Source organism: Bos indicus, chromosome 7 (assembly GCF_029378745.1).
Source record: "Bos indicus isolate NIAB-ARS_2022 breed Sahiwal x Tharparkar chromosome 7, NIAB-ARS_B.indTharparkar_mat_pri_1.0, whole genome shotgun sequence".
Taxonomy (NCBI): Eukaryota; Metazoa; Chordata; class Mammalia; order Artiodactyla; family Bovidae; genus Bos; species Bos indicus.
The window spans coordinates 41,777,536-41,849,624 of NC_091766.1; the positions used below are offsets into that span (position 1 = coordinate 41,777,536).

The 72,089-nt window shown below is 38.0% G+C and overlaps 2 protein-coding genes across 2 annotated transcripts; both read left to right on the forward strand.

Annotated features, from left to right (window-relative positions):
- The first annotated feature begins 29,251 nt into the window (after window positions 1–29,251).
- On the forward strand, window positions 29,252–30,211 carry OR2T6 (olfactory receptor family 2 subfamily T member 6). Its single transcript, XM_019963471.2, has one exon. It carries the CDS (start codon window positions 29,252–29,254, stop codon window positions 30,209–30,211), a length of 960 nt encoding a protein of 319 aa, XP_019819030.2.
- A 23,316-nt stretch (window positions 30,212–53,527) lies between these two features.
- LOC109561041 (olfactory receptor 2T1) lies at window positions 53,528–54,484 on the forward strand. Its single transcript, XM_019963472.2, has one exon. The coding sequence runs from the start codon at window positions 53,528–53,530 to the stop codon at window positions 54,482–54,484; it is 957 nt and encodes a 318-aa protein (XP_019819031.2).
- The last annotated feature ends 17,605 nt before the right edge of the window (window positions 54,485–72,089 follow it).

A 72,089-nucleotide genomic window follows, 5' to 3' on the forward strand; every position in this document is an offset into this window, starting at 1 on the left:
CACTTGTCTAGGCAGAACACAAAAGAGAAGAAAAAAACCTAACAAAAACAAACAAAAAACAATTGAAAGTGAAAGTGAAAATGTCAGTTGCTCAGCTATGTCTGACTCTTTGCAACCCCATGGACTGTAGCCCACCAGACTCCTCTGCCCATGGGATTTTCCAGGCAAGAATAGTGGAATGTGTTGCCACTCCCTTCTCCAGGCCATCTTCTCAAGTCAGGGACTGAACTTAGATTCCTGCATTGCAAGCAGATTCTTTACCATCTGAGCTAAGAAAATGGAACTAGAAACGTGCATATCAATAATTACCTTAAATATAAATAGATTAAATGCCCCAACCAAAGCCACAAACTGTTTCAATGGACACAAAAACAAGACCTGTATATATGCTGCTTACAAGAGACCCACTTCAGACCTAGGTAAAAATACAGATTGAGAATGAGGGGATGGAAAATGATGTTCGATGCAAATGGAAATATTAAAAAAGCCAGAATAGTAATACTCATATAGACAAAATAGAATTTAAAATAAAAAATGTTAGAAGAGATAAGGAACGGCATTACATAATGATCAATGGATCAATTGAAGAAGAAAATATAGTAACTATAAATATCAGTTCAGTTCAGTTCAGTCGCTCAGTCGTGTCCGACTCTTTGGAACCCCATGAATCGCAGCACGCCAGGCCTCCCTGTCCATCACCAACTCCCGGAGTCCACTCAGACTCACGTCCATCAAGTCAGTGATGCCATCCAGCCATCTCATCCTCTGTCGTCCTCTTCTCCTCCTGCCCCCAATCCCTCCCAGCATCAGAGTCTTTCCCAATGAGTCAACTCTTCACATGAGGTGGCCAAAGTATTGGAGTTTCAGCCTCAGCATCATTCCTTCCAAAGAAATCCCAGGACTGATCTCCTTCAGAATGGACTGGTTGGATCTCCTTGCAGTCCAAGGGACTCTCAAGAGTCTTCTCCAACACCACAGTTCAAAAGCATCAATTCTTCAGTGCTCAGCCTTCTTCACAGTCCAACTCTCACATCCATACATGACCACAGGAAAAACCATAGCCTTGACTAGATGGACCTTTGTTGGCAAAGTAATGTCTCTGCTTTTGAATATGCTATCTAGGTTGGTCATAACTTTCCTTCCAAGGAGTAAGCGTCTTTTAATTTCATGGCTGCAATCACCATCTGCAGTGATTTTGGAACCCCCAAAAATAAAGCCTGACACTGTTTCCACTGTTTCCCCATCTATGAAGTGATGGGACCCGATGCCATGATCTTCGTTTTCTGAATGTTGAGCTTTAAGCCAACTTTTTCACTCTCCACTTTCACTTTAATCAAGAGGCTTTTTAGTTCCCCTTCACTTTCTGCCATAGGGTGGTGTCATCTGCATATCTGAGGTTATTGATATTTCTCCCGGCAATCTTGATTTCAGCTTGTGCTTCTTCCAGTCCAGCGTTTCTCATGATGTACTCTGGGTGGAAGTTAAATAAGCAGGGTGACAATATACAGCCTTGACGTACTCCTATTCTTATTTGGAACCAGTCTGTTGTTCCATGTCCAGTTCTAACTGTTCCTTCCTGACCTGCATACAGATTTCTCAAGAGGCAGGTCTGGTATTCCCATTTCTTTCAGAATTTTCCACAGTTTATTGTGATCCACACGGTCAAAGGCTTTGGCATAGTCATTAAAGCAGAAATAGATGTTTTTCTGGAACTCTTTTGCTTTTGTCATGATCCAGCAGATGTTGGCAATTTGATCTCTGGTTCCTCTGCCTTTTCTAAAACCAGCTTTAACATCAGGAAATTCACGGTTCACATACTGCTGAAGCCTGGCTTGGAGAATTTTGAGCATTACTTTACTAGCGTGTGAAATGAGTGTAATTGTGTGATAGTTTGAGCATTCTTTGGCATGGCCTTTCTTTGGGATTGGAATGAAACTGACCTTTTCCAGTCCTGTAGCCACTGCTGAGTTTTCCAAATTTGCTGGAATATTGAGTGAAGCACTTTCACAGAATCATCTTTCAGGATTTGAAAGAGCTCAACTGGAATTCCATCACCTCCACTAGCTTTGTTCATAGTGATGCTTTCTGAGGCCCACTTGACTTCACATTCTAGGATGTCTGGCTCTAGGTGAGTGATCACACCATCATGATTATCTGGGTCATGAAGATCTTTTTTGTACAGTTCTTCTGTGTATTCTTGCCACCTCTTAATATCTTCTGCTTTTTAGGTCCATACCATTTCTGTCCTTTATCGAGCCCATCTTTGCATGAAATGTTCCCTTGGTATCTCTAATTTTCTTGAAGAGATCTCTAGTATTCCCCATTTTGTTGTTTTCCTCTATTTCTTATCTCTTCTTGCTATTCTTTGGAACTCTGCATCAGATACTTATATCTTTCCTTTTCTCCTTTGCTTTTTGCTTCTTTTCTTTTCACAGCTATTTGTAAGGCCTCCCCAGACAGCCATTTTGCTTTTTTGCATTTCTTTTCCATGGGGATGGTCTTGATCCCTATCTCCTGTACAGTGTCACGAACCTCTTTCCATAGTTCATCAGGCACTCTATCTATCAGATCTAGGCCCTTAAATCTATTTCTCACTTCCATTTTATAATCATAAGGGATTTGATTTAAGTATACCTGAATGGTCTAGTGGTTTCCCCTACTTTCTTCAGTTTAAGTCTGAATTTGGTAATAAGGAGTTCATGATCTGAGCCACAGTCAGCTCCTGGTCTTGTTTTTGCTGACTGTAGAGAGCTTCTCCATCTTTGGCTGCAAAGAATATAATCAATCTGATTTCAGTGTTGACCATCTGGTTATGTCCATGTGTAGAGTCTTCTCTTGTGTTGTTGGAAGAGGGTGTGTTCTACGACCAGTGCATTTTCTTGGCAAAACTATATTAGTCTCTGCCCTGCTTCTTTCTGTATTCCAAGGCCAAATTTGCCTGTTACTCCAGGTGTTTCTTGACTTCCTACTTTTGCATTCCAGTCCCCTATAATGAAAAGGACATCTTTTTGGGGTGTTAGTTCTAAAAGGTCTTGTAGGTCTTCATATAACCATTCAACTTCAGCTTCTTCAGTGTTACTGGTTGGGGTATAGACTTGGATTACTATGATATTGAATGGTTTGCCTTAGAAATGAACAGAGATCATTCTGTCATTTTTGAGATTGCATCCAAGTACTGCATTTCGGACTCTTTTGTTGACCATGATGGCCACTCCATTTCTTCTGAGGGATTCCTGCCCACAGTAGTAGATATAATGGTCATCTGAGTTAAATTCATCCATTCCAGTCCATTTGAGTTCGCTGATTTCTAGAATGTCGACATTCACTCTTGCCATCTCTTGTTTGACTATTTCCAATTTGTCTTGATTCATGGACTTGACATTCCAGGTTCCTATGCAATATTGCTCTTTACAGCATCGGACCTTGCTTATATCACCAGTCACATCCACGGCTGGGTATTGTTTTTGCTTTGGCTCCATCCCTTCTTTCTTTCTGGAGTTATTTCTCCACTGATCTCCAGTAGCATATTGGGCACCTACTGACCTGGGGAGTTCCTCTTTCAGTATCCTATCATTTTGCCTTTTCATACTGTTTATGGGGTCAAGGCACAAACACTGAAGTGGTTTACCATTCCCTTCTCCAGTGGACCACATTCTGTCAGATCTATCCACCATGACCTGCCCGTCTTTGGTGGCCCCCAGGGGCATGGCTTAGTTTCACTGAATTAGACAAGGCTGTGGTCCTAGTGTAATTAGATTAACTAGTTTTCTGTGAGTATGGTTTCAGTGTGTCTGCCCTCTGATGCCCTCTTGCAACACCTATCGTCTTACTTGGGTTTCTCTTACCTTAAGCGTGGAGCATCTCTTCATGGCTGCTCCAGCAAAGCACAGCCACTGCTCCTTTCCTTGGGCGAGGGGTATCTCTTCACTGCTGCCCTTCCTGACCTTCACGACTGGAGAGAATGGGCCCGGCCCGGCTGGCAGATGGGGCACTCACTGCCCTCAGCACAGAGCTCACACAGCATGGCCTGTTGGCACGGAAGCACTGCTCGGTTCTGCTCCTGACACTTAAGGCATTTCAACGACTGCATGTGGAATACGGCCTGTGGAGGAAGGGATACTACAGTCAGTGGCCTGGGCCCCTGTGGGACAAGGAGCTCCCTCAACTCTCACTTCAGCCCCTTTGGGTGTGGAAACTGGGCACAGAGCTCTACAGCCTGCTCACAGCCCACAAGAGGGCAGGGTCGGAGGCCAGGCTCATTGCCTTGAGGCACCTGATCTCTGCCTTCAGCTGCCAGTGGGCCAGTGGGGCCCGGTGGGGTGTGGGAAGGCCAGGGCTGCTCTGCAGCTCCCACTGGGTCAGGCCTTTCCTCGCACCAAGGCTTCCTGCCTCTTGTCTTGTTAGATCTTGTAGTGACCGTAGGTCCCCCGTGAGAACTCTGGGGTCTGGAGGGGGTACCACTGGGCCTGAGGTGACAGGGCCACATGTGGTGCCTGGCTGCCGGAAGTCTAGTGAAGGAAAGAAAGCTCTTCCCTGCTAGGTCGTGCTCCCAGGACCCAGCAGGGGACTGAGGAATGCAGACAAGAGCCCCAGGGGCCTAACATTCTGGAAAGTCTGCTGGCCTCCACAGAGCTTACAGAAAGGGAAGTGGTCGGGATGAAGCCTAGGGCACAGGCGCACTAACGCAGCTCAGCTCAGGCCCGCACTCCAAAGAGCCGGGGTGGGCCCTGGCGCTGCCTACCTCCACTCTCCCCTCCCCAGTGCGGGCGTCCTGGGTCAGCTCAGCTGCAGCAGAGGCTCTCAGAAGGAGGGTAGCCAGCCCCGAGAGGCAGGGACCCATCTGAGTCCCAGCACTGGCCAAGGCCACTGTGCAGCCTCACCCGTGCTCCCTGGGGTGCTGACCTTGTCCACTTGCTCCAGGAGAGCCCACAGCTGCTTCTGGAGAGAGTGGAGGGTGGAGAGTGAGAGGGCCTCCAGGCCGGGGAAGGTGGGCAGGGCCTGTGGGTCAGGGCCCGAGTGCAGCCACTCCAGCTTCTCTTGCAGCTTCTTCACCTGCACCTCCAGGGCATCCCGCTGCTCCCGGGCCAGCTCACACTCCGCGCCTGCCGGAGGCACCTAAACACATAAGACTAACAATGGTAACCATCATAAAAGGAGAAATCGACAGTAAGACAGTAATAGTGTGGGACGTTAACACCCCACCTGCACCAACAGACAGATTATTCAGACAAAAAAATAAGTAAGGAAACAGAACTTTAAATGACCCAACAGATCAGATAGATTTAATTGATAATTACAGAATGTTCCATCTGAGAGCAGCAGAATGCACTTTCTTCTCAAGTGCATGGCACATACTCCAGGATAGATTACATCTTGGGTCACAAATCAAGCATTAGATAACTTAAGAAAATTGAAATTGTACCAAATTTGTTTTCCAACCACAAGACTATGATGTTAGAAATTAATTATAGGGGGGGAAAAGAACTGTAAAAAGCACAAACACATGGAGGCTAAACAGTGAGCTGCTAAATAACTGAGTGATCATTGCAGAAATTAAAGAGGAAATAAAAAATAAATAGAAACAAATGACAACAAAAACACTATGGCCCAAATCCTATGGGGCATGACAAAAATGTTCTAAGACAGAAGTTTATAGCAATTCAATCTCACCTCAAGAAATGAGAAAAATCTCAAATGAAAACCTAATCTTACATCTAAGGCAACTAGAGAAAAAAGAACATAGAAAATTCAAAGTCAGTAGAATGAAAGAAATCATAAATATCAGAGCAGAAATAATTTAAATAGAAATGAAGAAAACCATAGCAAAGATCAATAAAAGTAAAAGTTGGTTCTATGAGAACATAAATTGATAGACCTTTAGTCAGACTCCTCAAGAAAAAAAAAGGGGGGGGGGGGAGAACTCATATTAATAAAACCAGAAATGAAAAAGAAGAAATCACAACTGACACCATAGAGACTACTACAAGCAAGTATAATTCACTCAGTCATGTCTGACTCTTTGCAACCGCATGGACTTAGTTCATGGAATTCTCCAGGCCAGAATACTGAAGTGGGTAGCCTTTCCCTTCTCCAGGGGATATTCCCAACCAGGGATCAAACCCAGGTCTCCCACATTGCAGGTGGATTCTTTACCAGCTGAGCCACAAGGGAAGCCCAAGAATATTGGAATGAGTAGCCTATCCCTTCTCCAGCGGATCTTTCCTACCCAGGAATCGAACCGGTGTCTCCTGCATCACAGGCAGATTCTTTACCAACTGAGCTATGAGGGAAGCCCAAGTATAAGCCAATAAAATAGAAAACCTATAAGAAATGTACAAACTATTGAGAAGGTAAAATCTTCCAAAACCAAATCAAGAAAAATTAGAAAATATAGACAGACCAATCACAAGCATTGAAATTGAAACTGTAATTAAATATCTTCCAGCAAACAAAAGTCCAGGACCAGGTGGCTTCACAGGTGAGTTCTACCAAACATGAAGAGAACAACAAAAATCTATCCTTCTAAAACGCTTCCAAAAGATTACAGTGGGAAGAACACTCCCAAATTTGTTCTACAGGTTCACCCTCACCCTGATACCAAAATCAGATACAGATATCACATAAAAAGAAAATTATAGACCAGGATAACTGATGAACATAGACACAAAAATCAACAACACAATACTAGCTGACAGAATCCAACAACGTATCAATAAGATCATACACCATGATCAAGTGGGATTTATCCCAGGAAATGAAAGGGTACTTCCATATACACAAATTCAATTAATGTGATGTATGCAGAATACATCATGGGAAATGCCGGGCTGGATGAAGCACAAGCTAGAATTAAGATTGCTGAGAGAAATATCAATAACCTCAGATACACAGATGACACCACCTTTATGGCAGAAAGTGAAGAGGAACTAAACAGCCTTTTGTTGAAGGTGAAAAAGGAGAGTGAAAAAACTGGCTTAAAACTCAGCATTCAAAAAAGGAAGAGAATGGAATCTGGCCCCATCCCTTCATGGCAAATAGATGGGGAAACAATAGAAACAGTGACACATTTTATTTTTTTAGGCTCCAAAATCACTGCAGATGGTGACTGCAGCCATGACTGAGCGACTGAATTGACCGACTGACCATTTTAACAAAGTAAAGAACAAAAACCATATGGTCATTTCAATAGACACAGAAAAAGCCTTTGAGAAAATTCAACACCATTTTATAATAAAAACTCTCCATAAAAATTGGCATAGAAGAAACCTCCCTAAATATGGTAAACCCAGGGAAGGGGTTTCCCTGGTAGCTCAGCTGGTATAGAACTGTCTGCAATGCAGAAGACACCAGTTCAGTTCTTGGGTTGGGAAGTTCCGCTAGAGAAGGGATAGGCTATCCGCTCCAGTATTGTGGCCTGATGATTTCTATGGACTATATGGGGTCACAAAGAGTTGGACATGACTGAACGACTTTCACTTTCATGGTAAACCCACAGAAAACATCATTTTCAGTGGTAAGAAACTGAAAACATTTCCCCTAAGATTAGAAAAAAGAAAAGGATGCCCACACTTGCCATGCTTTTTCAATAGAGTATTTGAGGTCCTAGACAGCAAATACAGAAGGAAAAGAAATAAAAGGAATACAAATTGGAAAAAGAGAAGTAAAACTCACGGTTTGTATATGACATGTTACTATACATCAGTTCATTTCAATTCAGTCGCTCAGTCATGTCTGACTCTTTGCAAACCCATGGACTGCAGCACACCAGGTTTCCCTGTCCATCACCAGCTCATCAGTTCAGGTCAGTCACTCAGTCGTGTCTGACTCTTTGCAACCTCATGAATCGCGGCACGCCAGGCCTCCCTGTCCATTACCAACTCCCAGAGTCCACTCAGACTCACGACCATCGAGTCAATGATGCCATCCAACCATCTCATCCTCTGTCGTCCCCTTCTCCCCCTGTCCCCAATCCCTTGCAGCATCAGAGTCTTTTCCAGTGAGTCAACTCTTCACATGAGGTGGCCAAAGTACTGGAGTTTCAGCTTTAGCATCATTCCTTCCAAAGAAATCCCAGGGATGATCTCCTTCAGAATGGACTTGTTGGATCTCCTTGCAGTCCAAGGGACTCTCAAGAGTCTTCTCCAACACCACAGTTCAAAAGCATCAATTCTTCGGCACTCAGCCTTCTTCACAGTCCAACTCTCACATCCATACATGACCACTGGAAAAACCATAGCCTTGACTAGATGGACCTTTGTTGGCAAAGTAATGTCTCTGCTTTTGAATATGCTATCTAGGTTTGTCATAACTTTCCTTCCAAGGAGTAAGCGTCTTTTAATTTCATGGCTGCAATCACCATCTGCAGTGATTTTGGAACCCCCAAAAATAAAGCCTGACACTGTTTCCACTGTTTCCCCATCTATTTCCCATGAAGTGATGAGACCAGATGCCATGATCTTCGTTTTCTGAATGTTGAGCTTTAAGCCAACTATTTCACTCTCCTCTTTCAGCTTCATCAAGAGGCTTTTGAGTTCCTCTTCACTTTCTGCCATAAGGGTGGTGTCATCTGCATATCTGAGGTTATTGATATTTCTCCCAGCAATCTTGATCCCAGCTTGTGCTTCTTCCAGCTCAGCGTTTCTCATGATGTACTCTGCATAGAAGTTAAATAAGCAGGGTGACAATATACAGCATTGATGAACTCCTTTTCCTATGTGGAACCAGTCTGTTGTTCCATGTCCTGTTCTAACTGTTGCTCCTGACCTGCATACAAATTTCTCAAGAGGCAGGTCAGGTGGTCTGGTATTCCCATCTCTTTCAGAATTTTCCACAGTTTATTGTGATCTACACAGCCAAAGGCCCTGGCATAGTCAATAAAGCAGAAATAGATGTTTTTTCTGGAACTCTTTTGCTTTTTCAATGATCCAGCTGATGTTGGAAACCAACTCATGGGGCCTACTCAAATTCAAGTCCATTGTGTTGGTGATGCCATCCACCCATCTCATCCTCTGTCATCCCCTTCTCCTCCTGCCTTCAATCTTTCCCAGCATCAGGGTCTTTTCCAAAGAGTCAGATCTTCACATCAGGTGCCCAGAGTACTGGAGTTTCAGCTTCAGCATCAGTCCTTCCAATGAATATTCAGGACTGATATCCTTTAGGATGGACTGGTTGGATCTCCTTTCAGTCCAAGGGACTCTCAAGAGTCTTCTCCAACACCACGGTTCAAATGCATCGATTCTTTGCTGCTCAGCATTCTTTATACTCCAACTCTCACATCGATACATGACTACTGGAAAAACCATAGCTTTGACTAGACGGACCTTTATTGGCAAAGTAATGTCTCTGCTTTTTAATATTCTGTCTAGGTTGGTCATAACTTTTCTTCCAAGGAGCAAGCGTCTTTTAATTTCACAGAGGCAGTCACCATCTGCAGTAATTTGGAGCCTAAGAAAATAAAGTCAGCCACTGTTTCCACTGTTTCCCGGTCTATTTGCCATGAAGTGATGGGACCAGATGCCATGATCTTAGTTTTCTGAATATTGAGTTTTAAGCCAGCTTTTTCACTCTCCTCTTTCATTTTCATCAAGAGGCTCTTTAGTTCTTCTTTGCTTTCTACCATAAGAGTGGCGTCATCTGCATATCTGAGGTTATTGATATTTCTCCCAGCAATTTTGATTCCAGCTTGTGTTTCATCCAGCCCAGCATTTCTCATGATGTACTCTGCATAAAAGTTAAACAAGCAGGGTGACAATATACAGCCTTGACATACTCCTTTCCCAATTTGCAACCAGTCTGTTGTTCCATGACCGGTTCTAACTGTTGCTTCCTGATCTGCATACATGTTTCTCAAGAGGCAGGTCAGGTGGTCTGATATTCCCATCTCTTTAAGAATTTTCCACAATTTTTTGTAATACACACAGTCAAAGGCTTTGGCATAGTAAACAAATCAAAATAGAAGTTTTTCTGGACGTCTCTTGCTTTTTTGATGATCCAGAGGATGTTAGCAATTTGGTCTCTGGTTACCATGTGCAGAAAACCCTAAAGATTCTACCAGAAAATGACTGGACCTAATCAATGCAATTGGTAAAGTTGCAGGATACAAAATTAGTGCAGAGCAATCTCTTGCATTCCTATATACTAATAATGAAAGAATAGAAAGAGAAATTAAGAAAACAATCCCATTTACCATCACAACAAAAAGAAAATACATAAGAATAAGCCTACCTATAAAGGAAAATAACTGTACTCAGAAAACTGTAAAACACTGATGAAAGCAATCAAAGAGGATATAAATTGATGGAGAAATATGCCATGTTCTTGTATCAGAAGAAAAAAAATATTGAAAATGACTATATTACCCAAAGCAATCTATAGATTCAATGCAATTCCTATCAAATTACCTATGTCATTATTCATAGAATTAGAGCAAATCATTTTACAATTTTTTTTTTAAGCACGAAAGGCTCAAAATTGCTAAAGTAAGGTTGAGGAAGAAAAATGGAACTGGAGGAATCAGGCTTTCTAACTTCAGACTATATTGCAAAGCTACAGTAATCAAACAAATGGTACTGGCAATATATATATATATATAATGTATGTATGTGTATATATATATATATATATAATGTATGTATATATATATAGTACAGGTTAGAAAGCCTAGAGCATAGAGATAAAGCCACACATCTATGGTCATCTAATCAATGATAAAGGAGGCAAGAATACACAATAAAGTAAACAACAGCCTCTTCAATAAGTGGTGACAGGAAATCCGGACAGCTACATTTAAAAGAATGTAATTAGAACACTGCCTAACACCATACACAAAAATAAGCTCAAAATGAATTAAAGACATGATGTAAGACAGGACACTATAAAACCCTTAGAGGAAAACATAGGAAAAAAACTCTTTGATATAAGCCACAACAAAACCATTTTGGACCCACTTCCTAGAATAATGAAAATAATATAAAAAATTGAGATCTAATTAAACTTAAAAGTTTTTGCACAACAAAGAAAATGATAAATAAGACAAAAAAGACAACCTTAAGAAGGGGAGGAAATATTTGCAAATGAAGCAACAGACAAATGATTAATCTGCAAAATATACAAACAGCTCATTGAGCTCAATATAAAAAAAAAAAAATTCCAATAGAAAATGGGTGGGAAGCCTAAATAGACATCACTCCAGAAAAGATATATAGAAACTAAGGGCACAGGAAATGATGCTCAACATCATAAATTATTAGACAAATGCAAATCAAAACTTCAATGAGATATTACCTCACATCAGCCGGAATGGCCTTCATCTATGCTTGGGGCTGGTACACTGGGATGACCCAGAGGGATGGTATGAGGAGAGAGGAGGGAGGAGGGTTCAGGATGGAGAACATGTGTATACCTGTGGCGGATTCATGTTGATATATGGCAAAACGAATACAATATTGTAAAGTTAAAAAATAAAATTAAATTAAAAAAAAAACTCTATGAACAATAAATACTGGAGAAGATGTGGAGTAAAGGGAACTCTCTTACACTGTTGGTGAGAATGTAAATTGATACATCCAATATGGAGAAAAGTACAGTGTTTCCTTAAAAATCTAAACATAGAACTACTATATGACCCAGCAAACTCACTAGTGGATATATACCCTGAGAAAACCATAACTCAGTAAGGCACATGTACCTCAATGTTCATTGCAGCACTTTTTACAATAGCCAGGACATGGAAGCAACCTAGATGTCCTATGTCCATTGATGGATTAATGGATAAAGATGATGTAGTATATGCAATGCAATGTTACTCAAATTCAAATTCAAAAAAAAAAAAAAGATGTGGTAAATATATACAAAATAATACTATATATCCTAATTGGAAAAGACTCTGATGCTGGGAGGGATTGGGGGCAGGAGAAGGGGACAACAGAGGATGAGATGGCTGGATGGCATCACTGACTCGATGGATGTGAGTCTGAGTGAACTCCGGGAGTTGGTGATGGACAGGGAGGCCTGGTGTGCTGTGATTCATGGGGTCACAAAGAGTCGGACATGACTGAGCAACTGATGTGATCTGATCTGATCTGATCCTAAAAGGAATGAAATGTTGCAATTTGAAGCAACATGGATGGACCTGGAAATATGCTTTGTGATATAATTCAGACAGAGAAAGAAAAATAGTTTATGACATCATTCATACATGAAATAAAAAGTAATACAAAGGAATATATTATTGCAAAACAGAAACAGACTCAAAGATATAGAAAACTAATATGTTATTAGAGGGGAGAGGGGAGGGAGAAGGTACAAGGTAGGCATATTGAGAGATGCAAGCTACTATATATAAAATAAGTAAACAATAATATATCTTATATCATAGGGAATTACAGCCATATCTCATAATAATCTTAATGGAGTATAATCTTAAAAAATATTGAATCACTATGCTATACATGAAAGTCATTCAGTCGTGTTTGCCTGGAATTCTCCAGGCCAGAATACTGGAAGCCTTTCCCTTCTCCAGGGGATTTCCCCAACCTGGAAATCGAACCAGGTCTCCTGCATAGCAGGGCAATTCTTTACCAGCTGAGGCACAAGGGAAGCCAAAGAGTAGTTGAGCGGGTAGCCTATGTCTTCTCCAGTGGATCTTCCTGACCTAGGAATCAAACTGGGGTCTCCTGCATTGTAGATGAATTCTTTACCAACTGAGCTATCAGGGAAGTCCTATGCTATATATCTGAGACTAATATCGTATCAGTCATATTTCAATAAATATGACTGAATTTAAATCAGTCAATAAATTTGACTGAAATCAGTCATATTTCAATAAATTAAAAAAAAACATTATGCTGTATCACCCATTAAAATAGTATTTCTTAAATATTAAAATAATGAAACTATTTTTTGCCTAAAAAATAATTAGTGTATATGTTATCATCTGTCCTAATATTAACCTCCAATTAAAATAAATAAATTTATATTTAAAAAAAAAACATAAGAAACCAAATTATAGAGTCAAGGGAAACAGAATGTTGGGAGGCAGCATTTGTTAATTTTCTCATCATTCTTAAGCAGCATCAGTGTATCATTTGAAATTGATAAGTCAGTTAATATAGCATAATTTTCAAACATACATAGTAATATAACATGAGAAAAAAATTATAAATGATTGATAGCAATATATTTAGAGAATGTGGTTGGGGTTAAAAGACTGTTGATGAATTGAACTCAGTTGATAGAGTAAGATGGGGAAAAAATGGTTCAATTTAGGGTATTTTAAATGAAGAGTCAACAAACCAGGCTCATAAATTAGTAGTAGTGTATTAGACAAAGAAAAATGTATAGAAACAGAGTATATAACATTTTTCTCTGGCTTCCACACAGAAACAGGTTATTGACAGTCACAGAGTAGAAATCCTCTGAATTTATACCACGGACAACACTGAGTGGTGTGTAGGAAACTGAGCTCGTGTCAAATTTAATAGAGAAAAGTGCACCACTCACTCTAAGCTTGCTCTTCCTTGACAAACTTGGATTGATAAGAGTGGTCTGGGGTTACAAGATTCAATTCTGGGAAGTAGAAACTGATAGAAACAAATTTTAGGAAAAAGATCGTTTATCTGGTAATAATATAAACTAATGATAGTCATAACTTTTTAATTTGAATGCATTTACTAATCTCATCATCACAAACCTATTAGCTCTAATTTGCCATGGAGAATTTATACCTTGATCACTAGTAGGTCAATGGTTCTTAATATAATGCCTAGCACATTGTACACACTTAAATTTGTTTGTTGGGTGTTTTGTCAGTTGATATCAGTAATCTCAGATTTTCATATAAAATAACGATGCTTCATCATACAATACACTATTGACATATTCTTACTTTCTCTCATTGTCATAGGAAGAATTCATCCCATAACTTATAGTTTGATATCCCCAGAGAGAAAAGGCATATCAGGAGATGATAGCTGATAGATTTTACATATGGAGAATAGTATCTTCAAGAACCTGGAGCCTATTATATAGAGTGAAGTAAGTCAGAAAGAGAAAGACCAATACTGTATATTAATGCATATATATGGAATTTAGAAAGATGGTACTGATAATCCTACATGCAGGGCGGCAAAGGAGACACAGACATAAAGGACAGGCTTTTGGACTCAGTGGGAGAAGACGAGGGTGGGATGATTTGAGAGACGAGCATTGAAACATGTATATTACCATATGTAAAATAGATGACCCATGCAAGTTTGATGCTTGAAGCACCCCACTCCAGTACTCTTGCCTGGAAAATCCCATGGATGGAGGAGCCAGGTAGGCTGCAGACCATGGGGTCGTGAAGAGTCGGACACAACTGAGCGACTTCACTTTCACTTTTCACTTTCATGCATTGGAGAAGGAAATGGCAACCCACTCCAGTGTTCTTGCCTGGAGAATCCCAGGGACGGGGGAGCCTGGTGGGCTGCCGTCTATGGGGTCGCACAGAGTCGGACACGACTGAAGCGACTTAGCAGCATATATATATATATATGTGTGTGTGTGTGTGTGTGTGTGTGTGCGTGTGTGTGTGTGTGTGTGTATCAGAATTAAAAGAGAAGCTCTAAGGCTGGTGAAATAGACATTGTCTTACCAATATATATTGCTATTAAGTGCTATAAAATCATTTGGTGGTTTATTTGGCAATATGGATTTCTCTCCTTTCCCTTAGCAACTCCACTTCTTGAAAACTCTTCCAAAGAAAAAGATTTGAACACAAATATTTCTGTAGAGCAGTCCATTGCACTGCCATATTCAATGCCACAAATGTGGAATCAACATAGTAAACTCATTACTATTCTTTCTCTTTATAATAATTTATCATGAGATCATTAAAATCAGATTACAGGTTGCAACATTATATGATATATAATAAAGTGAAAGAATGAAGCAAATATTGTTTTTGTTCACTCATGCAACTGAATATAAATTATTATAAAGAGAAACAATTGCAACTAGTTCCCTAGGCTGATTCCACATTTGGGGTATTAAGTATGGCAGTGCAATGGACCACTCTTCAGAAATATTATGCTTAACAATATACCCTATCTAAATTCCATACATATTCCTAAACATATAGATCAAAATATAACACTAGTTCTTCGGTTGTTGGAATGATATATGATGTTATTTTTTTTTTAACTTTCCACACTTATTACTTTTCCCATTTCAGGAAGACATAGGTAGTATTCATCCCAGACCTCAAGAGTCTGATGTTCCCAGAAAAAAAAAGCATATCTAAACTATCTAACTGACTGACACACATTGCTTATATACTTAAGTGATGAAGTAGTGCATATGTTTTTCAAATTTTTACATGAATTTTGCTATGGTAGAAACCAACTCAACATTGTAAAGCAAAAGTTTAATTCTTAAGTCCTAATTTAAGATGAAGCCCTTTTCATTAACTTTATGTCTGATCAGATACTCAAGAGGATTTGACAACAATCATTTTCATCCTTGGATTTTTACTTTACAGGAGGTTGCTTCATGGAAAAAAACCAGTAAAAGAATTAGAGTTCATGATTGTTAGTAGAGTGATTTAAAAAATGATCACATAAAAAAACTTCTCTTTCCTTTGGCACTATTCCCACTATTGCTAATTTGCTCTCTAGGGAAGTGAAATACATAAGGAAGCTTGTGATGAAACATTCAGAAAACAGTTGTTCTCAAGTTGATAATTGAAAAAAAAAAAAAACAGAATTCAGCATAATCACTTCAGTCTTAGAGCACATAATTTGCTTGCCATTTAGACATTTTGAGTAAACTTTTCAGTTTTAACCAGAACCAGTTTAATTGATATCCCCTCTGGATTCTTAGAAGGAGATCTCTCCATGAGAAATCTCAGGGTGGTTATGGTGTTATTCTTTAAGTTACATAAAGTCTCCCCTCTGAGTCCCTTCTGCTGTGTGCCCCAACATGTTGGAGGCACTGAAATGAAATCCATGGCTTCAGCTATACCGTCATCTTTACATAGTTCTAACTAACAATCTCCTTTTTGATGCTTTGAGCTTTTCAGCCTGGATTTCCTGTCATCTTATCAAAGAAGAAAAGAAGCCAATATGGAGACAGAAAAGAAAACCAAGGAGGTTTCGTTTTATCTTTTAGTTGCTAAGGTCTTATCTTTTGTGATATTGTCCATAACCAACCTTGCCTATAACTAATATTCCTCTCTCTAAATATATTATACCTGTAAGCGATATACTGACATCACCTCCATGCTCAGGGTAAGAAAGCCGCTTGGCTCTCTTGCACAATATGTATGGGGGACAGGAAGAATCGCTAAGAAAGGTTACTGATTTGTGACAGTTTAGATGTTTCATGCAAGTTCATTTTCCACAGACTTGCTGTCTTATAAGTTTCAAGCATAGAGACTTAGGTGGTGAAAAATAATTAAACTGAATAATATTGGAAAGTAGAAATTTTGGTGAAAGTGTGAGGAAATAAGATGTTTTACCTTAAGAAGACTGAATTGGAAGTGGAGGAAAGGAATACAGAGGCAAACAACTTTGACCGAATCACATAAACCCAAAATTGTGGACAAAAATCTAGTAGTTAAACCTAAAAAAAAAAAAAAATAGGCTACTAGTTAAACTGTTTCACAACACTGTCATTACTGAGTATTTACTCAGTAAGCACAAAGACTTTTTTTTTTTTTTTTTGAGGTAAAAATGAAATATATACAGTTAAATGTTGTAGAGTCAGCATTTGGGCATAAATAATCAGAGACACATCTGGGAAAGACCTCAGATTTTCTGTTGCTTCAGCTACAAATTATCCACATACTTGTTTAGAATAAACATAACTTTTTCAAAAAAAAAAAAAAAAAGGTGATCAAATGGTAAATCATCCTGCTAGCACTGTGACTGAGTGAGTCACTATTTCTTAGACTGATTTTATTGATTGCATTTTATGAACCAGTTTGGACATATCAAGCAACAGTATCTAGAAGATGGGAGCACTCTTCACTAATGGCTGTGGATATTGATTGGTTACATGTTGTTAGGCTGTGTTTAAAGTGAATGTATATAATGCACTCTTTGATGTTAGACGGGAACAAATGGTTGACAGCATCACCTGTCTGATTGGTGTCTTGATCTTTCATTCTTTTCCAGAGACTTGTTTTATTCTTATTTAAGAGTCTTTCAAAGTAAGACTATTTGATGCAGTGTGAGATCATAGAGGATATAAAAGTGAATATTCATACCTTTTGTGCCCTTGTGTATAACCTGTAATTGGGAAAATATTAAGCATGCTTGCATACATGCTCAGTCACGTCTGACTCTTCTCAACCCCATGGACTGTAGCTTGCCAGTCTCCACTGGCTGTGCAATTTTCCAGGCAAGAATACTGGAGTGGATTGCTATTACCTACTCCAGGGGAATCTTCCCAATCCAGGGATCCAATCTGTGTCTCTTGTGCCTTCTGCATTGACAGGTGGATTCTTTACCACTGTGCCACCTGGGAAGCCCCCAATATTAAGCATAGGAGTCATTAAATTTTAGGAGTAATCTATTGACATATAGACCACTTAACATATGAAACTTCCCAGGTGGCTCAGTGGTAAAGAATCTGCCTACCAATGAAGGAGCTGCACGAGAAGCAGGTTTGATCCCTAGACCAAGGAGATCTTCTGGAGGAGGAAAAGGCAAAGCACTCCAGTATTCCTGCTGGGATAATCCCATGAACAGAGGAGCCTGGTGGGCTACAGTCCATGGGGTTGCAAAGAGTCAGAAACAACTGAAGCCACTGAAGCCACATGCATGCACTCATAATATATGAAAGACTGTGCTATTGCCCATGAATATAAAAACTATTTAGACAATGACTCTACCTTCAAATAGTTCATATTGTAGTTGGGAAGACAGAAATACATAACAAATGCAAGCATTAGGCAGGCTGCCAGAAGTTCTGAAAGCTAGTTGAAGATATGTCATAGAGGCAAGTAGGGAGCAGTGTTCTCCATTGTCAGAAATTTGAGAGCATCACAGAGATTTAAGGTGTTCTGGAACTCTGACCAACAGGTCTAGTCTATCTTATTTGTAAAGGCATAAAATACAAAGTTCATAGTATTCTATACATAAAACAAACCAGATTCTAGGATGCCCTGGTAAAGTATCTTCCTGATTCTTCAATCTCCAGTTCAGCACATCCTCTGGATTGCTCTTCTGCCTTGATCTGATTTCTGCCCTTGGTTTTATTCTTCTCTAACTCAATGCAAAACTCACTATATCAACTATGGGTGACCAATTTTTTCTATGCTTATACATAACTTCTGAAAAGGGATAGTAATCATTTTTTTATTCAAAAATATTTATATTCAATCCAACTAACCTATGTCATTATTATCAGTGGTTTCAAAGTAAGGACCATAATGTTTAATTTTGTCAATCCCGTAGTCCTGATCATTTAGATTGTTTTCTGCTTATTTTCTCCCTATCAAAAGCAATAATTAGTTTAAAACTTTCCCATATACTCACATCTTCATACTGTGTTTTTCCTTAGAATAAATTAATAAAAAGGAGATAAGATAAATTTTTTAAAAATTGGTAAATATTTCCAAACACTTCCAGATAATTTAATTTGCACTCACACTGGCAGCTCCTAAGCTCATTTCCTCCAGTGAAAGTCCTAAATGTTGCTGCTGCTGCTAAATCACTTCAGTCGTGTCCAACTCTATGCGACCCCATAGGCGGCAGCCCACCAGCTCCCCCGTCCCTGGGATTCTCCAGGCAAGAACACTGGAGTGAGTTGCCATTTCCTTCTCTAATGCATGAAAGTGAAGAGTGAAAGTGAAGTTGTTCAGTGGTGTCCGACTCTTAGCGACCCCATGGACTGCAGCCCATCAGGCTCCCCCCTCCATGGGATTTTCCAGGCAAGAGTACTGGAGTGGGGTACTATTGCCTTCTTTGCTAAATGTTACTATTATTGTTTAAATATATCTTTTCTGATTACAAAACAATGTATTTATTAGAGTTTCAAACATTATACAAAATGTTTCATTTTATAAAAGTGTTTTTTTAAGTTTTTGAGCCACCTGGGCTAAGGATCATGAGCTTAAAAGGAAAGTTTTATTCATCTCTAAGTTGCAATTTTGTTGTCTCTGTAGGGGAGAAAACATTACCTCTACAAATGTTACCTGTTCAGCTGGGGTTCTTTAGCAAAGATTAATAAAAGAAAAACAGCTGTTAATACATGCAGCTTACAATGCGTGGAAGAAAACTCAGCAAAAAAAGTAACTCAAGGCAGTTGATGGCTTAGAACTGTGCCATATAGCATCTTCAGCAAAGAACAAATACATTTGTAGAGAAAATAAGACAAAGGGAAGCAGTTTGATGTCTCCATGAATAGTAACCTGTTGTTGTTCAGTTGTCAAGTTGTGTCCAGTTCTTTGTGAGCCAGGCATCCCTGTCCTTCACTATCTCCCAGAGTTTGCCCAAGTTCACGTCCACTGAATCAATGATGTCATCCAATCATCTCATCCTCTGTTGCCTTCTTCTTCTGTTTTCAATCTTTCCCAGCATCAGGTCTTTTTTAATGAGTCAGCTCTTGGCATCAGGTGGCCAAAGTATTGGAGCTTCAGCTTCAACATAGATCTGTCCAATGAATATTCAGGATTGATGCCTGTGGGAAGGTACATATAAAGGAGGAAATATAATAGAAAATAACAGAGTAAGGCTTGTTTGAAATTTCCTTTGGTGTTTTCTTTGAGTTATAAGAGTCTGTCTCCAGTAACAGAATTTGTATCTAGCTTTTATGCAGAAAAGAAAGAGCTTTTCCTGAGTTTGCTGCTCTTAAATTAACTTCAGTTCACAATGTTTATGTCAAAGAGGCATATTTGGGGGTGACATATTTTGTTTTCTTTCATCTTCTTATACATATTGTGAAATCCATCTTTTCTGTTTTAAAACTTCTTACATGCAACATTGATTTATGTGCTATGAGGTGTTTTATTTGTTTGTTCATTTACTTATCTATGAAAGGGGTTAGGAATGTTTATTTCTGAGCACACTTTTCTAACTACTTGTTCAGTATCTGTGTTTTACTTTGGTCCCACAGAGGTGACAGTACTATCAATTTTAGCATCATTCTGCTCTGGACAAGTGACACACACTCATTATATTGGATCAAATTTAGAATCATTCTGTCAAGTTTCCAGAGAAAAGAATTCCTATTGAGATTTTAATTAGAATTGCATTTTATTAGCTTCACACTCTTCTTCATGTTTAGAAATTGCTAGCTATTTCCTTATTTCTGTTAATATTATGAACAAATATTTTGTTCAAATTTTGCTGATACTATGAACACATATGTTAACATCATTAGGGCATTTTATGGGCTTCCTGGTGGTGCAGAGGTAAAGGATCTGCCTGCCAATGCAGGAGATGCAAGAGATCCAGGTTCGATCCTTGGATCAGGAAAATTCCCTGGAGAAGGAAATGACAAACCATTCCAGTATTCTTGCCTGGAAAATCTTATAAATAGAGGAGCCAGACAGGCTGCAGTCCATGGCGTCGCAAAGAGTTGTACCTGACTGAGCACACAAACACAAACAGGGCATTTTAGCTAATACTGACTCCGGAGAGGTTTGTTTCTGAAGAAAACATATGCATGAGCTGACAAAAGAGACACTGAAAGGCTTTTGATGAAAAGGGGAGACTTGTGCTCCAAGCAGAGGGAGCTCCTGAATTAGGCTATTTTCTGGGAGGCAAGTGCCAGGAGTTGGCAGAGCAGTAGACAGCAGCAGGCTGAGGATTCAATCCACTGAGAGCCAGATAAACCACGTAAATGGACATGAGCTTGAGCGTCTCTCACGACTCAATATACATGAGTTTTTTTTTTTTTTCCCCCTTTCCCCACCCTCCCCTATACATGAGTTTTGAGCAAGCTCCGGGAGATGGTGAAAGACAGGAGAGCGTGGCACTGCAGTCCATGGGGTCACAAAGAATCGGACACGACTGAGGGACTGAACAACAACAAGCCATATTAAGGACTTTTATCTTTAGCTCACAAACAATGCAGACACTTGAAGGTTTTTAAGTAGGAGTGGGTTTATATGAACAGGCTGGCAAATATGTCTTAATGTATTTCTGTATTCAATAACTAATATTAATTTAGGAAATGTTTTAATCTACTTTTAAGAGTGAAATTAGCTTATAATTACAAGGGGCTTTGTTTTCAGAAGCTACTGTTTGTTTTTGTTCAGTTGCTCAGTCGTGTCTGACTCTTTTCAACCCCATAGACTGTAACCCACCAGACTCATCTGTCCATGGCTTTTTTCAGATATGAAAAAAGGAGTGGGTTGCAATTTCCTCCTCCAAGGGATCTTCCTGATACAGGTATTGATAGTTAAATATACATATGTAAAAAGATGCAATATTTATTTTAAATAATCTCCATTAAAATTTCCACTGTATAAATATAATGTTGAATAACATCTTAAGCTATACATGTTTCACTTCAGTTCAGTTCAGTTGCTCAGTGGTGTCCAACTCTTTGTGACCCCATGAACCGCAGCATGCCAGGCCTCCCTTTCCATCACCAACTCCCAGAGTTTTACCCAAACTCATGTCCATTGAGTCGGTGATGCCATCCAACCATCTCATCCTCTGTCATCCCCTTCTCCTCCTGCCTTCAATCTTTCCCAGCATCAGGGTCTTTTCCAATGAGTCAGCTCTTCGCATGAGGTGGCCAAAATATCAGAGTTTCAGCTTCAGCATCAGTCCTTCCAATGAACACCCAGGACTGATCTGCTTTAGGATGGATTGGTTGGATCTCCTTGCAATCCAAGGGACTCTCAAGAGTCTTTTCCAACACCACAGTTCAAAAGCATCAATTCTTCAGTGCTCAGCTTTCTTTATAGTCCAAATCTCACATCAATACACGACTACTGGAAAAATCATAGCCTTGACTAGATGGACCTCTGTTGGCAAAGTGATGCCTCTGCTTTTTAATATGCTGTCTAGGTTGATCATAACAAATTGCCAACATCTGCTGGGTCATGGAAAAAGCAAGAGAGTTCCAGAAAAACATCTATTTCTGCTTTATTGACTACGCCAAAGCCTTTGACTGTGTGGATCACAATAAACTGTGGAAAATTCTGAAAGAGATGGGAATACCAGACCACCTGACCTGCCTCTTAAGAAACCGGTATGCAGGTCAGGAAGCAACAATTAGAACTGGACATGGAACAACAGACTGGTTCCAATTTGGGAAAGGAGTACGTAAAGGCTGTATGTTGTCACCCTGCTTATTTAACTTTTATGCAGAGTGCATCATGAGAAACACTGGGCTGGATGAAGCACAAGCTGGAATCAAGATTGCTGGGAGAAATATCAATAACCTCAGATATGCAGATGACACCACCCTTATGGCAGAAAGTGAAGAGGAACTAAAGAGCCTCTTGATGAAAGTGAAAGAGGAGAGTGAAAACGTTGGCTTAAAACTCAACATTTTGAAAACTAAGAACATGGCATCCAGTCCCATCACTTCATAGCAAATAGATGGGGAAACAATGGAAACAGTGTCAAAAAAAAAAAACAAACAAACAAAAAAAAACTTTTCTTCCAAGGAGTAAGCATCTTTTAATTTCATGGCTGCAATTACCATCTGCAGTGATTTTGGAGCCCAGAAAAATAAAGTCAGCCACTGTTTCCACTGTTTCCCCATCTATTTCCCATGAAGTGATGGGACCAGATGCCATGATCTTCATTTTCTGAATGTTGAGCTTTAAGCCAACTTTTTCACTCTCCTCTTTCACTTTCATCAAGAGGCTTTCTAGTTCCTCTTCACTTTCTGCCTTAAGGGTGGTGTCATCTGCATATCTGAGGTGATTGATATTTCTCCCAGCAATCTTGATTCCAGGTTGTGCTTCTTCCAGCCCAGCGTTTCTCATGATGTACTCAAAATATAAGTTAAATAAGCAGGGTGACAATATACAGCCTTGACGTACTCCTTTTCCTATTTGGAACCAGTCTGTTGTTCCATGTCCAGTTCTAATTGTTGCTTCCTGACCTGCATACGGGTTTCTCAAGAGGCAGGTCAGGTGGTCTGGTATTCCCATCTCTTTCAGAATTTTCCACAGTTTATTGCGATCTACACAGTCAAAGGCTTTGGCATAGTCAATAAATCAGAAATAGATGTTTTTCTGGAGCTCTCTTGCTTTTTCAATGATCCAGTGGATGTTGGAAATTTGATCTCTGGTTCCTCTACCTTTTCTAAAACCAGCTTCAACATCTGGAAGTTCACAGTTCATATATTGCTGAAGCATGGATTGGAGAATTTTGAGCATTATTTTACTAGCATGTGAGGTAAGTGCAATTGTGTGGTAGTTTGAGCATTCTTTGGCATTGCCTTTCTTAGGGATTGGAATGAAAACTGACCTTTTCCAGTCCTGTGGCCCCTGCTGAGTTTTCCAAATTTGCTGGCATATTGAGTGCAACACTTTCACAGCATCATCTTTCAAGATTTGAAATAGCTCACCTGGAATTCCATCACCTCCACTAGCTCTGTTCGTAGTGATGCTTTCTAAGGCCCACTTGACTTCACATTCCAGAATGTCTGGCTCTAGGTGAGTGATCATGCCATTGTGATTATCTGGGCTGTGAAGATCTTTTCTGTATAGTTCTTCTGTGTATGCTTGCCACCTCTTCTTAATATCTTTTGCTCCTTTTAGGTCTATACAATTTCTGTCCTTTATTGAGCCCATCTTTGCATGAAATGTTCCCTTGGTATCTCTAACTTTCTTGAAGAGATCTTTAGTCTTTCCCACTCTATTGCTTTCCTCTATTTCTTTGCATCGATTGCTGAGGAAGGCTTTCTTATCTCTCCTTGCTATTATTTGGAACTCTGCGTTCAAGTGGGTATATCTTTCCTTTTCTCCTTTGCTTTTGGCTTCCCTTTTCACAGCTATTTGTAAGGCCTCCTCAGACAGCCATTTTGCTTTTCTGGATTTCTTTTTCTTGGGGACAGTCTTGATTCCTGTCTCCTATACAATGTCATGAACCTCTGCCCATAGTTCATCAGGCACTCTGTCTATCAGATCTAGTCCCTTAAATCTATTTCTCACTTCCACTGTATAATTATAAGGGATTTGATTTAGGCAGTACCTGAATTGTCTAGTGGTTTTCCCTACTTTCTTCAATTACATATTTCACTTTTCTCATATGTGTGGTTAGATTATTTTTCTTATTCTTAGTAAACTTTTGTGCTTTTTCTTTTCAACTTTCTTTAGCATAGCCAGAAGTTGGTTTATTTGTTTCAGTTTCAAAGAATCAGTTCTTTGTATAATCAGTGTACATATTTTAGAATCCATTAATACTTAATTTGAAGTTTTAATTTCTCTTCCTCTTATTTAAATTTATTTTGTGGATTTATTTCTAACTAATTGGGTTAAATCTTTGTTTACCCCACATATTTTTTATAAAATATGCATTAAGTACTATAAAATATTGTCTAACTCTTTGGCTATGTCCTATAGGCTTCCATGCACATTACGTTTGATTTAAGTACATCTTTGAGCTTCGAACTTTTTGCCCTGAGTAGTTTTTGAGCCATATGTTCAAATATTTTAAATTAGATATAAACTTGCTATTATTTTAGAGTTCTAAAATACTTTACTTTGACATAATCCCTTGAAAACAAATTGAACATATTGAGCATATAAAGCACCTCATTTTTTTTCCCCTCTTTTTTGTTGAAGTATAGTTGTTTTAATTGATTTAATTTTATAGTTGTTTTACAGAGTTGTTTTAATTTCTGCTATGCATCAAGGTGATTCAGTTACATTCTTTTGTCAATATTCTTTTCCATTATGTTTTATCATAGGATATTGAATATAGTTCCCTGTACTACACAGTAGGACTTTTGTTTATCCAATGTATGTAAAATAGCTTACATTCTGCTAAAGTATCTCTATTTAAAATGAATGGAAGAATTATCTTTTTTCCATTTATAATACTGATATAAATTACATTCTTTTTAGAGCCTTTGTCCTTTTATTTTTACTTAAGAATAATTAACCACATGATGGCCAATTGTACTTACTAAACTTGTCTTTAGTATATTCTCCATCTAAGTCACTCTATGCCTTTTTAAAAGTTTTATCAGTGTATAATTGATTTACAAGGTCAACATCATGTTAGTTTCAGGTGTACAGCAAAGTGAATCAGTTATACAAATACATATGTCCACTTTTTTTTCCCAGATTTTTTCCCCACATAGACTATTACAGAGTGTAGAATAGAGTTCCCTTTACTATTCAGCAGGTTTTTAATAGTTATCTATTTATATATAATAGTGAATATATGTGAATCCCAATCTCCAAGTTTATCCCTCCTACTTACCTCCTGATAGCCATAAGTTTGTTTTCTGTATCTATAACTCTATTTTCATTTCATAGATAAATTCAATTATTCCCTTTATATAGGTTCCACATATAAGCAGTATCATATGATATCCATCTTTACCTGTCTGATTTACTTCATTCAGTATGATGTCTCTGTATACTTGTCACTTCTTTTTTGCATCTATTAAGTCTATCATTCTTTTGTTTTTAACTTTTTCTGATTTGTTTTCTTAGTGAGAGTGAAACTTCTCTTTAAAAGTATTTGTCCCTCATGATGTTGTTATTAAAATAACTGTTTTCTATCCTATCTTGGTATATGCCTTTACCTCCTGCATTTTTATATTATGTGTTTTTATTTCATAATTTTCAGTGTTTTAGAACACACACATATTCCTTTGTTTTAATACTAGTACTGATTCTGTTAGTGCTTTTCAGAAATGTTCTTACCCTTATAGTTCTCTTTTTTGTGCCAATCATGAGTGAAAATCTATCATCTCTGGCTCATTTACTGAGGGAGAAAGTGCTGGACTCTTGATAATTTTATATTTATTTATTTATCAATGGCTCCTTCAATTTGAATATATGTTCCAAAGGAAAGGGAGCACTGCTGCTGTATCATCAGCTCTTAGATCAGTAGTTCACAATAAATATTTGAATGAGTGAATGAATGCAAGCTACTTTTTGGTACTTCATAATTTTATTCTATGTAAATTAAGTATGTTTTATATATATTTTTTGCATAATACTTTCAGACCTTGTAATATTACTTTGATGTTAAGCATTATTTTGAATTCTATTCAAGTTTTCAATCATATTTACATTCTTTTTAAACATGTTTATTTAAGGTGAATTCAGTGTTCACTATAAGTAATAGTTTGTAGTTTCTTTTCTATTCTTATTTCTCAACTTTCTTTCATCTATATAATATTGAGATATATATTAGTGTATATTTCTATTAACATATTTCAGAATATCTTCCTTTTGGGTTTATATATTATTGACAGTATGTATGTATCTAATAGTATTGACAATAGCTTTTATTAAGCACATAACACATTCTAGTCACCAAACTAAGAAACGGATTGTACTAACTGATGTAGTCCTTGAAAACTGTCTTGTTTCTTTCACTACAGAGCAGATGAAGAAACAGAGGAAAACACCTTGTATGGTTAAGAAAGGATCACCCTTAATCATAGATTAAGGAATCATAGAGACCTCTTACCCCAAAATATCATTCCTAGGTGAGGAAACTGACTGTAATCCTGTCCATTTATGGTCACATCATTTACCCTTTTTTGTAGTATAACATTGCACAGGGCTTAATATTCTGTCCAAATATTTCAAAAATTATATTTGATGTTTGAAGGATGGTAAATCTAATGAGGAATTTTTTTAAAGAATTCTCTTCTTCTCATTATATAGTCAATACATAAATGTACCACCCAGAGTGTGGATTTCCTTTTGCTGGGGATTTCTTTTACTTGTCCTCTACTCTGCATGGTTCTTCAGACACTTCTTTCAGGTATTATCTCTAAGGAGTATGACTGACCAAATCAGAATGCTCTTGATAGTGAAAGGAGTCAGGACACATGCTCAACTAGAGGGGACCCAGAGACAGAAGACATAACCCGGACTGCCCCAAACTAACTTGGATGGAGATTCTCCTCTAGTAAAGCCTTCAAGGTCCACAAAATTGCAGAATCAAGGGGGAAAAAATAACAGGCTCAACTGCACAAAAGGGAAACAACAAAAATAATCAGAATGAACATATGTTTAAATGTTATACAAATGATTACAAATGGAAATGGCATCTCAGTTCTACAGATATTTAGAAAAAGCTTTTGACCTCTTTCAGTCAGTTCAGTTCAGTCTTTCAGTCATGTCCGACTCTTTGTGACCCCATGAATCGCAGCACGCCAGGCCTCCCTGTCCATCACCAACTCCCAGAGTCCACTCAGACTCATGTTCATTGAGTTGGTGATGCCATCAAGCCATATCATCCTTTGTCGTCCCCTTCTCCTTCTGCCTCCAATCCCTCCCAGCATCAGAGTCTTTTCCAATGAGTCAACTGTTCGCATGAGGTGCCCAAAGTACTGGAGTTTCAGCTTTAGCATCATCCCTTCCAAAGAAATCCCAGGGCTGATCTTCTTCAGAATGGACTGGTTGGATCTCCTTGCAGTCCAAGGGATTCTCAAGAATCTTCTCCAACACCACAGTTCAAAAGCATCAATTCTTCAGCACTCAGCTTTCTTCACAGTCCAACTCTCACATCCATACATGACCACTGGAAAAACCATATCCTTGACTAGACAGACCTTTGTTGGCAAAGTAATGTCTCTGCTTTTCAATATGCTATCTAGGTTGGTCATAAATTTCCTTCCAAGGAGTAAGTGTCTTTTAATTTCATGGCTGCAGTCACCATCTGCAGTGATTTTGGAGCCCAAAAAAATAAAGTCTGACACTGTTTCACTGTTTCCCCATCTATTTCCCATGAAGTGATGGGACCAGATGCCATGATTTCTGTTTTCTGAATGTTGAGCTTTAAGCCAGCTTTTTCACTCTCCACTTTCACTTTCATCAAGAGGCTTTTTAGTTCCTCTTCACTTTCTGCCATAAGGACGATGTCATCTGCATATCTGAGGTTATTGATATTTCTTCAGGCAATCTTGATTCCAGCTTGTGCTTCTTCCAGCCCAGCGTTTCTCATGATGTACTCTGCATAGAAGTTAGATAAGCAGGGTGACAATGTACAGCCTTGATGTACTCCTTTTCCTATTTGGGACCAGTCTTTTGTTCCATGTCCAGTTCTAACTGTTGCTTCCTGACCTGCATATAGGTTTCTCAAGAGGCAGGTCAGGTGGTCTGGTATTCCCAACTCTTTCAGAATTTTCCACGGTTTATTGTTGACCTCTTTACCTTGGTCCAAACATCTTAAGAATCTTACTTCAAATACCTTACTACCCGACTCATGCATGATGCAATGCTCTGCATGAACTGTCCTGAACATAACAAACTCTTTTATGCTTTAGGACTCTTAAATTTGCTATTTATTATGCAGGAACAACTTTCCCTCAAATCTTCACCTGTCTACTCTCATTTGTTATCCTATTTTATCCATGTTAATGAAGCATTTCTCATTATCTAGCACCATAATTTTCCTTTGGTTTACTCTCTGTCACAATTAGAGCCATAAGTCATATGCGACATTCCTCTTTTGTTTACAACAATTTCTCTAGAGCTTAGAACACTGCAAAAGTTATTCTCCATGAATAAAGGTTGGCGTATGAGTGGCTGAGGAATCAACAAATGAATGAAAAAGCAAATGACTGTCATTCAATGGTCATATGAACAATGCTGTGATCCAACTCAATACTTCAAAATCTACAGTCATAGCTACAACTTAATGGTTGTTTTTTGATGACACTGATTGGCTTTAAAGTTGTCACAAAAATTCTCATATCAACGAAACCTCTTACTGAACTGTATGTTTATTTGAACTGAATCAATTGACTCAATTGTTTTTCAGTTGTATCCATATTTCAAACAAGTGAAGCCAACTCCAGGAGAAGATCTTATCTATAGCCCATATTCTAAAATAACAAACTCCCTTAAATCAAGGATAAATTTCCAAATTATCATTTGTCTTCATGCCATGGTACCTAACATTAAAATTGCTCTTCAACAAGAAGAAATTTCCAAGACAGAATAAACCGCAAATCTGCCCCACATAAAACAATTGACATTAGTGTATAAATAATTTTAATTTAATCATACTTACATAGACATTTTTAATGGTTCATCTTATCTACTGCAATTTTCATTGACCCCATATTTCTCTTCTTATGCCTCCAGGTCTAACTCAAAACCATGAATGGAAATAATAAGACCTTTTCCAGTGACTTCACCCTTGCAGGGCTCTTCACTAACAACAAAGCCTCTGGCTTCCTTTTCAGCATCATTTGTGCCATCTTCTTCATGGCCATAATAGTTAATGGGGTCATGATCTTCCTGATCTACATAGACCCTCACCTCCATACCCCCATGTACTTCCTGCTCAGCCACCTCTCCTTCATTGACATTATGTACATCTCCACCATTGTGCCCAAGATGCTGGCCGATTACCTTGAGGGTGAGAGAACCATATCCTTTATTGCCTGTACAGCCCAATACTTTCTCTATATGGGCTTTGTAGGGGCCGAATTTTTCCTCCTGGGACTCATGGCATATGACCGCTACGTGGCCATCTGCAACCCTCTCCGCTATCCTGTCCTCATGAGCCATCGGGTCTGTTGGATGATCTTGGCCAGCTCTTGGTTTGGTGGTGCTTTGGATAGCTTCCTCCTCACCCCTATAACAATGACTCTACCATTCTGTGCTTCACACAAGATCAACCACTTCTTCTGTGAGGCACCCACCATGCTGAGGCTGGCCTGTGGTGACAAAGCTGCCTATGAAATGGTGATGTATATTTGCTGTGTCATGATGCTGCTGATCCCCTTCTCTGTAGTGATTGCTTCCTACGCTGGAGTGCTCATCACAGTGCACCAGATGAAGTCAGCAGAAGGGAAGAAGAAGGCTTTTGCCACCTGCTCCTCACACATGATGGTGGTGATCTTATTCTATGGGGCTGCCCTGTACACATATATGCTTCCCCAATCATACCACACTCCAACTAAAGACAAGGTCTTTTCTGTCTTTTACACTATCATCACCCCCTTGTTAAACCCTCTCATTTACAGTTTGAGAAACAGGGATGTGGCTGAGGCCTTTAAGAGGGTTTTGGCAAGATGTCTAGGGACCCATTTTATGACAAGGGGAGAATTCTGACAGTCTAAATCCTCCATGTCTGCTCAGGAGTGTATGGGGTTTTGCCACGGATAATATAGATAATGCTTGCAGCAACCACCACTGCCAGTTATGCCAAAAAGTACATCAGCCATACTTTTATCAAAAAGATGAAACATCCATGCATGAATAATGCCAGTGTTATAAATGTTACCAAACTAACTCATATCTACTTGCCCACTGTGCAAACAGCCAATCTACTGACACCAAGTTGTGGTGAAGGAAAGTACAGCATTTACTGAAGGGCATCAAGTAAGAACAGTGGACAACTAGTGCTCAAAAGAAAAACAAAACAACTCCCTGATGGCTTTTAGGCAAGAGTTTTTAAAGGCAACATTAGGGTTGAGGATTACAGGGTACCTGATTAGCTCATGGACATTCTTCTGATTTGTTGACGGTGAGGTAACAGGGTGATGTTTCAGAAATCTTGATCACCAGCCTTCTGGTTACAATCAGTCTAGGATACACGCACTTAGGGTCAGCATGTAATCACCATTCTTTACCTTGGCAGGGCTCTTTGTTTCTACAGAATGACTCAAAGTTTTGGTTAAATACTTGAGAAAGAACTGGTGGTTCTGTGATTTTGCTTTACTGTTGAACTAGTGTTTCAGCTATCTTTAATTTTCTTGCTTCTCTGTCTTTCATTTGTTTCTGAATTCACTCACTTCTCTAATTAGTAAGTGAGTTTGCTCTTTGGAACTCAGGGAAAGCCTAGGAGACTAGAGCCTTTTTCAACAAATGACAAAAAGCACACAGAGGGGCGTTTGTACCCAGGAAGTCCCCACAGAGTCCTGCTTGCTTTCATAAACAACAGTATTTCTTCCTTGTGGCCACCCATTCTAATTCTTCGCTTATATCAATTCTATGAGTGCAATTTATGTATATAAGGGCCCCAAATTGTCTGATTAATATTACAAATTCTATCCACTCTCAGGAACCTCATAAGAATGGCAATTTTGATTACGTTGTTTAAATGAATCATAGACAGAGTTTATGAAAAGGTTAGAGGTGCAAACATTTAAAAGAAGCTATAGCATCATAAAACTTCGAAGGAAATACATACATAAACTCACACCAGGATTTAGAAAAGTTAAATATCTTTTCTTTGAGTAACAACTGAAAACATTCCTCCCTTATCTAAATCTGGGGCTGGAAAAAAAAATAAATCACATGTTTTTGCAGAAATAGAGACTAATATTCTTCTGGGCAAGGATTCTATAATGTTATATATGTTATATGGTAAATAATCATTATATTAGAAGGCAGAGTAATAGGCAGGAGAGAAAAGTGCTTTATGAATTTGTAAATTCAGTAATCACTTTTCAGTTTTTACTCCAATCCATCAGAATTATTAAATTTCTGGAATCCTACTCTAGATATTATAGTGGTATGAATATTTTTATTCCAAAGAAGTAAACACAGCCTATTGTGGACAGCCTATTTTCCCTCATCTATGGTACTAAGTTTTACATTGTATAACATTACAAATTGGGAAGAAAATAATTGGCTTTCCATCTGCAAAGTTGGAACAAAAAAAAATTTCCTAGGGAAATGACTTAGATAATTTCTTTTTAGGATGTTGGGTCCCTAAAGATAATGTCTTTAGCCTAAATTATAGACTCAGTTGTAAAAACCTGGACCAAATCCCAAGCCTCTTAACCTTCTCTGTAATGAGGCTATGCCAGATTCTGTGCTCTCAAAACCCTAGCTGGGTTCAGTAATATTCTACTTGTGACAGACACTGATGATCGTAAACATAAGCACACCTCCTATTGCACTGGAGAAAGGAACTGAGTGGTAATTTTTAACCAAATGGAAAAATTTATGTTGGACCCTGTAGATTGGACTGACTAACCAAGAAAGTGGACTTCCTTCCATTTATTTTAGTGGGAGTTTTAGTTGTTACCAAAGGCAGCCTTTTTGAAGCTCTCTTTCTGGAAGGTTCATCTCCTTCAATCTTGTCCACCTGGCTTGGAAAGTACCACATGCTAGGCATTAGGAAGAAGAATTTCCAACACAGTAGATAGTGAGGTACAAGAAAACAATAAGTCAGAAGAGGTGGGGAATGATCCTGAGAACTGAACATCAATTTGGGGTCCATTTTTAAAGATCATGTGAACTTCTGTCCATTCTCTATGTAACTAAGGCCCAATTTCCTCTTTTGTGAGAAGTGAGGTAGTATAATGGCTTTCCTTATAAGATTTGAAACAGCCAATGTGATAAATGCAATAAACACTGGTCATTATTTTTTCTGTTGGTAATGAGGGTAATTGCCTTTCATGTTCCTAATATTTGTGATTTAGAAAAAAAAAATCACCCCATTTATCATTCATCTTTCTATCCTTCACACATATAAGCATGCTGCTTTATTAATTATACTAAGAAAGATTGATAATGGGTTAAAAAAATCCAATTGTAAGGATTAAAAATAAATTTGTAAGGAAATTAGGGAAAGAGTAACTAATGCATACTTTTAAAATGTACTAATTAAAACAACAATATGATAGTACTGAATACTTATTAGAGTGGTTACAATTGAAATTACTGTAAAATACAGGAAGCTTCATTCATTGCTGGTGGGAATGTAAAGACAAATCACTGTGGAAGAGAATTTGACAGTTTCCAACAAAACTAAGCCTAGTCTTACCACATAATCTGGCAATAGTGCTTCCCAGGATTTATCCTACTGACATTAAAAAATAATAATAAACAAAAAACTGCATTTGGAGCAATTTTTTCATAGTCATCAATAATTAATCAAGATGTCTTTAGTAGATAAACAGATAAGTAAAGTGTGATATATCAGTACTCTTGAATATTATTAAACAAAACAAAAAATTAAAATGAAAAGAAATGATCCAATAAGCCATGAAGTAAAGGAAGAATCTTCAAGGTATATTACTAACCGGAAAAAAAAAAAAAAAACAATCTGAAAATCTTATGTGATATATGATTCCAACTATATAACATTCTGGAAAAATGACAAAATTTGTTGTTGTTATTGTTCAGTTGTTCAGTCATGTCTGACTCTTCATGACCCCATAGACTGCATCATGTCAGGCTTCCCTGTCCTATACCATCTTCCAGAGCTTGCTCAAACTCATGTCCATTGAGTTGGTGATGCCATGAAACTGTCTCATACTCTGTCATCCCTTTCTCCTCCTGCCTTCAATCTTTCCCAGCATCAGAGTCCTTTCTAATGAGTTGGCTTTTCACATCAGGTGGTCAACATATTGAAGCTTCAGCTTCACCATCAGTCCTTCCAGTGAATGTTTGGGACTGATTTCCTATAGGATTGACTGGTTTGATCTCCTTTCAGACCAAGGGATTCTCAAGAGTCTTCTCCAGCACCACAGTTCACAAGCATCAATTTTTGTACTTAGCCTTCTTTATGGTCCAACTCTCATATCCATCCATGACTAGTGGAAAAACCATGTCTTTCACTAGACGGACTTTTGTTGGCAAAGCAATGTCTCTGCTTTTTAATATGCTGTCTAGGTGTGTCACAGCCTTTCTAAGCATCTTTTAGTTTCAAGACTGCAGTAATCATCCACAATAATGTTGGAGCCCAACAAAATAAAATCTGTTACTGTTTCCATTGTTTCCCCATCTATTTGCCATGAAGGGATGGGGCCAGATGCCATGCTCTTCATTTTTTGAATGTTAAGTTTTAAGCCAGCTTTTTCACTCTTATCTTAAACTTTCAACAAGAAGCTTTTTAGTTCCTCCTTGCTTTCTGCCATAAGGATGGTATCTCCATATCTGAGTTTATTGATATTTCTCCCTGCAATCTTGATTCCAGCTTGTGCTTCATTCAGTCTGGTATTTCCCATGATATACTCTGCATATATTAAATAAACAGGAGGACAATATATAGACTTGACATACTCCTTTCCCAATTTTGAACCAGTCCATTGTTCAATGTCTGGTTCTAACTGCTGCTTCCTGACCTGCATACAGGTTTCTCACAAGGCAGGTAAACTGGTCTGGTATTCCCATCTCCTAAAGAATTTTCCAGAATTTGTTGTGATCCACACAGTCAAAAGGTTCAGTGTAGTCAATGAAACAGAAGTAGATGTTTTTCTGGAATTCTCTTTCTTTTTCTATGATCCAGTAGGTGTTGGCAATTTGATCTCTGGTTCCTCTGCTTTTTCTGAATCCATCTTGAACTACTGGAAGTTCTTGGTTCACATACAATTGAAGCCTAGCTTCGAGAATTTTGAAAATTGCTTTGCTAGCCTGTGAAAAGAGTGCAATTGTGCAGTACTTTGAACATTCTTTGGCATTGCCCTTCTTTGGGATTGAAATGAAAACTGACATTTACCAGTCCTATGGTCACTGTTGTGTTTCCCAAATTTGCTGGCATATTGAGTGCAGCATTTTCACAGCATCATCGTTTAGTATTTGAAATAGGTCAGCTGGAATTTCGTCACCTCCACTAGCTTTGTTCGTAGTAATGCTTCCTAAAGCCCACTTGACTTCAACTCCAGGATGTCTGACTCAAGGTTAATGATCACATCATCATGGTTACCTAGGTGACTAAGATCTTTTTTGTATAGTTCTTCTGTGTATTCTTGCCAACTCTTCTTAATATTTTCTGCATCTCAGTTCCATACTGTTTCTCTCCTTTTTTATGCCCATCTTTGCATGAAATGTTCCCTGGATAGCTCTAATTTTCTTGAAGAGATCTTTAGTCTTTCCCATTCTATTGTTTCTTTGCATTGATCACTTAGGAAGGCTTTCTTATCTCTCCTTGCTATTCTTTGGAACTCTGCATTCAGATGGGTATATCTTTCCTTTCCTCCTTTGCCTTTCACTTCTCTTCTTTTCTCAGCCATATTTAAGGTCTCTTCAGACAACCATTTTGCCTTTTTTCATTTCTTTTTCTTGGGGATGGTTTTGATCACCTCCTCCTGTACAATGTTATGAACCTCCATCCATAGTTCTTCAGGCACTCTGTATATCAGATCTATCCCCTTGAATCTATTTGTTACTTCCAAATTGTGAAACTTATATGCAGAGCACATCATGTGAAATGCCCAATTGTATGAAGTACAAGCTGAAATCAAGATAGCATGGAGAAATATAAATAACCTCAGATATGCAGATGACACTACCCTTATAGCAGAAAGCAAAGAGGAACTAAAATACCCCTTGATGATAGTGAAAGAGCAGAGTAAAAAAATTGGCTTAAAACTCAATGTTGAAAAAATGAAGATCATGACATCTGGTCCCATCACTTCAAGGTAAATGAATGGAGAAACAATGGAAATAGTGACAGACTTTATCTTCTTGGGCTCCAAAATCACTGCAGATGGTGACTGTAGCCATGAAATTAAAAGATGCTTGCTCCTTGGAAGAAAAGCTATGACACACCTACACAGCATATTAAGAAAAAGTAGAAACATTACTTTACCAACTAGGATACATCTAATCAAAGCTATGGTTTTTCCAGTAGTCACATATGGATGTGAGTTGGGCCATAAAGAATGCTGAGTGCCGAAGAATTGATGCTTGTGAACTGTGGTATTGGAGAAGACTCTTGAGAGCCTCTTGAACTGCAAAAAGATCAAACCAGTCAATCCTAAAGGAAATCAGTCCTGAATATTCATTGGAAGGACTGATGCTGAAGCTGAAGCCCCAACACTTTGGCCACCTGATGGGAAGAACTGACTCATTTGAAAAGACCCCGATGCTGGGAAAGATTGAACACAAGCGGAGAATGGGACAATAGTGGATGAGAAGATTGGATGGCATCACCAACTCAATGGACATGAGTTTTAGCAAGCTCAGGGGGTTGGTGATGAACAGGGAAGCCTGGTGTGCTGCAGTCCATGGGCTCGAGAAAAATCAGACATGACTGAGTAAATGAACTGAGCTGAACTGAATAGAAAAACCTGTAATCACTTTTTAAAATCCAGATGCATATCAGGATTATCTTGAAATTTTTATAACATACACATGCTCAGGTTTTGCTTTTTTCCTCCAGATTTCCAGATATGTTTGTAACCAGCACTCATGTTTTTTTTAAAAAAAAATGGACCATATGATGATCTTTTACTTTTATCTACAATGGCACCCCACTCCAGTACTCTTGCCTGGAAAATCCCATGGACAGAGGAGCCTGGTGGGCTGCAGTCCGTGGGGTCGCTAAGAGTCGGACACGACTGAGCAACTTCACTTTCACTTTTCGCTTTCATGCATTGGAGAAGGAAATGGCAACCCACCCCAGTGTTCTTGCCTGGAGAATCCCAGGGGCAGGGGAGCCTGGTTGGCTGCCGTCTCTGGGGTCGCACAGAGTTGGACACGACTGAAGCGACTTAGCAGCAGCAGCAGCAGCATACTTCAACAAGATACACAAGTGAAAAATAAGGTAAGTTAAAATTTTTCTATTTTAAGCTATTATAATCATTTCTAAGCATAAAACAGGGGGGGGAGCTAAAGAAGCAATGTTGATATGCCTTGCTACAATAACTAAAAATATATCATGGATAATAAAAAATGAATGAAATTTAAGAAAACAAGGAAATGAAAATGTACTTGAGGTATACATGACTGACACATAGTCATACGTCAAAATGCTAATAGTGATTTTGAACACACGCAGCCATAAGTGCAGTTTCCAACAAGCAGCAGTGAGTGGTAGCTGAAGCAAGGTCTTACTTAGTTTTCTAGACAGGGAGCTTTAACCACTGGACCACAAGGGCCAGCAGTTAGGGCTAAGGTCCCTAGTCCTTCCTGCCTAGTCACGAATGGATTCAGGCAAGGAGGCAGAAGGTAAGTTCAGTTCAGTTCAGTCGCTCAGTAATGTCCAACACTTTGCGACCCCATGAAATGCAGCATGCCAGGCCTCCCTGTCCATCACCAACTCCCAGAGTCCACCCAAACCCATGTCCATTGAGTCAGTGAGGCCATCCAACCATCTCATCCTCTGTTGTCCCCTTCTCCTGCCCTCAATCTTTCCTAGCATCAGGGTCTTTACAAATGAGTCAGCTCTTTCCATCAGGTGGCCAAAGTATTGGAGTTTCAGCTTCAACATCAGTCCTTCCAATGAACACCCAGATCTGATTTCCTTTAGGATGGACTGATTGGATCTCCTTGCAGTCCAAGGGACTCTCAAGAGACTTCTCCAACACAACAGTTCAAAATCATCAATTCTTCGGTGCTCAGCTTTCTTTATAGTCCAACTCTCACATCCATACATGACTACTGGAAAAATCATAGCCCTGACTAGACGGACTTTCGTTGACAAAGTGATGTCTCTGTTTTTTAATATGCTGTCTACATTGGTCATAACTTTCCTTCCAAGGAGTAAGCGTCTTTTAATTTCATGGCTGCAATCACCATCCACAGTGATTTTGGAGCCCAGAAAAATAAAGTCTGCCATTATTTCCACTGTTCCCCCATCTATCTGCCATGAAGTGATGGGACCAGATGCCATGATCTTAGTTTTCTGAATGTTAAGCTTTAAGCCAACTTTTTCACTCTCCTCTTTCCCTTTCATCAAGAGGCTCTTTAGTTCTTCTTCAACTTCTGCCATAAGGGTGGTGTCATCTGCATATCTGAGGTTATTGATATTTCTCCCAGCAATCTTGATTCCAGCTTGTGCTTCTTCCAGTCCAGCATTTCTCATGATGTCATATAAGCTAAATAAGCAGGGTGACAATATACAGCCTTGATGTACTCCTTTTCCTATTTGGAACCAGTCTGTTGTTCCATGTCCAGTTCTAACTGTTGCTTCCTGACCTGCATACAAATTTCTCAAGAGGCAGATAAGGTGGTCTGGTATTCCCATCTCTTTCAGAATTTTCCACAGTTTATTGTGATCCACACAGTCAAAGGCCTTGTCATAGTCAATAAAGCAGAAATAGATGTTTTTCTGGAACTCTCTTGCTTTTTCCATGATCCAGCGGATGTTGGAAATTTGATCTCTGGTTCCTCTGCCTTTTCTAAAACCAGCTTGAATATCTGGAAGTTCGCAGTTCACATATTGTTGAAGTGTGGCTTGGAGAATTTTGAGCATTACTTTACTAGTGTGTGAGATGAGTTCAATTTTCAGTAGTTTGAGCATTCTTTGGCATTGCCTTTCTTTGGGATTGGAATGAAAACTGACCTTTTCCAGTCCTATGGCCACTGCTGAGGTTTCCAAATTTGTTGGTATGTTGAGTGTAGCACTTTCACAGCATCATCTTTCAGGATTTGAAATAGCTCAACTGGAATTCCACCACCTCCACTAGCTCTGTTCATAGTGATGCTTCTTAAGACCCAATTGACTTCACATTCCAGGGTGTCTGGCTCTATGTGAGTGATCACACCATTGTGATTATCTGGGTCATGAAGATCTTTTTTGTATAGTTCATTATATAGTGTATTCTTGCCACCTCTTAATATCTTCTGCTTCTGTTAAGTCCATACCATTTCTGTCCTTTATCGAGCCCATCTTTGCATAAAATGTTCCCTTGGTATCCATAATTTTCTTGAAGAGATCTCTAGTCTTTCCAATTTTATTGCTTTCCTCTATTTGTTTGCATTGATCCCTGAAGAAGGCTTTCTTATCTCTCCTTGCTATTCTTGGAACTCTGCATTCAAATGGGTATATCTTTCCTTTTCTCCTTTGCTTTTCACTTCTCTTTTTTCACAGCTATTTGTAAGGCCTCCTCAGACAGTCATTTTGTTTTTTTGCATTTCTTTTTCTTGGGGATGGTCTTGATTCCTATCTCCTGTACAATGTCATGAACCTCCGTCCATAGTTCATCAGGCACTCTATCAGATCTAGTCCCTTAAATCTATTTCTCACTTCCACTGTATAGTCATAAGGGATTTGATTTAGGCCATACCTGAAGGTCTAGTGGTTTTCCCTACTTTCTTCAATTTAAGTCTGAATTTGGCAATAAGGAGTTCATGACCTGAGCAACAGTCAGCTCCTAGTCTTGTTTTTGCTGACTGTATAGAGCTTCTCCATCTTTGGCTACAAATAATATAATCAATCTGATTTCAGTGTTGACCATCTGGTGATGTCCAGAAGGTAAACAGTAAAGCAAAAAATTTACTGAAAAGTAGTTGCAGAAATTTGTATGGGTGGACTCAGAGACAGATTCACGCCTGTAGGAATAACCCTGTGTACAAGACAGCAAAAGAGACACTGATGTATAGAACAGTCTTATGGACTCTGTTGGAGAGGGAGAGGGTGGGAAGATTTGGGAGAATGGCATTGAAACATGTAAAATATCATATATGAAAAGAGTTGCCAGTCCAGATTCGATGCACGATACTGGATGCTTGGGGCTGGTGCACTGGGATGACCCAGAGGGATGGTATGGGGAGGGAGGAGGGAGGAGGGTTCAGGATGGGAAACACATGTATACCTGTGGTGGATTCATTTCGATATTTGGCAAAACTAATACAATATTGTAAAGTTTAAAAATAAAATAAAATTTTTTTTAAAAAGGAGTAATTTTCTAAGTCTTCATCTTCCTTTACAACAATCACCTTGCTTTGTCCCTCCCAGGTTAACTTGTCTCAGTACCCTCCCCTGGGGTGCGCATGCACATCCTAGCCGAGATAGATCTTGAAGTGAAGGCTTCTGAGAGAAGAAAGACTGATTATGGCCTAGAGTTATCCTGACTTTTGACTCCAAGGGAACTTTCTGTGCACATGTACTGGCTTCCTTATCAGACAAGGTTTTTTAATTTCTTTGTCCTTACTATGATTATTCCCTTAAAAGTGAAAGTGAAAGTTGCTCAGTCATGTCTGACTCTTTGTGACCCCATGAACTATACAGTTCAGTTCAGTTAAGTCACTCAGTCAGGTCTGTCACTTTGCAAACCCATGGACTGCAGCATACCAGGCTTCCCTGTCCATCACCAACTCCTGGAGCTTGCTCAAACTCATGTCCACTGAGTCAGTGAAGCCATCCAACCATCTCATCCTCTGTTGTCCCCTTCTCCTTCAAGAGTGGGTTGTCATGCCCTTTGCCAGAGAATGCTCCCAACCTAAGGATCAAACCCAGTTCTTCCACATTGCAGGCGGATTCTTTACCAGCTGAGACACCAGAGAAGCCTTCATTCCCTTGAGGTAAGAGAAAAAGACTATTTACCCTGTTTTTTTGGCTGTAAATCCTTCAACTGGAGCCCACCTATCTCTTATCTTAAGAAATGCAAAGAGGAGGTTGGTTGATTGTAAATTTCCAACCTGGAATCACCTATCCTACTCAAAAGGAAGTTTAAAAAATAACAACATCTTAAACTAATAAGAGCAAGTTAAATGGATAGGCAATCTAGAAAAAAACTTGGTAGCACATTTAAGAAGTTTCAACCTCACTAAAAAAAATTATTATTATTATTTAATTAATTAAATAGGTCATCTTAGGACAGAGTTAAAGTTATTAGTGGGCACATATGTTTACATGTTTTTACTTATATATTTAGAAAGAAAGCTGTGAAGATATACCAGTGAAATGGAAACTAACAGACAATAAGAAAGTAAACTGATACTGCTTCAGAAGTGCAACTTAAAAATAAAATTAAAAGTTAAAAATAGTATGCAAATTGACTGAATAACTTTCCCTAAAGACAAATTTAAGAAGGAAACACAAAGTGCACAAAATTAAGTGTACACTGTTGGCAGAAATGTAAATTTGTGTAGCCACTGTAGAAAACAGTGTGGAGGTTTCTCAAAAACTAAAAATAGTGAGAACTATCATTGATTCAACAATCCCACTTTTGGGTTCATATTTGAAAAAAACAAAAACACTAATTTGAAAGGATACATGCACCCCAATGTTCATAGCCACAATATTTACAATTGGCAAGATACGAAATTACCCTATGTGTCCATGAAGAGATGAATGGATAAAAAAGATGTGGTATGTATATACATTGAAATACTACTGAACCATAAAACAAATTTTCCATTTGCAGCAATGTGGATGAAACTGGAGGACAGTATGCTAAGTGAAATAAGACAAAAAAGACAAATACTATATCACTTATATCTGGAATCTAAAAAAATGTAGTAAGGTAGTAAATATAACAAAACAAAAACAGACCTACAGAAACAGAGGATTAACTAGTGAGTACCAGTGCTGGGAGAGGGGCAAACCCATATGGGTGGGGGAGAAGGAGATACAGACTGTTGGATATAAAGGAAACTATAGGGATATATTGCACAACATGGAGAATATAGCCAATATTTTCTAATAACTGTAAATGGAATGTGACTTCTAAAAATTGTATAAAATTAATAAAATAAATATATATATTTAAATGTTAAAATGTGGATATGAAGCCTTCAAAAATTTCAATAAAAATTAAAACAAGACTTATTTTAAAGACAATGTTTATCATCACATGAGTCATTAACACTACAATTAATATATGCATGAAAATGCAGTGCTGGTTAAATAAAATTGAGAATATTTATGAGGTAGGACTAGACTTCCCTGGTGACTCAGATGGTAAGAGCATCTGCCTACAAAGCAGGAGACCTGGGTTCGATCCCTGGGTTGGGAAAATCCTCTGGAGAAGGAAATGGCAGCCCACTCCAGTATTCTTGCCTGGAAATCCCATGGACAGAGGAGCCTGGTAAGCTACAGTCCATGGGGTCGCAAAGAGTCAGACATGACTGAGCAACTTCACTTTTGGACACTTTCGGATGAGGTAGGACACAATGCAGATAATGAATGCTACGTTTGGAAGAATATTTCTCACTAGGAACACTTTTTAAGAAATTGTTTTGAATAACAAAAATTATCAAATCATATGTAAACACACCTCCTTATGTGTGAAATTATATATACATATATATAATGTGTATATGTATATATATATATAAATGTATATATATAAATATATATACTTTCCACATACGTACATGTGTTTCTGCTGCTGGCGCTGCTCAGTCATGTCCGACTCTTTGAGAACTCATTGACTGTAGGCTGCCAGGCTCCTCTGTCCATGGAATTTTCCAGATAAGAATACTGTAGTGGGTTGCCATTTCCTACTTCAATGTGTGTGTGTGTGTGTGTGTGTGTGTGTGTGTGTAAAATACAAATTTAATTTTATATGAATAGCTATCTATATGATATGCTTTGGTGACTATCATTTAGTATTATGGGCATTTTTCATTTTCAGAAATTTTTCACATTTCCTCAAGTATATGTATCCAGTACTCAAAACTCAGAAAAAATAATTATTGTTAGACTACCAACAGTGGTCCATATAGTCAAAAGTATCGTTTTTCCAGTAATCGTGTATGGATGTGAGAGTTGGACCATAAAGAAAGCTGAGCACCAAAGAATTGATGCTTTTCAACTGTGGCATTGGAGAAGACTCTCAAGAGCCCCTTGGACTGCAAGGAGATCAAACCAGTCAATCCTATAGGAAATCAGTCCTGAATATTCATTGGGAGGACTGATGCTGAAGCTGAAGCGCCAATACTTTGGCCACCTGATGTGAAGAACTGACACTGGAAAAGACCCTGATGCTGGGAAAAGATTGAACACAGGAAGAGAAGGGGTTGACAGAGGATGAGATGGTTGGATGGCATCACCAACTCAATGAACATGAGTTTGGGCATTCTCCAGCAGACGGTGAAAGACAGGGACACCTGGTGTACTGCAGTCCATGGGGTCACAAAGAGTAAGACAAGACTGAGTGACTGCACTAACTCATTGGACTACCAATAAAGTGCTAAAAAAAATGATAGTTGAGCTACCTTCTATCATTTTTATGTCTCTTCAAATTAGTTCCCACATTTCACTGGGAGGATTAGCTGCCAAAGGAAATTTCTCATGAATAGAAAACTCACGGTCTTGCACTTTGGAGCCTAGCAGTGGAAACAGTTTTCTCAAAGTCCATGTGACATTCATCCCCAAAATACACTACCCATTAGCTGTGCCAAATCTGTCTCATTACAGTCTGCAAGGTCCACAGGGAAGAGACTTGATTTTTACAAGAAAACTTCACTTCATTGCCTTCTCAGAAAACTATATAAACTCCTGCCTCTTCTCACTTCTGAGCACTTCCCATTGCTCCAGGAAACCTAAACATGGAAAACCAAGAGACAGTTCAGCATTCTTTAATGGTCTGCAACTTTCTTTCTGCCTTTTCAGTTTTTCACAATTGTCCCTCATAGGTTTCTAAAATTTCTTATTAAAATAGGTTAAGCATTAACACACATGTCTAGAAAGCTGGAGGATTGGTGCAATCTGTTCTGACAATGAAAAAATATTTCAAAGATTTTTAATGTGGCATTTTTAAAAAAGAAAATTCCTTTTGCCAATTTATATTATAAAATTTCTCCTAATAACTTGCTGCATGTCTCTTTTTGACCTAACTCCATCATCAGTTGCTAAGGATACCTCTAGTTTACAATTCAGTAAATTCAAGCTCATAAACCTAAATCTCTACATTTTGGATCATCATGGGTAATATGCAGAGGAAACCTGGGCGCAGAAGTCAGAACTTGAAATCTTTCCTGTTATGTATATTCAGGACTATGAGTCTCTTAGTGTTTGTTTGTTTGTTTGTTTTTTCTTTCTCAATATAAGCTTGAGAAAAATTAAATCTGCTAAATATAATTATCTTCTTTTCTAGTAACATATCTTCTATTTTATGAAAAATCTCTTTGTTCCTTATCTCTTTTAGCTATTTAAAGTTCTTGTAGCTTGCTGAATTTTGATTTTACTAAATTTTGTATGACTATCTCCACATTTGATGGCTTAGTGATCAAGAACTCACTCATACACTCCACCTTTGAAGGACCTACCCTACCTTGAATGACAGTCTGGAGAGGATTCAACTCTATGTAAGTGACAGAGATATTTTTATACAGTTAGAACAAAGTTTACAATAATATTAAACATTTTGGTGATCTTTTTATATCAATGAAGTGTGTTTCATTCCTTTAAGCATACCAGGAGACATGTAACATGCTGCTTTTAATAGGTAGCATTCAGATTAAATTATTGAGAAAAGATTTGAGAAATGTGAGTTGATGAGGTTAAACAAGGAGGGATGAATCAAGGCAAAATGAATCAGTTTATGACTTTTTTAAAAGTAAATAATTGGATTTAGAGGTTCAAGGTTTTATCTAAACAACAAGAAATCCTTGATTAAATTAAGCAATTCAATGAATCATCTAGAAGCTTCTGCAATATTTAAAACAACTTTGTACATTCCTCCTTACTTATTATCTTAATGAAAATTCAAGTCTTTTGAAATTGTGCAGTAAGATAACAGATGACAAATCAAACTCTGATGAGCACGTAGCCTAGTTTTTCTCAATGACACGTTAAATATCTGGTGAATAAGGAAATGGCTGAATTTCCATAGCATATCTTAGGAGTTTGACTGAATAGATTCTCATTGCATGATATAAACAAAATTTATGCAAGCTGAATCTTGAGCTATAAAGGCTGGGTTATCAACAACTCAGGAACTGCAAATCTCAGGTTACAAGCTCAATGGGGGCCCTCCATCCCAACTGCAAGTACATTGAGAAGAAGATTACTTACTTCACTTTCTTTCTGGGAGTGATCTAGAATATGTATTACAAATCTTAGGTTTGGGAGTACTATTAAGTGGAACTGTGCAAAGAATTTTCTTTTTATAAACTATTTATCTATCTCTGTGTTTAACCTTAGCAAAATCTTTACTCTCCTTTTTAAGTAAATTTAATAGTTTAAGTAAAATTTAGCCTTATGAATTAGATGAAGACAGGGAAAGAACTATTTGAAGGGCTAAATGAAAAACTTGCACAGTATCATAGTTTACAGAGCACAGATATAAACCGGATATAAAAACAAACAAACAAAAATATTTCCAGGGTATTTGGTTCTGGAAAATTCAATCCTAGAATAATGTCTTTTTTTTTTTTCTTACCACTTAAGGAAATTAATTGTTTTATATTTCTAGAGTATGATAACACATTTACAGGAGACTTGGAAAATACAGAATAAGATTACATATAATTCCTAGTGTAATGTCTTGAAATTGAGATACTGAATTTTAAAACAGATATTGCCAAAGATCATCCCAAATGAATACAGGAAAGGAGTCCTTTGGCAAGAAATGTATAGATTAATGCACATAAGTATTGGAAAGCATAAACTGACACAAAGAAGGGTGTTTTTCCACTTTCTAGTCATGTTCTTTTTCAGTCTATCTTTTCCGACTCTAAAGTCTTGTTCTCATTATGAATGGCTGAATGTTACAAAGTAAAGAAACTGCGTCTGAGTGGACCTAGAAGACAAAGCAGGAGGATTTATGAGCAGCTTTTAGTTCAAGTGAACACAGAATTTCATAGCAAAGGGGCTGTTGCCCTGAAGGACCATGGAGTATGCTTTTTAATTTGGTAGAAAGTTCATCAGTGGTCGCATATAGCAGAAGGCTGTAATTTACAACGTTGAGATACCAATGTCACTTGATTTAAAGGACAGGCTTGGTGATCATTCAAACTGGGTAGGAAAAAGTGATTTGCAACCATCCCGATTCAACCAAATGTCTACACCCCGAAAAAATAGGAGCTACTAGTAGCAATTGCCTCTGGATGTAATAAATGCATCACTTTCACTTAATGGGTGGTAAGTATAATAAAAAAGAATTTAAGTAAGCCTTAAAGATAATTTAACTTGCCAGTTTTGCTCAATAACTTTTCTTTGTTGTGATATCATAATTTGCAGGTTGAGCATAAATATGCTTCTCGAAATTATTAGGTTCTCATCAGTGTGATGCACACACTTTTCTGAGAATATACAACAGAGTATTTCCTTCAACCTAAGAGATATCTGAAGAAAAAATACAGAATCTAAATGCTGAATTATTCTCACCCAGAGTGCCAGATTTCTTAGATTTGACATTCAAAAGGTATTTACAATTCAAATTCATGGATTTTAGATCTATGTGTAGATAGCTTAAAGAAAAGTTAGGGATTTTTACACATTTACCAATTATTTTAAAATAAGATATATGTGTATAGCATTAATTTTTTACTTTGCAATTGTATAAAATATTTTCACCTATAATTGAGAGCAGGAGGAGAAGAGAGCAACAGAGGATGAGATAGTTGGATAGCATCACCAATTCAATGGACATGAGTTTGAGCAAATTCTGGGAGACAGTGACGGTCAGGGAAGCCTGGCATGCTGCAATGATGGTGTCACAAAGAGTGGGACACAACTTAGGAACTGAACAATGGATTTCTTATTTTATCTATAGGGTAATCTTGAATGTTGTCATCTAAATTTACTACAAATGAAAAGCGAAGATTAGACAATGTAGGGACAGAACCAGATACACAAAATTAATTTTTGTCATGGGTTGATGCTGCTGTCCAGTTGCTAAGTCCTCTCTAACTCTTTGGAACCCCACGGACTGCAGCATTTCAGGCTTCCCTGTACTTCACTATCTCCCAGAGTTTGCTCAAATTCATGTTCTCTGACTCAGTGATATTATCTAACCATCTCATCCTCTCCACCCTCTTTTTTTTTTTTTTTCTTTCAATCTTTCCTAGCATCAGGGTCTTTTGCAATGAGTCAGCTTTTCCCATAAGGTAGTCAAAGTACTGGAGCTTCATCTTCAGCATAAATCCTTCCAATGACTATTCAGTGTTGATTTCCTTTAGTATTAATTTATTTGCTCTCCTTGCAGTTTAAGGGACTCTCAAGAGTCTTCTTCAACACCACATTTGGAAAGCATCAGTTCATTGGTACTTAGCCTTCTTTATTGTCCAACTCTCAGATACATACATGACTCCTGGAAAAACCATAGCTTTGACTATATGAACTTTTTTCTGCAAAGTGAGGTCTGTGCTTTTAAACATGCTTTCTAGGTTTGTCATAGCTTTCCTATGGAAACAAGGAAACAAGGAACAAGCATCTTTTAGTTTCATGGCTGCAGTCAATCTGCAGTAATTTTGGAACCCAAGAAAATAAACTTTGTCACTAACTCTAACTTTTCCCCTTTTGTTTGCCATGAAGTAATGGACTGGAAGACATGATCTTAGTATTTTAAATGTTCAGTTTTAACCCACTTTTTTCACTCTCCTCTTTCAACCTTATCTAGAGGCTTTTTAGTTCCTCTTCATTTTCTGCCATTAGAGTGGTATCAGCTGTATATCTGAGATTGTTGATATTTCTCCCAGAAATCTTGATTGCAGCTTGTGATTCATCCAGTCCTGCATTTCACATGATATGCTCTGTATAAAAGTTAAATAAACAGAGTAACAATATATAGCCTTGACGTACTCCTTTCCCAATTTTGAACCAGTTAATTGTTCCATGTAAGGTTCTAATTGTTGCTTTTTGACCTGTGTTCAGGCTTCTCAGGAGAAGATAAGGGGGTCTGATATCCCCATCTCCTTAAGAATTTTCCAGTTTGTTGTAATCCACGTAGTCAAAGACTTTAGCATAGTCAATGAAGCAAAAGTGAATGTTTTCCTGGAATTCCCTTGCTTTTCCTATAATCCAATGGATGTTGGCAATTCGATCTCTGGTTCCTCTACCTTTCTAAACCTAACTTGTACATCTGCAAGTTTTCTATTCACATACTACTGAGGCTTAGCTTGAAGAATTTTGTGCATAACCTTTGCTGTTGTTCCATTGTTCAGGCACGTCTGACTCTTCACAACCTCATGAACCATAGCACTCAGGTTTCCCTGTCCTTCACAATCTTCCAGAGTTTGCTGAGACCCATGTCCATTGAGTTGATGATGCCATACAACCATGTCATCCTCTGTCATCCCTTTCTCCTCCTGCCTTCAACCTTTCCAGTATCAAGGTCTTTTCCAATGAGTCAGCTCTTCTCATCAGTTCCCCAAAGTATTGGAGTTTCAGCTTCAGCATCAGTCCTTCCAATGAATATTCAGGGCTGATTTCCTTTAGGATTTATTGATTTGATCTCTTTGAAGTCCAAGGGACTCTCAAGAGTCTTCTCCAACACTATGGTTTGAAAGCATCAATTCTTCAGCTTTCTTTATGGTTCAACTCTCACATGTGTACATGACTACTGGAAAAACCATAGCTTTGACTATATGGATGCTTGTCAGCAAAGTGATGATGTCTCTGTTTTTTAATACACTGTCTAGGTTTGTCATAGCTTTTATTCCAAGGAGCAAGTGTCTTTCTAACTTCATGGCTGCAGTCACCATCCCTAGTGATTTTGGAGCCCAAGAAAATAAAGTGTGTCACTGTTTCCATGGTTTCCCCATCTATTTTCCCTGAAGTGATGGAAACAGATACCATGATCTTAGTCATTTGAATGTTGAGTTTTAAGCCAGCTTTTTCACTTCCCTCTTTCACCTTAATCAAAAGGCTCTTTAGTTCCTCTTCCCTTTCTGCCATAAGGGTGGTATCATCTCCATATCTGAGATTTTTTATATTTCTCCTGTCTTTCTTGCTTCCAGCTTGAGTTTCATCCAGTCCAGCATTTCACATGATGTACTCTGCATATAAGTTAAATAAGCAGGATGATAACATACAGCCTTGACATACTCCTTTCCCAATATCGAACTAGTTCATTGTTACATGTTTGGTTCTAACTGTTACTTCTTGACCTGCATGCAGGTTTCTTAGGAGGCATGTAAAATGGTCTGGTATTCCCTTTACAAACTTTCCACAGTTTCTTGTTATCCACACCATCAAAGATTTTAGCATAGTCAATGAAGCATATATTTTTCTGGAATTCTCTTGCTTTTTCTTTGATCCAGTGGATGTTGGCAATTTGATCTCTGATTCCTCTGTCTTTTAAATCTACCTTGCACATCTGGTAGTTCTTGGTTCATATGCTACTGAAGCCTAGCTTGAAGAATTTTGAGAATTAACTTGCTAGCATGTGAAATGAGTGCAATTGTGCAGTAGCTTGAACATTCTTTGGCTCTGCCCTTCTTTAGGTTTGGAATGAAAACTGACCTTTTACAGTCCTCTGGCCACTTATGAGTTTTCCAAATTTACTGGCATATTGAGTGCAGCACTTTAATTGTATCACCTTTTAGGATTTGAAATAACTTTGCTGGAATTCCATCACCTCCACTAGCTTTGTTGGTAGTAATGCTTCTTAAGTCCTTCTTGACTTCAAACTCCAGGATATCTGGCTCTAGGTGAGTGACCACACTATCGTGGTTATCCCAGTCTTTAAGTCCTTTTCTTTTATAGTTCTTCTATGTATTCTGGCCACCACTTCTTAATCTCTTCTACCTCTGTTAGGTCCTTACAATTTCTGTCCTTTATCATGCCCATCCTTGCATGAGATGTTCCCTTGATATCTCCAATTTTCTTGAAGAGAGCTCTAGTCATTCCCATTCTATTGTTTTCCTCTACTCCTTTGTATTGTTCATTGAAGAAAGTCTTCTTATCTCTCCTTCCTTTTCTCTGGAATTCTGTATTCAGTTGTGTATATCTTTCCCTTTCTCCTTTGACTTTCAAATCTCTTATTTACTCAGCTATTTTTGTAAGACCTCCTCAGACAACCACTTTGCCTTCTTACATTTTTTTTTCTGTAGGATGATTTTGGTTACTGCCTCCTGTGCAATGTTATGAACCTCCATATCCATGGTTCTTCTGGCACTCTGTCTACCAGATCTAGTCCCTTGAATCCTTTGTCACATCTACTGCATAATCATAAGGGATTTGATTTAGGTCATACTTGAAAGGCCTAGTGATTTTCTCTACCTTCTTCAATGTAAGCCTGAAATTTGCAATAAGGAGCTCACGATCTGAGCAACAGTCAGCTCAAGGTCTTGTTTTTGCTGACTATATAGAGCTTCTCCATCACTGGCTGCAAAGAATATAATCAATCTCATTTTGATATTGACCAACGGGTGATGTCCATGTGTAGAATCATCTCTTGTGCTGTTGGAACATCTCTTGTGCTCTTGGAAAATGATATTTTCTATGTGTGCTTTATTTTGTCAAGTTTGCTCTTGACAAACTCTGTTAGCCTTTGTCCTGCTTCATTTTGTACTCCAAAGCCAAACTTGCCTGTTACTCCAGGTATCTTTTGACTTCCTTTTTGCCTTCCAGTCCCCTATGGTGATATGACATCTTTTTTGTGTTTGTTCTAAAAGATCTTGTAGGCCTTCATAGAACTATTCAGCTTCAGCTTCTTCAACATCAGTGGTTGGGGCATAGACTTAGGTTACTGTGATGTTGACTGGTTTGCCTTGGAAACAAACCAAAGTCATTCTGTCATTTTTGAGACTGCCCCCAAGTACTGCATTTTAGACTCTTTTGTTGATTATGATGGCTACTCCATTTCTTATAAGGGATTCTTGCCCACAGCAGTAGATATATTGGTCATGTAAATTAAATTCTCCCAGCTCATTTCAGTTCACTGATACCTAAGATGTCAATGTTCACTCTTGCTGTCTCCTGCTTGACCACTTCAAATTTACCTTGATTCATGGATCTGACATTCCAGGTTCCTGTGCAATACTGTTTTTTATAGCATTGATCTTTACTCTCACCACTAGACACATTCATAACTCAGCATTGTTTCTGCTTTGGCCTAGACTTTTCATTCTTTCTGGAGCTGTTAGTAATTGCCCTCCTCCCTTCTCCAATGATCCTTCCACCTTGAGGCTCATCTTCTGATGTCATATCTTTTTGCCTTTCATACTGTTGATGAGGTTCTTGTGACACTACTATTGGAATTTTTGCATTCCCTACCCCAGTGGGCCACTTGTTTGTCAGAACTCTCCTCTATGACCCGTCCTTCTTAAGTGGCCCTGTGCAGCATGGCTCATAGCTTCATTGAATTTTGCAAGTCCCTTCACCACTACAAGGCTGTGAGCCATGAAGAAAATGTCATTGTTAGGAGAAATCAATTCATTTGATTCCAAATTTTGTTTTACTGTATGTATATCACATCCTTTCAGAAACAAGCTCCTCTATAAAGTGACAGAATCATTTCAGGCATTTTATAATTATTCTCATTTTTACTAAATCAAAACAAAGTAATATAATCTGTGCGCAGAAGAAATTCACTTATAGCCTCATTATGTTACCCCATAATGAGATTGCAGATAATAAATTTAATCAAATGGGGTTGTTCTCTAACAACTTAGACTTTTTAACGTGCAATTAAAAAGGTAATACCAGTTTCCTGATAAAGGAAGAAGTCTTTGGAGTTGCCTATGTTATTGCTTGAAATATAGGGCCAGGTAGGAAAAAAATATATATATATATGGCAGCAGAAAATGTTTAAAAGTTTTAGAAATGAATGTGAATGGAGAGCAAAGAGAGCTATTTGATTTTGTAAAGCAATACATAACTTCCTCTCTGTTTATAGTGCCTTAGTACAAGAGGGGGAAAAAAATATGGGAGTTGTGAAAGTAGCTAAAACATTATTAATGTTTAGGCTTTTCCATAAACTGGACAGAATTTTTCCTTTAGATGCATAGTTTAGTAGTATTCATTAATTGGAAATTTAACAGCCAAAGAAAAATATGGCCAATTGAAATGATAATAAAATCATACACAGTGTCAGGAAAATATATGATATTTGGCACCAAAGATTTTAAAATTAGCAAGAAAATAAAGTAGAAAAGGAGAAAAACAGAGTTTACCTTCTTAAAAATCAACAGTCTAGATTATAATAATTAAGATGATATTCTCTTGATTATGACTAATTTTCACTAGTCACATTAATGATTCAGTTCAGTTCAGTTGCTCAGTCATGTCTTTGCAATCCCATGGACTGCAGCACTCCAGGCCTCCCTGTCCATCACCAACTCCTGGAGCCTGCTCTAACTCATGTCCATTGAGTCAGTGATGCCATCCATTAATGATTACCTATAGTTAAAAATTTAACTATACACATTTAACAATTCACATTTTGGGCATACTTTACTTGATAGCCAGAATAATGTCTATTTGTTGTTCTGGGCTATAAGAACACAGAATGAATTGAGACCACTTGGTTCAAAAATCCCTGCCACCAACATCATGTGTGACTGTGGGAATATTACTTTTAAATCTGCCATCAGTGAAAGGGGGTTTTATAGTTTCTCACATCTAAGGTTTACTGTGAAGCTTGATGAGTCAATAGATATGAAGCACAAGGCAAAATTGTTCAGAATACCATTATAATTATCTCAATAGTGTTATTTTTCTGTGCAATTGACTCATATTCTCATATTTTTAGTATATTTAGAAGGAACATAGACTAATTTGATCAATTTAACTTTCAAACATGTTGATAAACTGTATTTCACCTTGACATATTTAACTCCAAGCACATGAAAACTCATCCTTAACTTTCAAAACTTTTGTTGTGGAATTTTTCCTTTATCATCACCAGAAGTTATATAGAACACAATCAATGAATTTTTCTTAATTATAAATTACTGGGAAAGATATTCCAGTTTCCAAAAACAATAGGTCAGTTGTTCATTATATGTGTTTTTGTGTCAGTGCTGAATCCTAACTGCTAATGCTACATGTTAATACTAATCATAAACCTAATGCTAATTATTCATCATCTTAAATGAAAGTTAATTTTCAAAAAATAAAAATAATTCTTTAACAGTGAATGCCTCTTGTATGGGATGATCCTTTCACATCTGGGTTTGAGAGAGTAATTTCCATTGCCCACTTTACTTCCTCTATTCAATTTTGTCTGCAATATAGATGAACTGACACCATGAAAACACTTACAGACATTGACTTGCATCCCAAATGGTAAATTACTTATATTTGTGAGTAAAAGTCAGACACACACAATGAACAGCCAGTCCTGAGATGTTTTGAAGTTGGTGCTGATAATTGTAACAATAAAGATACACTGAATAAGGATAGCATCCAAGGTAGTATTTTCACACACAGAGATGCACACACATATGCAACAGACCAGGTTATGTTTAACTACCATATATCATGCTGTGCATCCTTAAGTGTGGTTATGTGTATCACTGTTGTATGATAGTATCTGCTGATGTCATCTTGTCCAATGATTTAAAGAATTATTGATTTAAAAGAATTTTAGCAAAAAGCAAAGGAGAAAAGGAAAGGTATACCCATTTGAATACAAAGTTCCAAAGAATAGCAAGGAGAGATAAGAAAGCCTTCTTCCGTCATCAAGAAAAAAATAAATAAATAAAAGAATTTTACTTAAAACCCTTCTAGAATAGACTAGTTGCTAAGTATCAGTAGCAAATAATATGAAGAAAAATATGTTAAATGTTTTCTTCCAACTTTTAGAAATCTACTTCTTAACAATCAATCTGTATACTGTGTTAATTCCTTGTAAACATCATGGTTTTATTTTAAAGATTCTAGGTCACACGAGTGCCCTCATGGGATCAATGGAAGAGTACAACACATCCTCTACAGACTTTACTTTCATGGGGTTGTTTAATAGAAAGGAAACATCAGGCCTGCTTTTTGCCATCATCTCTATTATCTTTTTTACTGCATTGATGGCCAATGGGGTCATGATATTTCTGATCCGCACTGATTCGCACCTCCACACCCCCATGTACTTCCTACTTAGCCACCTCTCCTTCATTGACATGATGTACATTTCTACCATTGTGCCCAAGATGTTGGTAGATTACCTGCTGGATCAAAGGACCATCACCTTTGTGGGATGCACAGCTCAACACTTCCTCTACCTCACCCTTGTGGGAGCTGAGTTCTTCCTGTTGGGTCTCATGGCCTATGACCGCTACGTGGCCATCTGTAACCCGCTCCGCTATCCAATCCTAATGAGCCGCCGTGTTTGCTGGATGATTATAGCAGGTTCCTGGTTTGGGGGCTCTTTAGATGGCTTTCTTCTAACTCCCATAACCATGAGTTTCCCCTTCTGCAACTCTCGGGAGATTAACCATTTCTTCTGTGAGGCACCTGCAGTCCTGAAATTGGCTTGTGCAGACACAGCTCTCTATGAGACAGTGATGTATGTGTGTTGTGTCTTGATGTTACTGATTCCTTTCTCTGTGGTGATTGCCTCCTATGCTCAAATCCTGACCACAGTCCACCGCATGAGCTCAGTGGAAGGGAGAAAGAAGGCATTTGCCACCTGTTCATCTCACATGACAGTGGTGACCTTGTTCTATGGGGCTGCCATGTACACTTACATGCTGCCACACTCTTACCACCGGCCAGAACAAGACAAAGTCTTCTCTGTGTTCTACACCATCCTCACACCCATGCTTAATCCACTCATCTACAGTTTGAGAAACAAAGATGTAACTGGAGCTATGAAGAGGGTACTGGACAGGTTCAAGCGTACACAGAGAGTGTCAGGGGATGCTTTTTGACACTTGGCTCCTTCCTATGCATATGGTGAATGGGAGCCTCTTTGGCCAATGTGGTCATGCTCAGTGAAAGATTAAACTGGAGGATAGGTTCAAATGTGAGGGGAAAAATCATTATAAAAAGTGTGTCTTCTTGGTCTCCTTTCCTTCATCTTCCTTTCCTCCTGCCTTATTCATATGTATTCAAGATAAATGCTCAGTGATTTCCAGAAACACAAACTAAAATTTCATACTCAGCAATTTTACCTTTTGGAGGTAAAATTAATTGCATGTGACTTTAGATAGCATGAAGTATGTTAAGGAGTACAAGACAGAAGATGGCACTACAAACATACATGATTCTAGTGTATAGACAGAGCTCACCATCTAAGGATAAGAGAAATCTTTTTTTTTTCTAGGTTTATATTAATATTCTGACCCAGCCATTTAGGAAGACAGATAGATAGCTAACTGTACATCCCAAGATGTCAGATGATAAGAAAAGTCACAGCATATTTTCTCAAGAAGCCATTATACTTGCTAAAATCATTAGGTGATTTTTTTAAATTTTATGTAGAAATAACGTATTTAACTTTTGCTTGTTTGCAACACATTATCAAGAACTATTTGTGAGAGAAACTAAAATTGGTGGATGAGAGCAAATGACATTGTACAGAGAAGACAGTGTGACAAGACTGTTTTCCTGAAAGCATTTCTAAGATGTTGGAGAAACATACAGGGTTAGAAGTTGGAAAGATACTAAAAGAATCTTTCAAATATGTCACAAATTAAGACATGTGACATTTTATCTTATCAAGATTAAGCATGTCAGTCATATAATAGAAGTTAGCTCATAGTTCATATCCATAGCCCCACTGAACCAGGAATTGAGAAAGAAGGCATGTGGCAAATCATGTTCACATCCTATATGACTCTACAAAGTAGTCACTCAAGGATAAAAGGGGCGGCTTTATTAAATTCCTCATGTTTATTATCATATTGGTAAATCTGTCCAAAACTTAACAATTTAAATGTCTTGTCAGATTCATCAACCTCATAATAAATGAAGCACTCATTATGAGTTCTAATTTACTGATGAAAAATAGGGGTCAAGGAATTCTTTAGAGTAACATTTTTTTACCTGTTTTAAAAATAGATTTATTTTTAAGAACAGTTTTAGTTTAACAGAAAAATTAAGTTGAAGGTACAGAGTAGGGTAACATTTCAATTAATGCCTTAAATTGCAGGATTTCAGGAATTAGATTAATGGAATATGCATCTTTCAGATACAAGTCCCTCATTCATTCATTCGTCATAGATGTTAATACAATAAGCAAAGCACTCTCACTCACAGTGTTATATTTCAATTGGGCCAATACAATGAAAAGAAAGCACAAGCAAGAAAACAAGCAAACAATTTATATTTCCATCACATTGTATGTAACTGCAGCTGCCAAGGCTGAACATACCCATAACTTATGCCCTAGGAGGTACATACTTAGGTAAATTTCTAACAGATATATATATGCATAAGCTTCACCAGACGTCATGTGGCAACAAACAAAAAATCAGAAGCTACCCAAAGGCTCACTGATGGTGAAATGAAGACATAAATTGTGGCATATCTGATATAATAATTGTTGCAGCACCACTAGTAACAACATGGATTGATCTCAAAAATGTAATGTTGGACTAATGAAGCAAGTTGTTACAAAAGCATGTATTTGTATAAAATATGGATCCAGCAAGACTAACCCGTGCTTTGAGAAGGTTAGTGGTTGACATAGTGCGTGGGAAGACTTCATGTGCTGGTGGTTTTCTGTTTCTAGATGTGGATACATGATATACTTGGTGTTTATTTTTAAAAAGAATTGATCAAGTTCAAATTTTTGTATGTTTAAAGATTTTTATTACACTTCAATAAAAATGTTTACATATAAATATCAAATTTTCTTTATCTATTTATAAGATCTTTAAAATTTATTCAGTTGAATTCTTTTTTTTTATTTTTTAGAATGTTGGTGGGAGTGTAGCAGTCTGAAGGACACTTCTGATAGCTTCAGGGACAACATGCACTCTGGCACCCACAAACACTGAAGGTTGTGGGAAAGTTCTCTTGTGTTGAGCGCCACCCTCTTTGTGTTGAGCCACTGATTTAATTGGCTTTTTAACCCCAGAGCAGGTCATCTTGAGCTAACAGAAGCTTCCACACTGAACCCAAGTCCCTAAACCTCTATTCAGTATGCAGTTACCCATCTGATTGGTATCCTCAGACCTCAGTTCTGTCCTCAGACTCCACTTTTGGAATTGCTGGTGGTTCCATCAGCAGTCCTAGATTTGGCTGGAATCCTAGTCCACAGGCCCCATTCTGCAGTCTGCAGATTCAGTTCTTTTCTCTGTCCCCAGTTCCACACTGGGCATTGCTGGTGGTACACACAGGCCTACTACAGGCCAGTTCATGGCAACATCTCTTTGGTTTCTGCTGGTCTGTTAAATTTTAACCTGAGATAAAACTGTTAGATTGCATGCTGCCTATTACTCAGACTCCATATAACAATAAATTTTTCATGGAATGGGTTAGGTTGACACAAAGTCATCTGCCACCTCAAGAAAGTTCCTGTGCGTTGATGTACACTGGAAAACATCACACAACACCCAACCTAGTGGTACAACTGCTTAGGTATTAGGTTGGCTTTGAAAGATTCAAAAGCTAAGGAAATGGGATTCTCAAATTTCAAAGAATTGAGTGTGTGACCTTCCAACACATCTGCTTTATTTATGTATAAGAACTCAATACCCTTTATTTGGATGTCATCTGTACCTTGTGCCTTGGATTAAACCTTTATTTACTTAAATTCTGAAGACATTTGGGCACATTGTACCACATTTCACCTTGGCTAATAGGAATCTACTTATTAGTCCCTCAATTGACCTACTCAATAAATAATGATGTATTTTACATTAAAAATCTGATACCACGTACTTACGATTTCAGGTAATGGGAAGTCAGATTATGACTAAAATTCTGAGACTATTACAATGGCTGCTTCACAGAGAGTGAACGGTAGGGGGAAAAAAACACATTAAAGCAGAAAGACCTCTTTGGCTGTCTTTCATATGTTCTGAAGAAAGATGCTCCTCTTACAGCTTAGAGTTTCAGGAGTAAAGATGTTAAGATGTACTGTAACTTGACACATATTTTGAAGGCGTGGGTAATAGAAGCTCATGATGTGTTGAGTTTGAGGTGTGAAAGAAATAGGAGAATTAAGAAGAACTTCTAGATATCAGGCCTAAACAATAAAGTAGATGGTGAATATCTTTGTTGAAATAGAGTGAAGCAGGGTTTGTGCATAGAATTGAGATTTCTTTTTAAGAATGTTAAATTTCAAATGTCTATTGAGTATCTAAGTGGAAATACAATACAAAAAGCTGGATATTTTAATCGGTATATAATTTGGGTTACTAAGGCTTTAGGGGTCATTTCATGCAGATGAATGCAAAGACATGCTTATCCTCCTGCTCAGGTTTAGTTGCTCAGTCATGTCCAACTCTTTGCAATCCTTTGGATTGTAGCTCGCCAGGCTCCTCTGTCCATGGGATTTTTCAGGCAAGAATACTGAAGTGGGTTGCCACTTCTTCCTCTAGAGGATTTTCTCGACCGAGACTGAATTCACATCTTCTGTGTTTCCTGCATTGGCAGGTGGATTCTTTGTTCCTCAGCAGTTTCTCAGGGATTAGGTTAAAAGATATACATAGAGAGGCATTGTATAGAGAAGAAATGAAAACTGCAGAACTTGGTCAGAGAAATTTCAATATACTGATGTCAGGCCATGGAATAGGTGGCAACGAATTATTAGAAAAGATGTGAAAGGGAGGAGCCCACCATCTGAAATACTGGGTGTAGTTTGACTAATGTGAAACAGAAAGTTGAACACCTGAGTAACCAAGTTCATAGACACATTTATTCTCTCTAGAGATATTTCCGTGGCATGATTGAGAACACCCAATAAAGTGTGTTTATAAACACCCTACAAACACCCTATCAGAAGAAAGGTGAAGTGATATCTTAAGAGTTATGTGGGGTTAAGGTAAGGTTTAACAATTCCTTTTGGTATGAATAATATTAATACCATTTGGGTTTTGCCAGTCAATCCTAAAGGAAATCAACTCTAAATATTCATTGCAAGGACTGATGCTGAAGCTGAAGCTCCAATACTTTGGCCACCTGATGCAAAGGGCCAACTCATGGGAAAAGACCCTGATGCTGGGAAAGATGAAGGCAAAAGGAGAAGTGGGTGGCAGAAGATGAATGGTTAGCCCCAGTGGCTTAATGGACATGAATATGAGCAAACTGTGGGAGATAATGGAAGACAGAGAAGGCTGGTGTGCTACAGTCCATGAGATCACAAAGAGTCCTACATGACTTAGTGACTCAGTAAAAACAGCAGCCATTTAGATTTTGACAAGAAATGTCTGGTGTTGAAGGAAAAATCAAGTGATTCCAGAAAGGAGTATTTCAGGATGCAGGTTTGTTAATTGGGTGAAAGAGATTGGAATACAGAGTCCAGGTGGAAGGTTTAATTTTGAGTGGGAGCAGAAACACTTGCTCATAAAAAACAAGGCTAGATTACATAAAATGAGGAAAAATAAAATTGAATATTTTAAATTTGTTCCCTTACTTCCATTATTCCTACTCCCTAATCCATCACTATCACACAACTACCTGCTTATTTATTGTTTTTTAACACATGCCTGATAGATGAATTTCTATGGTCTTGGAAACACTATCTATGACAGCCAAATTTTTGGTTGAAATTATTATTTGAGCTCTTTTAAACTATTAGTTAGACTGATTTAAGCAGAAGAATGTGAAAAATTCTAAATCCCACAGTTAGAAACTTCACAAATTTTTGACATTTTGCCCTTCAGTTTTGACCTGTCTCGTTTACTGAGAATTGATAAGAAAGCTCAGTATGCAGTCCATTTACAGTGCTATTTGCTTGGAATTTTTGAATTTACGACTACCTGAGTTTAATATCATTACAGAAGAATGTAATGGGTGACTAAATTGTGTCAACTTATACAACCTGCTTCTGTGCTTTGGCCTGAGTCTTCAATAGATCAAATATCTGGTTGGCACATGACCAGCTAGTTCTCCTTTCTTTTTTTCTTCATAGCTTTATCACTTAGGTATGCATCCTTAAAAATCATAGTTTATTTTTGCCTATTTTTGAACTTAAAAATATTGCTATACCACATTTATTGTTTTCACATTTGGTTATTTCACTGAATATTGCATTTGTGATATTAATCTTTTTTTCTTTTTTGGTATAGATGCAGTTTATTCACTTTTCCTTAGTGTTTGGCATTCTGACTGAATATATTCCAATTGATCTATATCCATTCTATGGTTTTTAGGTACATTTTTTGTTTCCAGTTTTGTCTATCTGAAATAATTTTGCTTTTGATATTTCTGTACCTGTGTTCTCACACACAAATGGCCCCAAAATAGGGTGTATACCTAAGAGTGAAATTTTTGGAAAGCAAAGTTTGCACACCTTAAAATCTACTACAATCTGTATTTCAAAATAATGATATAAGTTTATAATCCATCTAGCAGTGTAGCCCTTCATTTGGTTAATATTTGGTATTGACTGAATTTTTTATTATGTGTATATCTATTGATTATATAATGCTACCCAACATGGTTTTAGTATCTATTTATTTGATTTCTAATGTATTTGAATAACTCATTTGTTTTTCAGTCACTTACACTTTTTTTGTAAAGTGGCTACTTTTTACCCATTTTTAATTAGATTTCTGCTTTTTTCTAAAGATGCACACAATTTAAAAAAAAATAAATATGCTGTGTATTTTTAGTTTGTTATATAATGTACAATTGGTGACATTTGCATTTTTGATTCTCACTTATATGTAAATAGAATTATCAATATTTATTAATGTCATTGTGTTTATGTCTTATTTAATTAATTATTCTACAACAATAAAGGGGCTTCCCAGGTGGTTCTAGTGGTAAAGGACCCACCTGCCAATGCAGGAAATGTAAGAGGTGGATGTGATCCCTGGGTCGGGAAGATTCCCAGCAGGAAGGCATGGCAACCCCTCTAGTATTCTCACTTGGAGAATCCCATGAACAGAAGAGCTTGGCGGGCTACAATCCACAGGGTCACCAAAGTCAGACATGACTGAAGCGACTTAGCACGCATAACAATAAAGTCATGAAGATATTCTTCTATTTTGTCTTCTAAAGACTCATTAAAAAAAACTTCATATTTTTATTTCTAAGCAACTAGAATGATTTATATAACATAAGAAGCAAAGCAAATTTTTCATTTTCCATATTGATAATTTTTCCAGCATAGTGAATTGATAAAGTTTCCATTTTCTCTAATCCGCAATGACATCTCTGTTGTTTTAAAATCACATACTTACAAAGTGTTTTTGTTCTTGATGTCTGTAATTTCGATCCCCTCTTTTTTTCATATGGCTTCTCTATCACGATTTACACCTAATCACTTTAGTAACCTCCACGTGGGTAAATCCAATTATTAATTCTCAGGCCTCATTGTATTTAACCCATCGGCAGCATTTCGTCATCAACTGAGGATATGCATTTTGTTGTTTGTTTATTTCTCTTTAGTTTGGCTTAAGGTGTACTATATTGTGATGGTTTTATTTCATTCTCATTGATTTTTGTTTGCTTTTCCTTCTAAAATCTTCATTTTTTTCATTGTTTCCTTTATTCTGGCTCACTTCTTAACATTGCAGTGCCTCCAGCTCAGTTATGTGTCTTTCTATATCTATTTCCTGATCAGCTCTTCTAGCTTATTGGTTTATTCATATAATATCTCTATAATGATGACTCCAGTTCAGACCTCTTTCCTGAATTCCAGACCCATCCATTCAACTCCTTACTTGATATGGCCATTTGGATATCTAACTGTTTTTACAAATACACCTTTCACCAAACATGTAGACTTTTCTAGGCCCACCAATGGCAGTTAATCCCTTCCTGTAGCTCTATGTGAACTCTTGAGTTATCTCTGAAACTTTTCTTTCTCTTTATAACCATATACAGTCAGTGAGCAATTCTAGTTGGCTCTATCTTCAGATTACTTCTAGTCTCTAGCCACTTCTGAAATAGGCTCCAGGTTTATCTTAGTCCCCTAATATATTTCCAAAGCAGCAGCTAAAGTGAAGACCCATGAAATCATGTCACTTCTGTGGTTAAAACCCTGCTATAGCTTGCTGTTTCACATTTTAGATCTTAGTGAAATCTAAAATCCTTGTGATAGCTTCAAGGACCCCTCCAATATGCTCCCTCTTATTACCTCTTGATGTCTGTTCCTACTATTCCCAGCTCCTTACTGTGCTCCAGCTACCCTGGGTGTCCCGCCCTTTATTAATAGGCTGAGCACACTCCTACCTCAGGACTCTTCCAGTGGATTTTCATTCTGGAACTCTCTTCCCCCAAACTATCTTTATGGCTAAATTCTATATCTCTTTATGATTTAGCTCAACTGCTATTCTCCTAAAATAATGTACAGTGGTCAATGTTATTTTTAAAAGCAACAAACATTACCTCATCCTCAACAATTCCTTTCTTCCCTCACTTTACTATTTTTTCTCCAGCATTTGAAATTGTTTATCATGTTATACTGTTAACTAATTCTATTTAATTTTAATATTTGTGTCCCTGCTAAAATGAAAGCTCCATGAGATCAGAAGCCTTTGACTATTTTGAACACTAACATTCCAATGGTCTAGAAAATGACAGCACAGAGTAGAAGCTCAGTAAATATTTATCTGATGAATTAACACTTCATAAAAATGCTCATATATGCATGGACCTGTTTATGAACTCTTTATTCTGTTCCTTTGATTTAATTGTCTCACAATGTGTCAGCTTTACATTGTTTTAGTTAGGATAGCTTTAAAATAAAGCTTGATTTCTGAAATAGCAATTTTGCCTAAATTGTTTATTTAACATTGCGGCACTGGAGCAGTGGCTGTGCAGTGCTGGAGCGACATTGAGGAGATACCCCACGTCCAAGGGAAAAGGAGAAGCCCCAGAAAGATGGTAGGAGGGGCAAAATTGTGTTTAGAATCAAAACCCAAACCCGCCAGAGACACTCAGAGAACTCAAACAAACCTTGTGCACACCAGGACCCAGAGACCCCACAGAGACTGAGGCAGAACTGTGTGTAAGTGTCTCATGTGGAAGTATGGGTCTGCAGTGGACTACCACAGAGGCAGGGGCTCTGGGTGCAGCAGACTTGGGTATGGCATAAACCCTCTTGGAGGAGGTCATGATTAACCCCACTATAGAGCTGCAGAACTAACTCAAAACTGGGAAAATAAGACTCTTGAAGGGCACAAACAGAACCTTGTGCACACCAGGACCCAGGAGAAAGGAGCAGTGACCCCATAAGAGACTGACCCAGATTTGCCCGTGAGTGTCTCTGGTGGAGGTGTGGGTCAGCTGTGGCCTGCTGCAGGACTGGGGGCACTGAGTGTAGCAATGTGTGCATGGGACCTTCTGAAGGAGGTTGCCATTATTGTTATTATCTCCACCATAATTTGGCCCCAGGTAAATAACTGGGAAGGAACACAGCTCCACCTATCAACAGAAAATTGGATTAAAGTTTTACTGAGCATAGCCCTGCCCATCAGAACAAGACCCAACTTAGTCAGTCTCTCCCATCAGGAAGCTTCCATAAGTATCTTATCCTTCTCCATCAAAGGGCAGAAAAAATGAAAACCACAATCACAGAAAACTAAGCAAAATGATCACATGAACCAGAGTCTTCTCTAATTCAATGAAATTATGAAACATACCACGTAGGGCCACCCAAGATGAACGAGTCATGGTGGATAATTCTGACAAAATGTGGTCCACTGGAGAAAGGAATGGCAAACCATGTCATTATTCGTGCATTGAGAACCCCATGAACAGAATGAAAAGGCAAAAATATAGGACACTGAAGATGAACTCCCAGGTTGGTAGATGCCCAATATGCTACTGGAGTTCAGTGGAGAACTAACTCCAGAAAGAATTAAGAGATGGGGCCAAAGCAAAAACAACACCCACTTGTGGATGTGACTGGTGATAGAAGAAAAGTCTGATGCTGTAAGAGCAATATACATAGGAACCTGGAATGCTAGGTCCATTCAGTTCAGTTCAGTTCAGTCCTTCATTCGTGTCCCACTCTTTGTGACCACAGAACCGCAGCATGCCAGGTCTCCCTGTTGATCACCAACTCCGGAGTCCACCCAAACCCATGTCCATTGTGTTGGTGATACCATCCAACCATCTCATCTTCTGTCGTCCCCTTCTCCTCCTGCCCTAGCAGAACTTTAGTTGTTTTTCACTTTCTACCATAAGGGTGGTGTCATCTGCATATCTGAGGTTATTGATATTTCTCCTGGCAATCTTGATTCTGGGTTGTGCTTCATCCAGCCCCATGTTTTTCATGGTGTACTCTGCATATAAGTTAAATAAGCAGGGTGACAGTATACAGCCTTGATGTATTCACACACACAATCATTCCTAGCATCAGGGTCTTTTCCAATGAATCAGCTCTCCACATCAGTTGGCCAAAGTATTGGAGTTTCAACTTCCCTATCAGTCCCTCCAGTAAACACCCAGGACTGATCTCCTTTAGGATGGACTGGTTGGATCTCCTTGCAGTCCAAGGGACATGCAAGAGTCTTCTCCAACACCACAGTTCAAAAGCATCAATTCTTCGGATTCAGGTTTCTTTATAGTCCAACTCTCACATCCATACATGACTAATGGAAAAACAATAGCCGTGACTAGACGGACCCTTGTTGGAAAAGTAATGTCTCTGCTTTTTAATATGTTATCTAGGTTGGTCATAACTTTCCTTCCAAGGAGTAAGCGTCTCTTAATTTCATGGCTTCAATCACCATCCACAGTGATTTTGGAGTCCAGAAAAATAAAGTCAGCCACTGTTTCCACTGTTTCCCCATCTATTTGCCATGAAGTGATAGGACCAGATCCCATGATCTTAGTTTTCTGAATGTTGAGTTTTAAGCCAACTTTTTCACTCTCCTTTTTCACTTTCATCAAGAGGAACTTTAGTTGTTTTTCACTTTCTACCATAAGGGTGGTGTCATCTGCATATCTGAGGTTATTGATATTTCTCCTGGCAATCTTGATTCTGGGTTGTGCTTCATCCAGCCCCATGTTTTTCATGGTGTACTCTGCATATAAGTTAAATAAGCAGGGTGACAGTATACAGCCTTGATGTATTCATTTTCCTATTTGGAAACAGTCTGTTGTTCCATGTTCAGTTCTAACTGTTGCTTCCTGATCTGCATACAGATTTCTCAAGAGGCAGGTCAGGTGGTCTGGTATTCCCATCTCTTTCAGAATTTTCCACAGTTATTGTGATCCACACAGTCAAAGGCTTTAGCATAGTCAATAAAGCAGAAATAGGTGTTTTTTTGGAACTCTTTGCTTTTTTGATGATCCAGTGGATGTTGGCAATCTGATCCCTGGTTCCTCTGCCCTTTCTAAAACCAGCTTGAACATCTGGAATTTCACCATTCATATATTGCTGGAGCTTGTCTTGGAGAATTTTGAGCATTACTTTACTAGCGTGTGAGATGAGTGCAATTGTTCGGTAGTTTGAGCGTTCTTTAGCATTGCCTTTCTTTGAGATTGGAATGAAAACTGACCTTTTCTAGTCCTGTTGCCATGGCTGAGTTTTCCAAATTTGCTGACATATTGAGTGTAGCACTTTCACAGCATCATCTTTCAGGATTTGAAATAGCTCAACTGGAATTCCATCACCTCCACTAGCTTTGTTCTTAGTGATGCTTCCTAAAGCCCACCTGACTTCACATTCCAGGATGTCTGGCTCTAGGTGAGTGATCACACCATCGTGATTATCTGGGTCGTGAAGATCTTTTTTGTACAATTCTTCTGTGTATTCTTGCCATCCCTTCTTAATATCTTCTTCTTCTGTTAGGTCCATGCCATTTCTGTCCAATATTGAGCCCATCTTTGCATGAAATGTTCCCTTGGTATCTCTAATTTTCTTGAAGAGATCTCTAGTCTTTCCCATTCTATTGTTTTCCTCTATTTCTTTGCATTGATTGCTGAAGAAGGCTTTCTCATCTCTCCTTGCTATTCTTTGGAACTGCATTCAAATGGGTTTATCTTTCCTTTTCTCCTTTGCTGGTCCCCTGGAGAAGGGAATGGCGAACCACATCATCTTTCTTGCCTTGAGAACCCCACGAACGATATGAAAAGGCAAAAAGATAGACATTAAAAGATGAACTCCCCAGGTCAGTAGGTGCCCAATGTGCTACTGGAGATCGGTGGAGAAATAATTTCAGAAAGAATGAAAGGATGGAGCCAAAGCAAAAACAACACCTAGTTGTGGATGTGACTGGTGATAGAAGCAAGATTCTATGCTGTAAAGACCAATATAGCATAGGAACCTGGAATGTTAGGTCCATTAATCAAGGCACATTGGAAGTGGTCAAACAGGAAATGGAAAGAGTGAACATCGACATTCTAGGAATCAGCAAACTAAGATGAACTGGAATGGGTGAATTTAACTCAGATGACCATTATATCTACTATTGTGGACAGGAATCCCTTAGAAGAAATGGAGTAGCCATCATAGTCAACAAAAGAGTACAAAAGGCAGTACTTGGATGCAATCTCAAAAAAGACAGAATGATCTCTGTTCATTTCCAAGGCAAACCATTCAACGTCACCGTAATCCAAGTCTATGCCCCAACCAGTAACACTGAAGAAGCTGAAGTTGAACACTTATATGAAGACCTACAGGACCTTCTTGGACTAACACCCAAAAAAGATTCCTTTTCATTATAGGGGACTGAAATGCAAAAGTAGAAAGTCAAGAAACACCTGCAGTAACAGGCAAATTTGGCCTTGGAGTACAGAATGAAGCAAGGCAAAGGCTAACAGAGTTTTGCCAAGAGAATGCACTGGTCATAGAAAACACACTCTTCCAACAACAAGAGAAGACTGCACATGGACGTCACCAGATGATCAACACCATAATCAGATTGATTATATCCTTTGTAGCCAAAGATGGAGAAGCTCTATACAGTCAGCAAAAACAAGACTGGGAGTGGACCATGGCTCAGTTCGTGAACTCCTTATTGCCAAATTCAGATTGAAATTGAAGAAAGTGGGGAAAACCACTAAATCATTCAGGTATGACCTAAATCAAATCCCTTATGATTATACAGTGGAAGTGAGAAATAGATTTAAGGGCCTAGATCTGATAGACAGAGTGCCTGATGAACTATGGATGGAGGTTCATGACATTGTACAGGAGACTGGGATCAAGACCATCCCCAAGAAAAAGAAATGCAAAAAAGCAAAATGGCTGTCTGAGGAGGACTTACAAATACCTAGGTCCATGAATCAAGGCAAATTGGAAGTGGTCAAACAGGAGATGGAATGTCAACATTTTAGGAATCATGGGACTAAAATGGACTGGAATCGGTGAACTTAACTCAGATGACCATTATATCTACTACTGTGAGCAAGAATCCCTTATAAAAAATGGAGTAGCCATTACAGTTAACAAAAGAGTCCAAAATGCAGTGCTTGGATGCAATCTCAAACATGACAGAATGATTTCTGTTCATTTCCAAGGCAAACCATTCCTTATCACAGTAATCCAAGTCTATGCCCTGGCCAGTAATGCTGAAGAATCTGAAGTTGAATGGTTCTATGAAGACATACATGACCTTCTAGAACTAATGCCCAAAAAAGATGTCCTTTTCACTATAGGGGACTTGAACTCAAAAGTAAGATGTCAAGAAGTACCTGGTATAACAGTCAAGTGGGCCTTAGGAAGCATCACTACAAACAAAGTTAGTGAAGGTGATGAAATTGCAATTGAGCTATTTCAAATTCTAAAAGATGATGCTAAGTGCTGCATTCAATATACCAGCAAATTTGGGAAACTTATCAGTGGCCACAGGACTGGAAAAGGGCAGTTTTCATTCCAATCCCAAAGAAAGATCATGTCAAAGAATGCTCAAATTACTGCACAATTGCAATCATCTTACAAGGTCGTAAAGTAATGCTCAAAATTCTCCTAGCCAGGCTTCAACAATACATGAACTGTGAACTTCCAGATGTTCAAGCTGAATTTAGAAAAGGCAGAGGAACCAGAGATCAAATTGCCAACATCTGTTGGATCATCAAAAAATCAAGAGTGTTCCAGAAAAACATCTATTTCTGCTTTATTGACTATACCAAAGCCTTTGACTGTGCGGATCACAGCAAACTGTGGAAAATTCTGAAAGAGATGGGAATTCCAGACCACCTGATCTGCCTCTTGAGAAACCTGTATGCAGGTCAGGAAGCAACAGTTAGAACTGGACATGGAACAACAGACTGGTTCCAAATAGGGAAAGGAGTATGTCAAGACTATATATTGTCACCCTGCTTATTTAACTTATATGCAGAGTACATCATGGAAAACGTGGGGCTTGATGAGGCACAAGCTGGAATCAAGATTGCCAGAAGAAATATCAATAACCTCAGATATGCAGATGACACCACCCTTATGGCAAAAAGCGAAGAAGAACTAAAAAGACTCTTGATGAAAGTGAAAGAGGAGAGTGAAAAAGTTAGCTTAAAACTCAACATTCAGAAAACTAAGACCATGGGATCTGGTCCCATCACTTCATGGCAAACATATGGGGAAACAGGGGAAACAGTGGCTGACTTTATTTTGGGGGGCTCCAAATCACTGCAGATGATGACTATAGCCAAGAAATTAAAAGTCCCTTGCTCTTTGGAAGAAAAAGTAGCACCAACCCAGACAGCATATTAAAAAGCAGAGACATTACTTTGCCAACAAAGGTCCATCTAGTCAAATTAATGGTTTTTCCCATAGTCAAAGAGGAATGTGAGAGTTGGACTATAAAGGAAGCTGGGCACCGAAGACTTGATGCTTTTAATCTGTGGTGTTGGAGAAGACTCTTACGAGTCCCTTGGACTGCAAGGAGATACAACCAGTACATCCTAAAGGAAATCAGTCCTGAATATTCGTTTGAAGGACTGATGCTAAAGCTGAAACTCCAATAATTTGGCCACCTGATGTGAAGAACTGACTTATTTGTAAAGACCCGGATGCTGGGAAAGATTGAGGTTAGGAGGAGAAGGGGACGACAGAAGATGAGACAGTTGGATGGCATCACTGACTCAATGGACATGAGCTTGAGTAAACTCCTGGAGTTGGTGATAGGCAGGGAGGCCTGGTGTGCTGCAGCCCATGGGGTCACAAAGAGTCAGACACGACTGAGCAACTGAACTGACTGAACTGAACATTGTCTTGGCTGCTTTTTTTGGCCCTTTACTGTGTGGTTCAGCTGGTAAAGAATCCACCTGCAATGTGGGAGCCTGGGTTTAATCCCTCGGTTTGAAGATCCCCTGGAGAAGGGTGGGTACTCCAGTATTCTGGCCTGGTGAATTCCTTGGACTGTATAGCCCATGGGTTCGCAAAGAGTTAGACACAACTGAGTGACTTTCACATTCACTCTTTTTGAAAAGAATCAGCTTTTCAAATTATATTTATATATGTAAATTTTATTGAGATTACATTGAATCTAAATCTCTATTCTATGTTTACGTCTATCTCTAAGTATCTATCTGTATCCACTGTCTCAATAAACCAATTTTATTTTTAACTCAACCTATTTTTATATCAGAACATTCAAGATACATTACTAATTCTTTGGTATTCTAGCCCTACATATATTATTATGCATCTATAAAATGTAGTAATATACCGGTCTGCATGCACTAAACCCTGTTGTAGGAATTACATACAACCCCTAAAATCTCAATGACTTACACCACGAATTTATTTGTGATATATAAATTTGTGTAGATACCTCACAGTTCATTGAAGATAACATTTCTCTATCTTTTGACTTCCTTTGTTTGCAATTAAGAAATCAACTTTCAATTTAACTGTCTGTACTTTAAGTAATCTCTCTTTTTTTAGATCATTTTGTAATTATCTTTGTCTGTTATGTTTTGTAATTGTACTATGAGTTGCCTAGCCATGAGTCTCTCTGTTACTCATCCTGCTGGGTATTCATTAGGATTTATAGATATGTTGGTGTCTTTTAACAGTTTTGAAAAATTAGCACCCATTATCATTTACAGACCATTGGTGTGCCCCTGGCAATATGATCAAGTGACAAATATTTTTGTGTCATAAGCCATTTTCCTTTAGAAAATTTGCAAAAGGAATACATTTTAACTATTAGGCTAACTCTATTTACATCTTTATATCTGATATCCACAGACTTGCTTCTGGCTCTATTAAGTGTTTTAAAATTTATTTGTAATCCCAAGGGAACCCAAATATCCAAAACATTTTGAAAATTAAAAGCAAAGTTGGAGAACACACACTTTCCAATTTAATTCAAAATGAATCAAAGGCCTAAAAGTAAGACCTAAAGCTACAAAACTCATAAGAAAACACAAGAGAAAATCTTTCTGAGATCTGGCAGTGATTTCTGGATGTAAAACCAAGATCACAGGAAAAAATAAGTAAATTGAGCTAAACCATACTTTTAAATGTGTATCAAATGACTTATCAAGATAGTAAAGAACTGAGCACATAATGGGAGAAAATACTAGCAAATGGTTTAACTGAATAGAGATTAATATCCAGAGTAACAAAAAGAACTCTTATAACTCAACAAGAAGAACCACCCAAAAAATCAGTTACGTTCTGAATCAACAGACTTCATGTTGGTAAGCCAGATGGGAACTCATCTTTGCCAGACATCTCTTCCTGCTCTCTATCAAGAAGAATTTATCTTCCCTTTTACCAGGGTAAAAGGGAAGATAAATTCTAAGTTTGTGCAGGCACAGTCTGGAGGGAAACCTTAATAGAGACCTGGTGGGCTGGTAATGGATGTTGATCCATTTCTTCCTTATAAAGGGCAATGCTAAGATGCATCTAACCTGGATTTCCCAGGGTCTCTGGGAACTTCCAGAGAGCAGTTTTTGTGGTTGCTACCACATCAGGTTATCTTAACACTGGCTCTCTCTTTTATCCTGTTTCAACCCCCATCTCCCTTTGTCCTTCCCTTTGACTACCTGGACCACATTTCTTTAGAAAAACTTACAATTCAAAATTCATTTTCTAAGATCAAATTTCTGGGAAGTTCAGGCTAAGGCAGGCCATATATAAAAGTAATTTAATGACAATTATCTAAAATTGGATCACAATCTTAAAAATGCAGAAGACACAGAAATGAGCTTTTCTAAAGTTATGAAAATGAAAAAAAAAATTCTCAGTCAGCCACACTAGATTAAAATTATCTTTCTCTTTACAGAAAAATGTCATTGTCTTATAAAGTGCAATCACAGAATATGCAGCCCAAAATTGTTGGAAACACAATTTAAGTGTCAAGCAGTTACATGGCAATAATATTATGTTAGTATTTTTTATGAATTTATTCTTGGCATTTATTAACTTTTTCAATTTGTAATTTGAAAGGATTTCTTTCCTCATCCAAAGACAATATGTTTGTACATAGCTATGCAATAATGAGTAAGACTTCCTGTATTACTTTAAGCTTGAAACACCTGAAATCCTATCTTCATTTACATACACAGAAGGCACAGTTAAATGTGAATTGCATGATAGAGTCAACAGATGATACAGAGTGAGATAACAACATAACAAAGACCCTGGTCAAAGGATTCTTTTGTCTGGTTGTTTTTGTTGTTTTTGTTTTGTCTTTTCCCCAAGAGTAGAGGATAGGCACTTGTGAGAATATTAGAAACAAGAGGAAAGGGGACCTTATTCCTTAAGTAACTCAAAGATTTTGTTTTCTTATATATTTTCAATGTTTTTCTATATATTCTAAATGTTTTTCAATGCTGAAATTTTTGCTTATAACTCGTAACAAGTTATAAGAAATATAAGATGGTTACATACCAAGTGAATGCTTTAGTGACAGGATAGGCCTAAAATGTAGTGTCTTTAGCAAGACAATACTTTATTAGGATAATTGGATTTTCCTTTTTAACCCTTGAGAAGAGGAATGCATAAGGGTTAGAAATGTAAAAAGGGAAAGAGTGATTCAAAATAATGCCATGAAAAATTCTTTTCTAGAAAAAGTAATTAGTTTGAGTATAGAATCCCACAGCCTAATTTATTTGAGGGCAGCTTAACTATTGCAATTCTTTGAAAATTGATAGGTTTATGATTTTTTTAAAATCATACATATTTATGAATTATTAAAAAAAAAAAAGGCAAAGGAACAGATCGCACCTATATAAACTGTGTAATTGTAGGTTAGGGACAAAGTGCCCCAGGGACTGATATGCTGATGTCAATTATTCTTCTAAATGAGGGCACTGTTCTACTCTGATAACTCAGGCTCTCTTATTTAAATTGTTTGCTCTCTTTGTTTGCACCAGTTTACATAATGTAGCTGGTGCCAGTTGTCCTTGCACCATATTTATTAGGCATTTAAGGACTCAGCCTGTCCATCTATAGGTTCTCAATCTATTTGCCTATGTTTGCCTATTGAAAGTATCTCACTTTGGTTG

Excerpts from the sequence above, each read along its gene's own strand:
- OR2T6 (XM_019963471.2), top strand. The coding sequence starts at position 29,252 with ATGAATGGAAATAATAAGACCTTTTCCAGTGACTTCACCCTTGCAGGG.
- LOC109561041 (XM_019963472.2), top strand. The coding sequence starts at position 53,528 with ATGGAAGAGTACAACACATCCTCTACAGACTTTACTTTCATGGGGTTG.